The sequence below is a fragment of the Mya arenaria genome, chromosome 5 (genome assembly GCF_026914265.1).
Source record: "Mya arenaria isolate MELC-2E11 chromosome 5, ASM2691426v1".
Lineage (NCBI taxonomy): Eukaryota > Metazoa > Mollusca > Bivalvia > Myida > Myidae > Mya > Mya arenaria.
The window spans coordinates 73,365,544-73,423,558 of NC_069126.1; the positions used below are offsets into that span (position 1 = coordinate 73,365,544).

The window sequence follows — 58,015 nt, forward strand, 5'->3', positions numbered from 1 at the left end:
GCTGCACTCTCACAGATTGAACGTTTTGACAACTTTTTTTATTTTTTGTCTTGGAAAGAGCTAATACAAGCATGCCAGATTTGATGAAGACTAGAACACCTCCATGTGGGTCAGTAGGTCTTTCTCTTCTAAATGGACAATGAAAGGTAGGATATAGAAACTCAATTTTAAATTGAAAATTCAATGTTAGGCGTGAGCCAGGTTTCAGTAAAGGCTAAGATAACAGAGTTATGTAGGTCAGCATACAATATGTATTTTTTGCTGTAAAAACTCTGCACATTGTAATGTACTAAACTTAAGCGACCATCAATCGCAGAGGAGGATGACAGAGATGATATAAAACAGGATTTTCAAGAACATCACCGTAAATAATTAAATCATAGACAACCAACAAATTAATTCAAAATGAGTTAATTGTTTGACACCTCTTGCTTGAGTTTAAAAATAGCAGGACAAATCGACCCTTATTCGATATGGGCCTACATGCATATCTTATACCGGGATAAAATAGCTCTTCGATGAATAATATCTACATACTGACTGGCCTGTACCGTGGAAAAATAAAGAAGAAGAAGAGAAAGAAAAAAGGAAGAAAATATTTTACTACATACTGCAAAAATATAGTGTATAATTTCCAACACCAAGATGAACTCCATATTTTGGCCAGCAAAAATGCGAGAGAAAGATTTATCACCCTACAAAGAAGCACCAAAGCTTACAACTGACCAATCTACGAACTCATACAAGCTCCTGTACCTTGTTTGGGGTCAACTGCCATATAGCGTAACTTTAGCAAACAACATGCTTTTCACTAAATGTTAATTTCCCAATAAACCTAGATGTTTATAATTTTCAACACATCCCCCATTTAAATAAAACACGTGTTCTTTGTTCCGAAGCAGGTCTAAAGTAAACAATGTTACCCTTGAAAACATAATAAACATATAATTCATTGAACACCAGCTAGCAATGTAACTATGTACTTTACCTCTTCACTACAAGTGCACGTTTATCTGTATACATTTACAAACACACATAATCACAATTTATCTGAATATCAACTTTTAACGATTCTAAATACAAAGCGAGGTCATTTCTAAATATGTTAACCAAGTTTGGAGTACATCCTTGTCTTAATCGTGATTTTATGTTAAACCATAATGTATAATGTAAATTAAGCTCAAGAAGTAATTGATTGGTTAAAATATTGATTGGCATATAGGAAACCAAAGGTATGTTCTCTATGCTACAGTTTTTGTATTTTAATGCAATCGTACGCCTTTTTACAGTCTATAAAAGCAGTAAAATTCTAAAGTTTATACAGTTTACGAGAATCAATGATACTAGTTGGTGACGACACTTGGTCAATATTACAACGTTTTGCTGAAAAACATGTTGGAGATCTTCTAAAATATATATAAGCTCAGCATACTCAGCAATTTTTATGCGAAAAGTAAGCCCTTAATTTAGTGTAACGCAAGCTGTATAAACTATTGACGCAAAGGCAACGCAACCGTATGATAAATGATATTTCGGGTCTTATGATAAAGATGTAGGAATATGATTAATACTACATATAAATACATAATTTCTATAACATGTCGAACATTCAAACCATTCGGAGACTAGTCATCCCGCTGGTTACCAAGGCCGAGTATAATTTTTTATGATGTTTTTATATGAATGTTTTATTGAAATATTTGGCAAATGTTTTATTAAACAAAACTAAGACTTTTAATAAGCTGCATTTTGGGGTATCAATTTGGACATATTTATATCATCATTGCAATTATTCATATCATTTTGACCTATGCCGTCTTCGAAATTGTCTATCAATGATATGATGTGGTCACCGCTTGTAACGTCAGCGATATAAGGACTTTATTCCATTGTTATACTGAACAATAATAACATACTGATATATATAGCACAATTCAAAAGTACATACATTAAAAATGATCTATTAAACAGCGAAAGTAAACAACATGTTTTAACCCAGTATAAGACAAATTCAATTTAAGTGAAAACAGGGAAACGACAAGCCATTAAAATGTCCAAATATTGCAGAAGCATTTAATTCGTGTGTGCGTATACTCACAGTATGTCCTAACCATTCCTACAAATAAAAAGATCACAGGAAATTTCATTATAAACATGGTTGTAATGTGTATACGATTAAAAAGATATGCACAAATGCTACTTAGCTCTCTTTCTAGGGTACAAAATATCAGCTAAAAGATAAAAAAATACATAAGATATTTCGATCGGTAGTTAAACACTTCAACGTGTTTTATTTCCCAGTTGATAATAACTGACGCAGTTTCGGTATAAAAAATGCTTAAGATAGTAAAATCCGTGCCAAAAATTGCAACGAAGAAGTGCAAGATAAACCTTGAGCAGTTGTAAATTTATCAACCCATTATTGCTTTCAAGTGCGTTTATCACACATGCTGTTAACTGTTTTGTAAGGCGCAATTTATAAAGGTTTTGAAAATGTGCTTATTTCTTTGAAAAATCACCCGATTATGCTACAGCAAATTATTTTGATATTTAAAATGTAAGTTATGTTTTGATATTAGATCTCGGCCAGCATATGCGTTTGTTTAATAATAAAATGGAAACTACATTAGCATTATCCTTAGCTAACTATTAAACAAACACCTTAACTTGAGGTACATGGCCCTACCATTTACGATTCGATAAACACACATCGTCACGAAACAATAAATACTATACTATAGACATATAGTGTCTGCTTTCTTCCATTTATATCATTTCTATTTGTGTTGTCGGGTAGAATACAAAAAGACAAAAATAGTACAGCCCGCCGCCTGTATTTTGGCGAAATAAATGAAGGCAAAAGGCACCAAACCGAGGATGGAAACACGACATAATACGTTGCGGCTTCACGCCATAGAGTTGGAGCTTTTTGGTTTCCATTTTAATATGTGGCTGCTTTGCAAACTTTCGGCCATTCACAAAAATACGATAAAATGCTGTTTTAGTTTTTTTATTACCGTAAATCAGAATCTACCAGCGGATGCTCGACATAAAAAAAATAACATTTGACAAATTGATGCACGCACGAGCGTATCAACTCCATCCCTGTTAGAACTACATAATGTACATTTACTCTAAATTACCTAGTTACCAATCTGCTCTTATAGCCTCCGGAGCTGCAGTCTGTATATTTAGTTTCTTGCTAAAAGAACCGCCGTATTGAGTATTCATAATAATTTTATGTTAACCGGTAAATAGTGCGAATAAGCTGCGTTTTGCATAATTACAAAATTAAAATGATAGAACACGTAATTATTGTAAAACCGACTAGTTACGAAACGCAATATAATATAAGAAAACGTAAAAAGTATCAAACTTAACGCGTACTGAATCAAAGTAAATACATGTTTGTATCTGTGTTTACATTTTTGCCGCGGCTGGGGACCTAGATACTATCGGTAAAAATATAATCTTAGAAATCAGATTCAGGCAGATTTAAATCCCGCAAATTAACCCGAAGAACTCGTTTAACCCGGGAAAAAAATGGATCATATTGAAGATACTATTAAATGTTCATTTAACGTTACATATCAAACCAAAATGTTTTCAATGAAATTATAATATTTCCTATTATCCTATAGGTAGTTTTTTGTGACTGTAATTCATTCATAAGTATGTTTTCTTTATTTAAAGTGGCCTTAATCGGCTCTTACTTTACATTTTTCATTAAGATTGTTAGGTTGTACTTACACAAATAAATGGTTATGCGATTGTGTCGCATGAAACCATTTACTTGTGTTAGTACATACTTTTACCATTACTCAATGAATTCAATACACTTTTACAATTAAAATCAAAGCGCTGATTAGAAAACGTTGACAGGCTTTCGACATGCTACAGTGTGTGAGTATAGTCATGTAATGCCGAATGGAACAGAAAATTTGTGGATATTTCTCAGTTTGCCTCGGTTATTTCAGTCCCGAGTCTTCAGCATGTTTCATATGGATAATTATAAACCACATATATAATTATGTTCATTTTGTCCACGACATAGGTTGAGGACAATATTAAGATAAATCAATACATACAGGGGAAAAAGTATGTGTGCGATTCGAGTCAAAATAAGTTTGCGCTAGGATCCTGTCAATGTAGAAAGAAACCTTACACATAAACTTAATGAGCATGTCCAATTAAATTTGTTGTATGCATTTAGTTTAGCGGCCATACCTTGGTAGTAAATTAAATACGACTCAGCTCAGCTCATGTTTAACGCGAAGAGATTTTACTACGAGTTGCCTAAATGCTTCATTCGTGTGCATTATTTAGAAACCTAAGTTTCAGATAAGGTTTCATATGCAATTGAGTATTACTTCATGTTGAAGTATTTATTTTAAGTGACTGATACTCCATGAATTTGATTTAATTGAGAATCATAAAAATCGTAAAGTATTTGCGAAAAAAATAACCATGCATATTCTATCTAAGGTGTTATACAATTACATGACTTTACTCGCAAAATGTAGCAGGCCGAAAGACTTTCAACACTTCAAGAGCTTTAATCACCTTTCAGTAAGCATGCACAAAACCGTATGAAGATGATCATACCGCATTATGTAATGCAGGTATTTGCGCACCTCCTCCTTAAGGCAAAATGGCGAAAATGACACCTTTTCGGGTTTACGCTCTTTCGCGTGGCAGGACGAAAAAGCTTAAATACGAAAAACCGCCACGCGAAGCGAAAAAAGAACGAAAGTAAGAATGTACGAACACACGAAAGGCTTTAACTCAAGGACGAATAGCAGCCACATAACTGTAATGTGTTTTGCCTTCAAATTTGTGACCTTTCGTATACAGATATGCGGGTTTTCGTATGTTCGTGATTTTTTTTATTTTGCCGGGCAAGTTCATTGTCTTATTGTGCAGCCAATACGAAGGTGTTGCAAGAAAAGGCTATTAATGCGCCATTGAAAGTTAAATGTCTGCCACACATGCGTTTCAGAAAGGGAAGGCCACTTACACACTGAAAGGCGATCAAAAGCCAATTTCGAGATCAATAAAGTGAAGCTAAGGCATTTACATTATTTAAGTATCAGTGGCGATGGCCACTTATGTCTTTTGGAAATGAAGCGAAGACAACAACGAACCACTATAATGAATGCGTTAACCACAAACAAAACAGTAATGGAATCGGCCAGTAATTTAACACTCTTATGAAACCATTGGCCACTTACCAGCCTCTGTAAAGGAAGCCAATGCATCTAACGCACCACAGGAAGGGAAAGCAAAACGATCATCGTACACTTGATAAGGAAACGAAGGTCATAAATATAGAACAGTAAGGAATACAAAAGCCAAACATGATATTGGGAAATTTTCATCCTGTCTAGTTATGTAATTTTACACGTTTACGAGAAAAAACATGTAACAAAATGAAACATTGTTTATGAAATATGGAGCCGAAAGTTTGCCTCTGTTTTAACCTCATACGACACACTTTTAAAGATAAGCAAGGTTACCAAGATTACATCAAGTTGAACATTTTTACCACAATTTGAACAAAGACTAATCAATCAATAATAATATTTCTTGCTTGATGATTACTACAAACATAATGACCGAAACGAATAAGGTCATTTTAAAGGTCAATCTATATGATTAACATTTACAACACAGTCCATATGTGCCGAAACACATCGATATTAGTTACCGATTTGGTGCTTTACCATTAGTGAAACGCAACAGCTTTACTTGCAATCTACAACTAGTTAAAGACCATACTGAAATATTGTGATAAGATAAACGTCATGGATTGTATGAAAAGTTCTCGAACTTATTTGGAGTAAGTTAATTCTATAAGTCTGAATAGAAATTAAATAATAAGATTCATGACGGAGCCCTACCTTTAATTTAAGACAAATAATTGAAAACAGCTTTATAAGTAGAGATATGAGATCATCATATTTATGCTATACGCCAATTATCTGGGTTGCAGTCTGTCTGGTTTTAAGGTTGTTTTTGCTTTCGAGATTATAGAAACAGGGAAATGCAAGAGGGCTTCAAACGTTTAAAAATACGTTCCCATGTAGACTTGGGTGACTTTTAATATATTAAAAACAAGGCATTCAATGCAATCGTTGACATGAGTGTATTTTGAGCACTTCAAACGAAGACAAGCCAAAGATAAAAATAGTAAAACAATTAAAAAAAAATTAAAGGCACGAGTCTGTTGGATTGATATCAGTTAATATGAGAAATTAGAATTGGTGCTGAATGGATATAAAACAGTCATATTTTATAACCATATATAAATTTAATTCATGCTCATATCTACACACTTTGCGAACAATTCATGTGGAATGAATGTGTATGATCGACCAAAACACGCGAAAACACGAAATGGTAGAAAGCAGTCACTATACCTCTTTTATAGTATTTATTGTTTTGTGGCTTTGTGCGTGTATCGTTTAGAAATTGGTAAGGTCAAACTTACGCATATGATAACCTAGATCTTATATTAAAGGGGCTGTACACCAGATTGGCACCAAAAAAGTTGTTTCTGTAACGAATCTCAGGACAATTATTTAATAAAATGATTAACTCTTTCATATCATACTTGTAAAAAAACTACCAGTGAGAATGAAAAAAAACGGGTCGGAGACCGGGTTCGAACCGGTGTCGCCTAAATTGGAATCCTGTGTTGTATCCACTCTGCTACGAAGTTTGACGCTACACGGTTGGAATATTTAAGCTATAAACCTAACTTGGTAATATCACGTGATAACATCGACTAGCCAATCACGCATAAGGAATGGATGCTTCTAGGTAGACATACATAGTAATCTTTTGTAATGGAAAAGTACGAAATTAACTGCGAAAATAAATTAATTGTAAACTATGTGGTACTTCAGTAGGTACTTCTTTTTCTCGCTATTTCATCATACGGAGTACAGCCAATTTAAAAAAAATCACCTATGTTTTAAAAATCAAAGTAAATCGATAAACCTGAATCGGTAGATTTTCCAAAAAAAATGACCACACTTTTGAAACCTTTATAAAAGGCATTTTACGAAACAGTGATGCATGTATGTTAAGCGCACTTGAAAGCAATATTAATGAGTAGATAAATTTCCAACTGTTTAAGGTTTATTTCACAAGGATTCATTGAAATATTTGGCTCGGGTTTATACTACCTTAAGCATTTTTTATGCCGACACTGCGTAATATATCAGTCATTATATACTGGGATATAAAGCACGTTGAAGTGTTTAACCACCGATCGAAATATCATATGTATATTAAAAGTTCATTAAAATAAGTGTACGTTCCTTGGCGAAATTTCATTATAGAATTGTAATCGTATACAAATCACAGCCATGCTAATTGTGAAGTTTCCGGTGGTCTTTTTTATTATACTAATGGGTAGGATTAACTCAAGTGAGTATACTTACAAACAAATAAGATGAGTTTGTAATATGTAGATACTTTTCGTCGTTTATTTGTATTCACTTCAATTGAATATATTTTATATTCTAATGGTTTTCATATCACGCTGTTTACCTGAGCTATTTTAATGTTTCTAAATAATGTTTACTTTTTGTGTAACATAAACATGTTATAAGATACAGTATCACTAAGGAAGTAATATTCCCGTACCGCTTAAGTTTCAAGGCGACTCTACCATGTCAATGAAAAATAATTTTGAAAGAGTCATAGGTCAATATGATATAAATAATTGTAAAAATGATGTACTAACCTTCTTGATATTTATGCCAAGTTATTTTACTAATTTATTATTTGAACTATTTGCATAAAATAAACATTGTTGAGTAGATTACACATACTTATAAAGCACTCAAGGACCAAGCATCAACTTATGAAGTGAACATGATCGAAATATACGCGCCATCCAGGAACTTAAGATCCCAAAACAACTCTTTAACACTTGTGGTGCAAATATGGTGACAGGAGCTTTTAGTCAGCAGCTGCAAGGTTATGGAACGCACTTTTTGACTTGTAAAAAAGCAAGTTTCAAAACGGAACTCAACTCTATTTTTCACTGAAGTTTATTGGAACTGATTAACATCAAATTATTATAAAAAGACAATATATAATTTTAAAACTTTTTGATATATTTTGTTTTATTAGTTTTAAACTACATTACCTTTTACGACTGTTTTAATTATTTTGTAATGGTTATAAAATGCTCTTTGTTATAAACTTTTATCTGTGTTAAATTACAATTAGGCATTGGTAATTTATTTTAAGCATTATATATCATGAAAATGTAAATTTAGTACTCGTCATGAGGTCATTAAACAAGGTGGCATGTACTTTTTGGAAACATGTTCAAACAGGCGTTTTCTTCATTATTTTTTGAATAGATTAATAATTTTATGTATTATACTTAAATAATCATGCTTTCCGGGCCGGAACGTAAAATAATGCACGCAGGGTTGCCGGTAATTCGTTTAGCCTCGTTATCGGTCTATGCGCGTGCCCTTGGATTTGAAGTTTTAATCCGAACCGGAAACACATGATATTTATCATTATTAATATTGACGTGCTGTCATTATATCGACGCGGCGTTTTTTATATCGACCCAAGGTCTGTTTTATCAAAGAGCTTTTGAATGTATCGTTTTTGTCTCTGAAATTAATTGATATGTTGTGTTTCGATTTTTAAGGGATATAAATAATGATAAATATCTTTATATTGCCCATCCGGACAGTCTTTCGGGGGGAGGTACTTAAACGGAGATCGTGTGTTCGGTTCCATATACTAAGCAGGTTAAATAAGCAATACGCCAAATAGGTCAGATAGGTAGTAAAAATGCCCGATTTAGATTTTCGTTTTTGTTCTTATCTTTCGTTGAAGCCATTATATTTTACCATAGCTGTTTAGAAAAAGGTGTTATTTTCAAACACTGCTTCCCCACAAACAAGCGCACGCACGCACAAGCAAGCAAACGCACGCACATATGAACGCACACACGTAAGCACGCACGCAGAAGCAAACGCACACACACACACACATACACACACGCACACAAGTACACTCGCACACACACACGCACACACGCACACACACACACGCACACACACACAAACACACACACACCGTGTGTATGTTTTATTGGTAGAAGGCGGTGAGTTGACCTTTGTATAACTTTAACATTAAGATCATGGCGTAAAACTGGATGACACTCAGTCAAGTATTATTGATGTATAATACGAGTTCAGATACGAGTTAGGCGTCATATAATCATTCAAAACATACTGTCTCAATTTAAGTGATACTCTTATTAAAATCAAAACACACATATGTATAACAAACATAACTTGTGATAAACATTTAACTACTTACTTAATAATGCATTTACGGAAAATATTAATTTATGATAACAAGATTGTAACGGTGTATTTAATAGCTGAAAACGCATAAAAAATAAATGATTGGTGAGTGCTAAAATATTTAGTGTGATCTACTATCGTCTCATAAGGTAGAAATACCGCGTTTGCTGCAAATTTCTTTCAAATTCAACTCAGTATTCTTCATAAGAATAAATGTTTTCGACATTCATTCATCCTGTTTGGTATATAATAAAAAACAATTGTATTAGGTGTGGTAAATTTTATTTGGAAGTAAGAGTGCATCTTTAAGATGGCGAGCCAGGTACAATAGTGCTCTGTGACATTATCCGTTCAGCTATAAAATATTGCCTGCGACACCTTTTCATGTTATGGTTAGCATTTGTACCAAGTCATTCTTTAATTCTACTATGCACGGCAAGGTTATACCCCAGACACAAACAAAATCATCATTATAGTTTTATCGTGAACATTAACAAAGTTCAAAGTGACTGTGCTCATGACCTTTGAACTTTTGGCCTTAGTCTTTTTCGCCACACACTGTCTTATTGTGGCTAACACTTGTGAATAGTTATTTGAAAACGGGCCATGCATTTTTTAGTTAGAGTAATGTGACAGAAAGAATGATGGGCGAACGGACGAACAAATCTTATTGAGCAATTTCATAAACAAAAGCAATAATGGCCTTCTTCTATCCAGTGACCAATTATTTTACGTCAAACAAATATCAATATATTGAATAATAAAGGGTTTATAGTGTATGACCACTTGTGACCATTGACCAAGTGACTCCTTCGTTTAAACTTTATTTATTTTACAACGATTGTGAAGAAAGTTGTAATAACCGATACAAAGGCACTCTCGTGTGCACGATGGTGTGCGAGAGTGGGGTCTTCTGTGATGGGGAAACCGGAGAACCCGGAAAAGACACGCTTTCCCGGCATGGAGATCACCAACCAAACTCACATGCGCTCAGGCCGGGAATCGGATATTTTACATTCGATGTGTGTATATTACAGTTCAACAGTATATTGAAGCGGTGTTTTCACACATATGAATATGTCGTACGAATATGTCAGACATTTGTGAAAAATTAGTTGTGTACCTCTACACAGTCAAACCAAAAACGTATACGTCCCATGAAAAAAAAACATAATACTTTTTTCTTTTATCATACAAATACGTCAAACATTCCAAACACAAGTCTTTGCCACTTTGATCAGGGGTCATATTGTTTTTACTATGTCCGATATATTTACACCCCAACTTCCATTCCTTAAATGAACTGCCTTTCGGCAATTGCGTTTATCAATCGATTAACGCAACATCTTTGGATATGTTCGGATCGTAATTCATTGCATAACAATATACTATTTAACTATGAAAACTATTGATCTTGTTATTGTTTGTATTGTGTCTGCAGGTCCCGTAAAATATAAATCAACATTTAAATATAAATCAACATTTTTAAAATTTTACGTTTTAAAGTGATTTCAAGTGGTTGATCTTTTCCCGAGTTATTGTGACGTCATTTGAAAAAAATGTTTCCGGTTACAGTCGGGTCGTTCTATTTACAGAACGGGTAAGAACGGATGGCTGAAAGGTTTTCTTAAATGAAATGAAGTTTTTTTTTAAACAATTTTTGAATGAAATAATGAACTATTGGTGTAAATATAAGTAATGAATTGCGGGGTTGATGTCATTATCGGGGATATGAACGCAATTGGGTTGGTCAAAGTACGCGTGGAGTCCTTCGGACTCCACACAAATTGACCAACCCAATTGCGTTCATACCCCCGATAATGACATCAACCCCGCAATTCATTCCTTAATAAGCCCTCACCACAGGGTGTTAACACATATTCAGTAAATAACCCAGGTACAAATTTGGGTCATTGGATCAAAGGTCAAGGTCATAGTGGGTAAAAATGTCAAATTCTTTTGCACTCAATATTTAGATAACCTTTCGACACTGATACGACATATGTTTCAGTTTCATGTCGCTTTATACGGTCACTTTGTAAAAGGTCAAGGTCACATGCGGTCATAAACATGTTGTGTTAATACGTTAGACATATTTGTATGTGTGAAAATTACGATTCAAAACATGTTTAAAATTATTCATTCCGGAATTTATTGATTATGATATAGTAACGTATTTTGAAATACATCTGGATGATTTCGATGTTTTCAGTTTATATAATTTTGAATATATTTACAATAATCGAAAGCAAAACTATTCAAAAGAATCAGGTGGTATTGCAGTTATAATTAGATCGAATATATCTAAGCACTGTTCAAACATTGATTCTGATTGTGAATATGCTCAGTGGTTTAAGTTATGTATTACTCTTGTCAATACTGATGAAGATGCTTTTTGCTTGGGTGTAATCAATGTTCCCCTAGAAAGATCATATAGTTTAGGCAGAACCTAAACATTCTGTTTCTAGCTTAATACGAACATTTCACTTGTAATAACAAAAATGGTGATTAAAATGCAAGAACTGGTACTTAAGATAATATTACTGATGTTGATGATACTTTTTATTTTATTTATGTTAACCCAATACACTATTTGATATCGATTTGATTAATGAGCGTAGATGCTTGAATTTCTCACTTAAGCGATGATCGATGGATAGAACAGTAAATAAGGCTGGCGAAGATATATATATTATTTTTGCAGGCAACGATTCTGTTATATTAAACGGTCGTGCATTTAGTGTTAAAATGTTGAGAACATATCTCTGTAATGGATTACACAATATCATCGGCCCATAGCCTTAAATTATGAACATTTCACAATTGAAGATTTTCGCTCATTGATTTCTGATGTGCATCGCCCAGTTATTTTTGCCCTAAGGGTACCATTTAAAAATAACTATGTTAATCCAAAACACAATTTTGGACGGAGAGAAAGTGTAACGATGATAAAATTGACGCCTTTAAGCTTAATATAGATACAAAACATTAACAATATTATTTTGAAAATAAATAACTACGATAAGGATGATAAAAAGGTTGTCAATGATATATATATGCTGATGAAGAATGTGACATATTAAATTTAGCTGAATGAACCCTTGGGTATAATAATCAATGTAAAGAGGCACGAAAATAGCACATTCATGTGAACGTAAATACCACTTTGTAAAAAAACCCAGCTCAATCAGACTAAATTAAACAAAATAAGTAAAACGTTAATGTATAATAATTTCCTAAATTTCAAGAGAAAAACACGTAATTTGAAATCGACAAAACCTAAGACTATTGGAATTATGTAAACAGCCTTATTAAGAAACAAATTAGTCCTGATGTTGATATGTCTGTATTTTACGATTTTTATAAAGAACTCAACTCTAATAAAACTATTCAGAATGTTTAACCTAATTCAGATTTTTTAAATATTGATATATAAAATACTTTTAATATCAAAATTACTTCAGATGAAATACTTAAAGCTGTACGTTCTCTAAAGAACGGCAAGACATGGTACTGCAATGATATCATAAGCTAACCAATAGTGTGTTGAAAACTGGTTATTTATCAAATTCATTAACTGTATGCTGTAAAGTACCAATGTATAAAAATAAAGGGGATATTCAGTTACTTTAAAATAATCGTCCAATTACGTAGTTAAAGTGCATGGGTAAATTATTAACTTGTATAATATATAATTCCAAATAATACATTACTCATTGGTAGAAAGTTTTGATTTACCAAATGTTAATCAAGCCGGTTTCCGGAAACACTATTTTATTATTGATAATATATTTGTTCTGCATATGTTTGCCGAATACCTTAAATTTAAGAAGAAGAAGAAGAAATTATTCTGCACTTTTGTTGATTTCCAGAAAGCATTTGACTCGGTGTAGAGAATCGGCTTATGTTCATTAATGGTGAAATGCAATATATCCGGAAACATCTTGAATGCCATAGAAATATGTATAGTTTAATAAGGCCACACCAAATTGATGTTTCGTTTCGCGGATTTACCGGTCCTATTTTTTTGAAAATGTAAAAAAAATATTTATTTATTTTTTGTTCGTCTGCACCTACATTTTGATCGCCATCCAGATTTTTTAAGGTAATATGTTTTTGAAAGGCTGAAAAATTATCAATTATAATTTTTCTACGCTAGTTTACGTGTTTTTGTAAAGGAAAGTTACCAATGCGTGGTGTTTTTGTACTGTATATCGATCGGTTAAGCATGGGTTTCAATAAATTCAATTAAAATGGCGGCTTCCGGTATATAAACAATGTGGCTCTTATTTTGGAAATTAAATATTATTTTTGACAGCAAACATGTTTTGAGCATGCTTTAAGTCATTATTCATCGTGTCATGCACTAGAGGAGCATTAATTAAAGCAATAATTATGTAATACAGCTGAGACTGGTAGCTATAATGTTGCCTTGTTAGTGACTCGTTTTGGATGGAAATCGGAATGATCAACTAAGTATTAATTGATTCCGCTATTCCGGACCTAAGGGGGGGGGGGTGGATGGGGGGCATATACAATTGGTTGGTGCATAAAAACATCTAAATGACCATAACAGTACTCTGAACATACCCTTGTTCTTTTTGTTTTGATAAGCACATGCCATTGCATTTCCTGTGATTGTACAAACAAAACTTTAAATGTATATGGAGTCTGATATTAGATGGTGCCTGTGTAAAACATCATTTTTTACACATCTGAAATCAATGCTAAGTATGTCTAGATACAGTTGCAAATGCTGTTAAAGTGATTCAGGAAGACTTATATTAGTTGTTTCAGACTTTTTACTAAAAACAGGGTTATTTTTTATTATGAATGATCGTCATATTAAAATACGTTTTAATTATATTAGAAATTTGATTTATCCATATGATGTTTGTACTAATCACGGATGAATAAATAGTTTGTATTTCGACATGTCCATTAGAGGTTCAGTTCAAGAATGCATTTAAATGGGTATGAGGGCAATTCTATTGAACAATCTTTCTTATTTATATTGATTATATTCGCTCGTTTCGGGTTTAATGAAAACTGACAAAATTGTTTGGGGGTTTTTCGCTCGCTCGCTCCATTTTTTTTGGGCAAAAAAACGAGGAACGAAACAATAATTTGGTGTTGCCTTAAGTCATGTGTATGACGGTAAATAGTTGTACTTCTTTGTTTGTAACGGAGGCCAATATTTATTTGTTTATTTCCGTTATTGTTCTCACTTTATCGTAATTATTTAGCACACTATATGGTAACAGTAAACGATAGTTAGAGGTAAACGATTTAAACTTGGATATATCTATTAGATTACTTTTGTTAAGACCATGCAGATGACAAAGTGGTGTTTGCCACCTCTAAGGATGATCTTAAATATGTTATAAATACATTGTATTGTTATTGCTGTTAGTGGAACCTAAATTTGAATTTTGATAAGATAAAAATTGTGTTATTTGGCAATAAAGTGAGACGAATTAGAGACCTTAAAATTAGATTGTACAATATAAGTTGTTGATCATTTCAAATATCTAGGAGTTTTGTTATCGAAATATATGCATTTTGCATTAGCTTCGAAACATGCCACACAGCAAGTCCATTAAGCAATGTTTTGTCTGTATATGAAAATAAGGAATTTAGACCTCTCCATTGATTGCCAACTTAAATTTTTTGACCACACTATTGTACCAATTTTGACATATAGTTGTGATATCTGGGGGTATGGTGATTTGTCACTGATTGAAGAAGATACACACATATTTCTTAAAACATATTCTCGGAGCACGCCTCATGTTATGTTACATGGTGTTGTTGGTCGCTATCAAGTGTTGATTATAATAAAAAACGTATGGTTGAATATTGGCCTAATTTAGTTAAATCAACGGAAGGCAAACTGTCTACAAAGCTTTATTAAATAGTATTTACCCATTTCAATGACAATGTTCTCATTTCAGTTTGGTGCATCATGTTAAATATATTTCGATGAATGTGGGATTAGTTATGTATGGTATAATCAATATTTGAATAGAACAAAACAACAACTATTAACAAGACTCAATCCTAACAATCCTTGATAAACATGCCTAGTTTTTTTATATATATAGTATGTATGCACTGTGCTGTTTGTGGAGTTTTGTGCTGTTCTTCCATGTTTCTTGTTTGTGATATTTTGTTTTTATGTTCTATGTCTTTGGCGTTTACCCAGTGCCATTAAACCGGGTGTATGTTTAAACGTTTTGCTACTGAGCTTGTTTTTATAGGTTTTCGCATAAATATCAATCAAACACTTTCTGATCAATATATACAAAGTTGGACATCTTGTATTAATTATTTCTCCAAATGTTTGAATTATAGAATGTTTAAGGATACATTTTGTTACGTATGCTATTTTGTCAATTTTCCTAAATTCTTTTTGCAAATTTTGATAAGATTTCGAATGTGTAATCACCACCTCCCTATTGAAAAGGGACGATGGTTTAATAATGAACTATTTAAAGAAAATGTTTAGATATTGGTAACAAAAATATATTTATTAGCGTATTTAAGCGTTGATGTACGGATACTTTTTTTCAAAATTTGTACAGCAGATTAGAAAACTCAGCTAGAGCTCTTTTTTTTATAAAGTTTTGGCATATTTTGAAATTTAATCATATCTTAACAAAGGTATCATTCAGTAGTATAGAATAACACTTACAAAGTTACGTTTGTCTTCACACAAGCTCGGTATTTAGACTGTAGGATGGAGAAACGTACCAAGAGAAGAACGGTTATACGCTACATGTTAAAAGTTAGAAGACGAATACCATTTGTTATTTGAATGCATATTGTATAATGATATACGAGGTAAATATATCAAGAAATACTACAGAGAAAGACTGTTCAAAACCATTTAATTGTTAAAATCTAATAATGCAAATGTTGTAAAAAAATCATCTTTAATGCGTTTGAAATTAGAAAGACATACCCATACCCAAATTAAGGCCAATTAAAGGGAGACTTTGCTTTCATGTTGGTTGACCAAATTATATAACCAGTGCCATAAACATGTGTCCTTACTGTTAAGTGACAAGTAGGATGTTACATATATATGTGTGTGTGGGTGTTTGGGTGTGCGTGTCCGTGTGTCTGTGCGTGTGCAGGTGTGAGTGTGTGTGTGCGTTTATGTCAATATAGTTATAAACATTATATTATTATCAGATTGGTGTATTACATTAAGGTAAAGTTGTTGTATTATATTATTTGTATTAGTTTAATCATTTATTTGTTCGCCAAATATAATTTTACCTACGAACATAGTTATCATATGATTTTGATCATGGGCCATGTGTTCTTAATCGAATATGCATGTACAAGTTCATAGATATACAGCACAAAAAGATTTCATAATTGATATATCTAGAAAATATATTGAATTATAGAGATATAGTTGTTAACATTGTGATATTAGTAAACCTGTTTATAAATCTGTTCCGCCATGCATATGTATATAAGCCATAGTATTATATTAAATTGAACATGGGTCATAGTGGCCTATTCCAAATATGTATTGTGTTGTATATTTCTTTTCAATTAACCTTCTTTTTCTTTTTTCTTCTTCTTCTTCTTCTTCTTCTTCTTCTTCTTCTTCTTCTTCTTCTTCTTCTTCTTCTTCTTCTTCTTCTTCTTTTACTTTTTCTTCCTTCTTACCACTTACATGAATTCTACTGCAAATCGTTAGAATTTTTGCATGTTCATTTATTGTTAACCTCGTATTACATTTATTATATGTACGGAGGGTAAGATAAACTTTGAAACGTTATAATATAATCTTTTTTGTACAATTAAACTGCCCATTTGTAACTATAAATAAGATAGTGTTCAGAAAGACTACAATGTTATGCTGTCGTTTTAATCCATTTCAATTTCAAGTTCAAATTGAAAATATCGTTGATTTTATATATCAAATATGATGAATAAAATATGATTAAACTTAAAACGTTAACCTAAATATCATGACTAAAACAACATAAATCTCGAGAACAAATGTAAAATCTTACTTGCATGATTAAGTAGGTATAAATATATGCGCTTCACTAAGAGTGTATTTTGCATTGACCTGTTGACCGAAACTGTAAACAAAATGTTTAATCTTTTTGGGGATTATTTCTTGGGACGAACTTTGGATTGGTTTTATCATGAAATATATTATGCTTGCGCTTCACTTTAAATAATATTAAGTGTTTAAGTATAATGCTTGTTTATATCCAATTCGCCTTGGTCAAAGTATATTGTAACCTCTACGTTTTCAAACGTTATGCAATTAATTGTTGAATATGACGGTATGCAGTTAACCTAAACTATGTATCTCCATATTTCTTTCTTTATGTATGCCCAAACGCAACGCCCCAAATACTTTTCTATATGTATCACCAACACAGTTCTCCATATACTTTTCTATATGTATCACCAACACAGTTCTCCATATACTTTTCTATATGTATCACCAACACAATTCTCCATATACTTTTCTATATGTATCACCAACACAGTTCTCCATATACTTTTCTATATGTATTACCATCTCAGTTTTCCATATACTTTTCTATATGAATTACCAACTCATTTCTCCATATTCTTTTGTATATGAATTACCAACACAGTTCTCCATAAATATTTCTCTATGTATTACCAACTCGGGTCTCCATAACTTTTCTATATTTATCGCCAACACAGTTCTCCATATACTTTTCTATATGTATCGCCAACACAGTTCTCTATATACTATTGAATATGTATTTTTCCATATGCTTTTCTATATGTATTACCAACGCAATTGTCCATATATATTTTATGTATCACCAACACAGCTCTTTATATACTTTTCTATATGATCACAAACACAGTTCTCAATATATATTTCTATATGCATCAAAAACACAGTTCTCCATAAATTTTTAAGTGAACCATCACTTACTTTGTACGTGTTAAAACCTCACATTTCTTCAAACCATTAAGTTAAACTATACAGGGCTAACACTATTTGATCAATTCTAGGGATTCCGAAGCCGCCGTCTATCTCTGCGTGCAGATCGCTCTACGATGGAGTCTCACTGACCCTACCGTTCTAAACCTAACTCTAGCAGATCAACGATCCTTCAAACCACCGACTTTATAATAATCATTAAATGTAAATATTTAGGTTCGGTTGACATTCACGTCAAATACAATTGATATAAGCAATACAAAAAGAATGTCATGTTTCTCTTGAGATAAATAACTGACTTTTTAATTAATCATCGTTATTTTTTCTCAATTGTAGATATAGAGAGTGAATCCTAGACCACATCCGGGAACTTGGCATTCAGTAAAACCGCATATTTAACTCATTATGATATGTTATCCATTCCAGGCATTCCGACCCGCCCGACTATATTTGCTATCGGAACGATCTACGAGGGAGCATCACTGACCATAGTTTGTAGTAGCCCATCAACCACCAACCCGTCAAACCACACTCTGACAATGAGGTACAGCTGGACACGAGGTGGATATTCCATCATAGCGAGTGAAAGGTTTTCCTTTGACAGCAGTGCACAGAGAAAGTTGACAATAGCGAATCTTGCCAGAAATGATAACCAGACAGTTATTGGGTGTACAGCTACAGAGGAGAGGGGTAAATCCTCACTGTCGTCTGTCTACACGATAACATTTACATGTACGATAGCTTCTATTCCTTTACATTATTAAATACAAGTACCTTGGTTTGAAGGTTTACGTAATAATGCAGTTCTTTAGGAATAAACGAATAACTCTTCACCAAGTGACGTCACTGAAAAGTATCATTGAATATCATAAATTAAGTAAACATTTTACTTTCGCTGCCTTTATTGGCTTGAAAAAGGCGAACGACTGTATTAAACGGCAAAAACCACATTTCTCTAAAAAGTCCGGTAACATATTCAGAGGTACGTTCTTACATTAGTTACACTATAGTTACAAGCATGGTTTTGAAAAAAACACAACAAGAAAAGTGTGTTTCCTCTCATTAAAAGCTGGTTACGTGGATAACATTGGTTATATCGAAATACACAGTTCCAACTCCAAATTGATAGGTTCCTCGTATGAGAGTTATGTGATTTCACTAGTTTTAATGAATTACAAGTATGTTTTTGTAAATTTTAAAAGATGAATCTTAGGATGCGCGGTAACATCGGTGGAAAGCAACACTTTTGAAAAGAATACCCATACAAAATCCAAAGAGAGTTTTCATGTGGGCATTTCCTCTGGTCAGAGTTTTTTCGTTTCATTAGTTACAATGGCTTACATGTATGTTTATGAACATAAGGGGCAGTGTTTTTGTCATTGTATTTCATCGTTTTCATTTAACATAATAAAGATAAGAATCACAGTTCCTACTTAATCGAGTGTTAAGGCAACAATCAGCTCAGAAATACGCGGTTATATTAGTTACATATATAAGTTACAATGAGTAGCAACAGGGTTATCAAAAATGTTTGTGTTTTTTCTAGAAAATTGTTTAAAATTGCAAATTAATCTCAGAAAATAAGAATAAATACAACATACAACTTGTTTTTTTTAGTGTAAGATCGCATTTCATTTCACTCATGAGCATTGGACAGTTATGTGTTATTTGGCACTCGTGTACTCAAAAACATTCTTACACTGCAATTAACAAGTGTTCTATATTCTCTATTTCTAATTTGAACTAAATTGGTATAATGGGGAATAAAATCAAGAAATTATGCCTAACAATAAGCCATTTGATAGTCTAGGTAGAAGGGCTTTATGATTTCAATCACGCCTTGTTATAAAAGAATTGTTATCTACATATTTGTTTACATTTTGATAATGAAGATGATGCTTATCATATTTTGTTTCATAGTTCATATCTTTCCTAGGATAGTTTATTGCTTTTGTTTTTTCATAGCATGATTTAAACGATGCAAAGATATGTTCAAATGGAATAGACTCTTTAAGTATTATGCTTTTATTAAAACAACTATCTATGTCCTCTTTTGATTGAGTGTTGGCTTACAATACAATTTAAAAATACCTTCTGTCAATATTTCAGTCGGTTCATACATCGTGTCTTTGTCCCCGTCTACCACGTCCTACACTTTAACCGAAGGAGGCACGATTCAGTGCCTTAAATGACACATTACTTGTAAACATGCTGACAGACTGCAGCGGCGTCTTAAGCCTATACCATCCTTGCCAAACTATTTTAAGTCCTTGTAAAAAAGTGTAGATAACATAGACATTTCTTGTGTATGCTTCCAGTCCGAAAGTAGGGCTGACAGACTTTAACAGAGTAATAGAGAACATCAACTTCCCAAGCCACTACCCTCACAAACTCAAAACTTAAATTTATTTTATATACTTCTTATGTGTGAACAATTTACATCAACTTCTTGTTCATATTTTCACAGTGTGCTCAAATACGCTGACAAACTTCAGTGGAGTTATCGAGAGCCCCAACTTTCCGAATGCCTACCCTCATAACCTTAACTGCACCTGGGTGATTGACACAACCATGGGAAACACTGTCAACATCTCATTCTCACATTTTAGTCTCGAGAAGAACTGCAACTTCGATTACTTAAAGGTAAGTAATATTTTTGTGTGAGCTTTTACATGTATTTTAAAAAGAGTTCATTAATTTGATCCAAATTTCAGCAACACAAAAATCATTTCTAATGATAATTAAACCCAATAAATTACACTTGGACCTAGACTTTAGTGTTTACTTCTTTTGTTTAATAGTTATGCCCCCCCCCCTCTCAATTAAAGAAGCAGGGTTATATTGCTTTGCACAGGTAAGTCAGTCGGTCGGCCAGTGAATTTTATCCAATTGATAACCTGGGAAATCTTGGTAGGGAGATTGTTCCTGACCAGCAGATGACCTCTATTAATGTTGTCAGTCAGCAAGTTAACGGCTATTATTAGTATATGCTTTGTACATCTTGGTCAGACAGTCAGTCAGTCAGTCGATCGGTAGACCAAACCTATCCAATAGCACGATACTAGGGAACGCATGGACCTTAGGTCCTTAAATTTGGTTTGGAGGTTTTTCATGACTTTTTGATGACCCTTTATGATTTTAGATGAGCATGTAAAAATTCACCAGATTGAACACAATCATGGTAATTTTTCTTTGTAAGAAATTTACAATTTTATTTCTTACTATTAACGCATTGGTTACCATTACAGTTGACCTACTTGCAGCTATATTTCAGTGAAACCTGTATTGCCCATATTCTTATCCTAATATTATCCAATTAACCAATTCACTGCTGACATGAGGGCCATACATCTTTAACTGGAAACAATACCTCATCAACTCCTATAGCAACATTTATAACTGGTCAATTTCTGTTCTTATTATTAACTTGGTGGTTACCATTACAGTGGACCTATGAGCAGCTATATATCAGCTTAACTTGTATTGCCCATATTCTTATCCTAATATTATTCATGTAACTAATTCACTGCTGACATGAAGGCCTTACATGTTTTACTGGAAACCATACCTCATCAACTCCTGTAGCAACATTTGTAACTGGTCAAATATTATCCCTACTCTCATTAAACTTGAAAGGGATGCTGCTCATAGCATTCAATTTCGGTTGAGAGCGAAATTAAAAGCCGAATATGGCTTCTTGCTACCGTATTGCCAATATATCAGGTTTGCTACTAAGCCTATTACGTATATATTACGTCGACAACATTGATCATTGCATGGAAATATTCCATTTATTCTTTGGAAATCGGAAAAAACTCATTTTTGTACGATATTAGATTAGTGATTAATACGTAACAATATGGGGTCTACTCGTAACCAGTCTACAGCCCTTGGTGCTGTGTCATTCATGTTGGAGTTATATTTTTAATTCCATGTTTAAAAGTGCCATGCGTTATACCATCATATACTTTAAATTACGATATTATCTCCGCAAATAAGCATTGTTTAGTTCAATCAACATTTGAAATAAAACATAATATATGCGGAATTAGAGTATTTACTGAAAAATAAGTATCATTATAGCCACACGTTATTCTGATGATCTACTGTAACAGCAAGTTGTGTAACGTTTTAGATCAATGATGGTGACCAACCAACGTCTACTTCATTAGGAACATTCTGTGGTACTAATTTACCCCAGCCTATATCGTCTAGTACCGACAAAGTGTGGATTAATTTTATTACCGACCACTCTGTAGCCAAGAATGGTTTCCGGCTGCAGTATATTACTAATGGTAAGTGAATGATTGATAAATAACAATTGGCATGACATTGCTCTGCCTTGATTTAAATATTCATAAGGATTGAGATCAACATTGTTTACAGTGTTTTCAGAGCTACTATATGTTCGCTCGTGACCTTAAATGACAATCTTATTCAAAATCAACACATACACATGTATAACAACCATCAATTTTGAATGATAAACCTTTGAATATTTACTAAATAATGCATATATGGAAAATATTAAATACTGAAAACAAGATTGTAGGCATGTATTTTATAGCTGAAAACGCAAAATTATTAAATGATTGGTGAGTGCTAAAATATTTATTGTGATCTTCTATTGTTTAATCAGGTAGAAATACCGTGTATTCTGCACCATTCTTTAAAATTAAACTCGGTATCCTTCATAAGAACCATTGTTTTCCGACATTTATTCATCCTTTTTGGTATATCAAAAGAAATGTATTAATTGTGGTAAATCTTATTTGGGAGTAAGAGTGCATCTTTAATATGTTTTAACCTTTAATTTTGATCTCGTTTATGGATAACTTTTCGGTAATTTCTAGGAATGGAACCACGTGTAAATGTACCCAGACAAAATGGCGATGGTTTGAAGTATATCGAAAAATGATATATATAAAATGTCTGTTAAAAATCAATCATTTGCTCAGAAAAGGTAACGATTTCGTTTTACACTTAATCGATGTTGTGTTTATGCAACACATAGGTTGTCAAACTGTCTCAATCCCGACTCCCTTCTGTTATCAGTGGGATTGTACCACTACATTATGTTTGTGATAACTATTATATAATTAATTATCATTTTCATACTTAAGGATGTGGTGGATACCTGCGTACACCAACTGGATCTTTCATTAGTCCTAACTATCCAAACCCTTACCCTCACCGACGCCAGTGTGAGTGGACTGTAGTTGCCGAAACAGGATTATACGTTCAGTTGACCATCGAGAAAATTAACCTTGAAACTCAAAATAACTGTCTGTATGATGTTTTGGAAGTAAGTTTAAATTATTTTGTTTGAGATCTTTTGTTTTTCTAAGATAAAAGGTCAAAGATTTTGGATAGCCTTGATGCCGTCTTCATAGTTGTGCCGTACCCTAAATGTTTGCCATAACATAAAACAATCGAAAACCCGTTTTTATTAATCTTATAACACATGAAGAGAATCTCTCACCGAAGAGAAACAGCAAAATGTATAGCTCTGATACAACTAAAACATCATGTTATTTTTTAACTGAAAAAGAGCTATATAAATCAAACATAAGTTCGTTTTAAGGGTGCTCATCATCACTTGTGTCCTAATATAAGGCCAACAGAAAGTGACCCATGGTGAAAGGTGTACATCTGTCAAACACCACCGCTTTCATCCTTAAAGATTGTTTATCAGTTTGAGAATGATATATGGGGGAAAGAAATACTCCCGCTTTAGCGCGAGAGTAATTATCTACAAATTGGGTAAATCGGAGTCCCTTGTTAAGCACGTATTGTTCTGTATAACAAATACTTGTATGTGTCTTAAATTTTAACAGTGCATTAAATCGGAAATTGTTAACGATTATGTTAAGATTCATCTGTTTAATTGCACAGATCTACGGCGGCCCAGATGACACTGCTCCAAGACTAGCCCAGCTCTGTCACCATCAAAACAGTCCCCAGGTCCTGTCTTCTCCCGGAAACACAATGTTTGTGCGCTTCAAGAGTGATGGATCAACTGCTGGCAATGGATTTAACGTCACATACAGGACCGTTACTGGTAAAACAGCTAATTTCATTTATGCGTGCCTTTGGCTCATAACATTTGTCATTTACTTTATTCTCTGTCTCAGCTGCTTTACAATGTCAAATGATGGCACGGCCCTTTGCCCTGACAATGACCGGTTATGACTCCATATGTTGCTGTGACGGTTATAGCAGTTGGCAATGGCATGGACAGTTATAGCAGTGAGCAAGCGTACGGACTGTTATAAAATTGGGAAATGGTAAGGACTATTATAGCAGTGGGCAATGGTAAGGAATGGTATAGCAGTGGGCAAATGAAACGAATGGTATAGCAGTCGACAATCGTAAGGACTTTTATAGCAGTGGGCAATCGTAAGGACTATTAGAGCAGTGGACACTGGTAAGGACTGTTAAAGCAGTGGCCAATTGTAAGGAAAGGTACTGGTAAGAACTGTTTATCATTTAGCGAAGGAATGTAATAGCAGGAGGCAATGGTAAAGACTGTTATAACAGTGGGCAAAAGTAACGAATGGTATAGCAGTGGCCAATGAGAAGGACTGTTATAGCACTGGGCAATACTTAGGACTGTTATAGCAGTGGACAAAGATAAGTAATGATATAGCAATAAGTAATGGTAAGGACTGTTAAAGCAAAAGGCGAAGGTAAAGATAGTTAATTTAAAATATATTATAGCATTGAGCAAAGTTAATGCAACTTATAGCAATGGGTAATTGGCCTGCATTATTGGGTTTTAATAAAGCGTTTCAATTGGTCATCGAATACGGTTAATGGCAGTTTCTTTTTGTGAAATCAGTCATTGAAAAAGAGTTTGTAGACTTATAAACAAACCACGAACTGACAGTTATATATTAATAGTGTTAGTTGAATTATTTTTGGTTGTAAATACATGTGTATATAATTATTTAAATTTGGGTAACTTTTGAGAATTGTGCAGGTTGTGGTGGAAATTTCACCATACAACGCGGCACGATCGTGTCTAAGAATTATCCCAACAACTACCCTAACAGCAGTGTCTGTGAATGGCTGGTTACTGTCAAAGATCGGCACAACATCGAGCTGGAGTTTACAGACTTCGATGTGGAAGGGGCGTCGTCAGACTGCAGATATGATTACGTGGCTGTGAGTTCACAATAAATTATTAGGTTATTAACGATTGTTACAGGTTTATATTTAGTAAAAAAAACATTATATTCGAAAATATTCCTCACGTGTTCTTTTCGTCTGGCCAAATACACAAATGAACATATATCAATCCACACCCTAGTTAATTTTAGCTGTTTTAATTGAAACAGATGGGCTTTTTGACAGCGTATGTACCCTGTGACAGTAAGCTATTTTTTGTCTTTTAAAGGCACGAGTTTTTAGTCCAATCTTCTGAAAATATTTGTCATCATGTTAGTTAATATCAGTGTGAATATCGGTCATATCTGGTCAAAAGGTAGGTCACTAGATAAAATATTAAGCAGTGTTTACTTGATCCTCTATTAACATTCATCCTTTTCCAAAATTGCATTTGTCAAAACAAAAAATCAAGGTGGTTTATGATTATTGGAAAAATGAACTCATTTTCACTGTTATTCGTACAAAGTAATACCCTTTACTAGTACTTTGTTACTTTCTTGGCAACATTAATGACATGTATGTGCGTAACCTATAACGATTATAACGATATACGAGGGTTTTTTGCCACATGTGTCGGCAGGAGCAAATTATCTTTTACATACTTTGAACATAATTAAAAAAAGAAAAAATGATTTCCATCCTTACATTCAAATCTTGTTCAATGAAGACAAAGAATACTGGCGATTGCAATTTCATTGGTTTGTTAAGAGCATGTTATATCCACCTTCGAATTTTATAAGTTCGTTAACCATGTTAACTTAACCTGGTGATAACACTACGAATGTTATGCGTGTGTACCACGAAACAGTTCACTTAACCAAACCAATGAATGGAATATCCTAGCAAGCTACATTAATACGTTCCTGGCCCTTAAATGTTATTTATGTATTTTATCAGGCTCAGTTATGACTCTCATATCCCTAGCAAGTAAGTAATCAACAAACGACCAGAATAGGTTTGTTAATGGGCATTTATTTAACGCCGTAACAACAATATACATTAGTTGTATACACAAGGTATAGGTTGATGACTTATCTGGCGGCCAAAACCGCAACAAGAGAAACGCTGCCAGACAAAAAAAAATATGCTTACACCAATATGTAAGTGGTAAAATAGTCCATCCCTCGCCAAAGAGGATGTAGTCTCAAGCCCAACCAGTGGTGCATTCCCCATTCCTGTCAAAGTTGACAAAGTACTGGTTTCTTCACAGAATTGGGACAGGAGAATGATTCATCAGATGCTTTCACATTCAAGCTTCAATTAGATTTTAATTTTCTTATATATGCTTTTTTGTGGATCATATTTATATTTCAGTGAGTTATGATAAATATATCACAGTAACGAAAAACTGAAACAACGTTTTGATGTCATTCACTGGTTTTAAATGTTAGCTCGTTCTGCTTTACGTACCTCCAAATCATGCATACCAGCATGTACATAATATGCACAACATTATCAACAAAAATTTAATTTGCAATCAGTTATCAATAAAAGGGGCGCTGTAAAGATTGAAAAATAACAACACAAAATGCATAATTATGTTTAATTTATTTGACTTTTGTGATTAAAATGTAAAACTCACGATTTGTGTACCACTAAAATAATATCAGCCTTTAAAAAAATATTTTTTTTAATTAATTGGTACGCGGTCATAAATTCCTCGGTTAAAAACGCCTAAATCTTTTATATTTTTTATTTGTACAAAGTCATAATTTAAAAACAAACTTTTCTCGTTGAAGTCAAATGTTGTTGTTTTTTCAGTCGGATATCAAAACTATTTCATCTCATAAACATCTTCACTCCTGAATGTTCGTTCCACTTGTGCAAATATTACTTTTGGTTCTCACTCCATGACTGATTATTATTACTTATTTAACTGATATCTCACTGAAACAAACAATAAGCCTATCTATAATTTCCTCATGTACACGACCTATTTAATGTGGCTCAGGTTTATTATGGCCCTGGTACCAACCTATCCTAGTTTATAAAGTGATGCGGTACTCACTCACAACCATCTTAAATGAAAGTTGATGGAGTGATTCATTACTGTCTTAAATAAAAGCGCTGGAAGCGTTTAAATGCTGTAGTCGTTTGATTTACTTTTTTTAAATTATGTTCACAGGCAAAAATAAGCGAATCCAAAACTCTTTTGATTGGCCCTAAGCTTTACACGATAAGTGCCTGAATGTAATAGCCTAAGAAAGGATATTATAAATTGAAGAATTGTTAATACAATTAGCAAATTTCATAACAGTTACTGATTAACCATCTTTTATAATGTAATTAAATGAAACCCGGTATTGGCGAAGGACGTTTTAATTATTTGTAGTTGGTAAAGTAGGGCGTTTTTTTTGTCAACACATTTCCATTTTCTGCGTTATTATCTATAATTTCCTATGCCCCTCAATTCCTCACCAAGATCTATTTATGATTTTTTCGACTTGCTTTCAAACTCACATTAGCGTTGCAATCTGATGAACAATTTTATATAAAGTTTGGTTTTCTTCGCTCTATTTTAAACATCATAACACCATGCGTCAAATTTGGTAACTCCGGCACTTGAATTCCTGTAACATGTCATGTCAAAAAGTAGATCTGACAGTATGTGATTTCGATTTACCGTCCTAAACGCTGTAGGCCGGCGATCTATAACCTAAAATCGATCACTCCAAACCACTCTAAGGTATAATAACATAATTGTGGAACATCTTTAATGTTTCATATTGCTTTAAACGGTGATACACAAGATCAATATAAAGCAAAAAAAATGGGAAGAAAGTTCTAGAACTCTTGCTTGGCAGAAGGTTAAAGTATTTGATGAGCACTGTCCAAAATTAACTGACAAATTTAGATGAGTGCCACTTTCCACAGTCAATGTTCATGTTTTGCTGAATTATCATTAAATATTAATTATTTGAATGTATTTAGGTTTATGATGGTCCTTCCATTGATGCCACAGAGTTGATGAAACACTGTGGTAACTCACTCCCTAACTCCACCAGATACCGATCTCTCAGTAACCAGCTCTACATCCGCATGAAGACCGACGGAAGTGTCAGTAGGCGGGGATTCAGGGCAAACTATACCACAGGTAAGACAAGGTGATTTGTTTAAAGCCAAATAAAACGAATTTAAAGATTATCTTCCTCAATGTACCTCGTCTGTTTATTTCAACTCGGTAAAAGCGGTCGTCAGTGTGAAAAATGGCTAAAACTCAAAAACTACTCAAGATATTAAAGTGTGAACAAGTACATATTTGAATATGACAATGTTGTAAGTTTTATATGTATTCTAGATGTTCGTCAAGGAGAATCATTGTCACCATTTTGTTTTCAATGTATTCAAATGATATAGAATAATATTTCATGACAAATAGGTATCATGGTTTCGATTTAGATGTGTTCAAACTATTTGTATTTCTGTATCCTGATGATATTGTGGTGATTTCTGAATCTGAGGCTTGTTAACAAGGAAGCTTGTTATTACTTAAATAATGTAGTAAATGGAAGTTAATTAACAATTCACAGAAGACAAAGGTGATAGTTTTTAAAAAGGGAGGTAGATTGAAATTTAATATTTATATACAAAGGTCAGAAATTAGATATTCTTGATAATTGTATATAATTTTGGATTGTGTTTACACCAGGAGGCTCTGTCACTACAACGTTTCATACATTATCTGGTCGGGCTATGAAGGCTATCTTTAAATGAAAGCAGTGATTGTCTAAATATCCTTCATTGTCTTTTAAACACAGATAAGATATATTTGACAAACTTATATACCCTGTCCTAAGTTACCGCTCTGAAGTATGAGGTCTTTTTGAAAGTCCACAAATATATTTTTTGTAATGAATTTCTAGGGGTAAGATCTCAAACTCAGAATTACTTTGTTTATGATGAGCTTGGTAAAACGTCATTGTTTTGTGAACGAGCAGTACATGTCAATAGATATTGGCTGAAAATAGTGAGTATGCAAACTATCAAATATGTTAGAACTGTGTATGATAAAATGTGTATATAATTAGAAAGACACACGAATTGTAAATCTTAGGTATATATAGTTAGAAGCTTAACACAATGAACTTGTTTTAATGATATATGGTTGAACCAAGGTGTTAGAATTTTTTGTCTATTTTTACATTTTTATAGCATAAAGATACGGATATATTTGTACAAAACTAGAGCTTAGAATTAGCCGAGTCTAGTAGAGATAGAACGTATGTGATAAAATCAAAATTTAAGTTCCAGCCCTACCTTAACGATGTTAATATTGCTAAAAACGGAATTGCTTTATCGAGAATGAGAGTATCTGCACACAGATTACAAGTAGAAGCTGGTAGATGACATAAGCCAGTATATATTCCATATACAGAAAGAAAATGTCATTGGTGTAATGTAACATTTTGTTTTTGAGTGCTAACTCTATACTGTTATAAGAAAAAAAAACATACATTAGAGTTATTATGTACGACCAACTGTTAAAAATATGCTCAAAATATAAACGAATAGAAAATTAGCGATGCTTTTAAAGCTATATATTTAAGAAAACATATTATAGTTATTACGGATAAATAGTGACAATATAGTTATTCTCTCCTCACGCTTTTGTTTCTGATGTATGGTATGCTATTATTAACTTCAAATTGTTAAATTCTTATTATTAAACTTGATATTTGTATGACTTCTGACTATGAAATATTAATATATGTTGTACCGCTTGTGAATGCATCGGCATATTGCTCTATAAACTCTATGTTTCCACAGACAATATACATTGTTTTACAAAGCCCATAATTCTGTTTAAAGTGACAATCCACCTAAAATCAATGCATACACATCTTAACAAACATACATTTTGAGTGATATGACTTTAATTACTTCCTAAATAATGCATTTATGGAAAATGTTTATAACCGTTAACAAGATCGTAGCCGTGTATTTAATAGCTGAAACACACACATATTAAATGACTTGTGAGTGCTAGAATATCAACAGTGATCATCTTTCATCTTACAATGCAGAAAAACCGTGTTTCCTGCACCTTTCTTTCAAATTAAACACAGTATCCTTCATTAGAACCTTTTTTTGATATATTTTATCCTTTTAGGTAAGCACATGTATTAATTGTGGTTTATCTTATTTGGGAATAAGAGTGCATCTTTAAATATTGGTTGAATTATGCTCCTTGTTTGACTGACTTCGCGAAGCTACTGTATCTTTCCTAAACTGCTTTCATGTATCTTTATTAAAGCAACGTTTTGTATTTTGACCATATTCGCAATGCAAAGTTATAGAACTTTTATTGGTATTGCTTGGTGGTGTGGCTATGTAAGGATTGTAGGTTGACTTTGATATATGTTTCAGGAAGCTTATGGGACATTTTCAGTGAGATTGCCAGGCCACCGCAAAAATTAATGCACGTTTTAACGCGAGAGTGTGGTCTTGTGTTGTGAAGGAAACCGGAACACCCCACACACTCATCTCACAATGGAATATATAACGTGATGAGTCATATCTCACTTTAAATGTGTGGTGTGAATACCTAATTTAAAAAATACTTGATATTTTCCCCTACCAATATATCAGATAGTCCCGAAACAGTGTTTTATTACACGTTAGCCAGGTATTTCATAGGGAAAGAGGGAGAAACCCTGGGGTATAAATCGTGTTCCGCCACCTGTAGCCAAACATGTGGTTGTACACAATAACTATTTCTATTTCAGTTCTGGCCCCGTCAGCCACTTCCTACTCGGCGAAAGATGGAGAGACCTGGCGGTATATATATGTAATAGTGATGCCACATTGTGTAACCCGCCCTGTACATAAGCACACAGTATGCATATTTGCTAATCACCTTATCGATATTCTAGTTTCAGACGTGTCTCTATCTCCATCCCAGACGTCCTATACGGTGACAGAAGGAAACACGCTTGTACCTATAACATGTTCTGCCACGTGTTACCCGGTATGTTTGTACACGTGGTCCAGATTAGGGGTGACGGTCAGCTCTACGGCCACACTTAACCTTGGTCAGGCGGAGAGAGCGGAGGCCGGATCATACGTTTGCACGGCAAGACACCCTGGTTTAGGTGTATCAAGAACAGGACCACTAGTTGGAGTCGCTATCAGATGTAAGAATGTTTTATATGAAACATATATTCAGAAGTGTAGGTGTTTGCAACCGTTTCTCAGACTTTACTCTCTTACTGGATACGTGCAAATTTTTGCAATGAACATACACTATCTTTGCCAACGCGATCGTAGGTATCAGTGTTAATTTGAAAAGTAAAACGCAGAAAATAAAAGCCACATGTATTTCCCCTTATTGTGTTATCATGATCAAGAGAGATATACTGAACAATTATGACTGAAATCAAGGACAATTTAAAATTTACTTAATGAACGTGTTAAAGAATATTTTCTCACGAAGTACCAGTTTTTTTTATAAATGTGTAAACTAAATACATAAGTATGTGGCCATAGCATTTCGTTAACGTTAGTCATGTTTCGGAAGTATTAACAGATATATGAGCTGATATTGCGACGCTGTTTTGTTCATTTAATTTCTATAAAAGAAAAATGAACACTTCTGTGTTTAAAGAACATCTTGGAATACTACTCCCGCTAAAACATTGATATATGTTTCTGGTAAAAGTCCCAATGCTAATGAAATGAACTAAGTGTCCGTGTCGTTAAAGTGTCCATGACACGGCTAACACTTTCTCCAATTATTTGTACTTACTTTTCATCAACTTTTACCTTGATTCCGAGCGAATCTTATATTACTTTCACGTGTAAATGTTTATGGATGTAACCAACGCCAAGTCTTACACACATTTTGTGGCGCGAGGTCAACTTAGTGTAGCTATTTTAGAATCATTTACCATCAAATAGAGAAAAAATTCTGGGCGTTTCCATCTTCAACTTGCGAACGGTCTGGAAGATGTTTACCTCGTAGTTGATTGAAACTAACTCGAAAACGGCGTTCCGGCGCCCGTTTCCCTCACCACCGCTAAGTCTAACACGATTGCGAGAAACAATTATCTTTGTTTCCAACTTCAACTCGCGAACGGTCTGGAAGATGTTTACCTCGTAGTTGAGCATTTACTTCAGGGAAATCGCGGACGTCCTTCGGCTAACTGACTAGTCGTATTTAATGTTGCGGATTTAAAGTAAATTTAAATGACATACTTTGGAATTATATGCAGTCTATCCATCTGGCACCTGGTGAATTAGGATCGCCGATCCATAGAAATCCTCGATTTCATAACCCATGCTTTCTGCGGTTAGTGATTGTTAGGTGTCTCCAACACGGTAACTACTGTTTGAATTTGGTTTGGGTAATAATGCAATAACCAGATGTCGTCTTGCGTTATGATGCGATTCAGAAATATCCCTCCATCACTGTCATATCGTTCTTAGAACTCTGTGGTACACGACATCCGTTTGGTTTTATGTTCGGTAGACATTAGCCTCAGCACCCATCTTGCACTCAATGCGTTCATCGTCTGCAATAGACTGACGTCCGTCCTTAAAGCGTAAATGCACCTTACACTTCAGATAGCTTATACAGTTCTTGCCATCATGCACGTCTGTGTAGACGTTTCTTCGAGCTCTGAACAAAACTGTATCACTGTCCGTATTGTTAACACGTTACCACAAGTGTCTCTTAGATTCGGGGCTGTTATTTGTATGATATTTATGTACAGAGCAAACATACAAATCAGGAAATAACCTTTTCTATACACAAAATGCCTGATTTGTAATAAGAGTATGTTTGATCCTACGGTCCTCAAATTTCGTCGGGAGGTTGTTCGCGGGTATCAGATGACCTTTTTAGGTATATATTTTAAAAGTCAGGGAAGAGGTGACCTTGGACGCAAACAGCTTGTTCGATTGATAACTAGATTATAACTGGCCCTTCGGCCTTCAAACATGGCCGGTAAGTAGGTCATCACAACATATGACTCATTTTATTATTATGTCAGTGAATCAGATATCGTGGTCGCGTTGATATCTTATACAGACACTTTGTCTGGTTGATTACTAAAATAAGTTTTTATCTACGGTCCTCAAACTTGGTAAGTAGGTTCCTCATGAACAATTTTGAGTTCAGTCGGTCAACAGTCACGTTCACGGTGACCTTGAATGAAAATCATTGTCCGATTGATAAGCAGAGTATGCTTAGGTCTACGGTCCTCAAACTTAGCAGGGAGATTGGTCATAACCTGCAGATGACTCCCTCTGACTTTGAAAGTCGGCAGGTAAATATTCAAGGTCAAAATGACCTTCACCACAAACACTTTGTCTGATGAATATATAGAGAACAATTGGATCTAAGGTACTCAAACTCGGTGGAGATATTTGTCATGACCTTAAATTACACCACAAACATGCAATGCAAAATGACTTATAGGCTGTCATTAGATGTTATAGATGTTTAAATTACGCCTTTTGTGCTCTAATAACGACTATTCTTACGACAAAGCCCAGAAGGGGACATTTGCCACGTGAACGCTTCCGTTTATTGTTTGCAATTAAGTCACTTAATTTTATAAATCAACTGTTTACTTATATACTAAATGACGTCACCATCACGATCAAGCATCCTTTAAATCATTAATGTTATTAAGTATAATTATGCTTCTTTTTTAAATCTTCCAGATTTTAACATTCATTTGTTTATTGATTAATTTATTTTGTATTCCTAGTTATTAAAGCAATATTAAACAAATTTACAAGTAGGATATTTTACTTTTTTGCCATATAAACAGACATTGCTAAGTCGATTAAAGGTAGATACCAATATTGAAATAGCTCACACATATTGATCTTACATAATAAATCCTATTAATAATCCGGACAGTTCAGACAACGCCTTTGGGGTCTTTAACGTATATTATCACGTGTAACCCACTATAATTTTTTATGCGTTTACCCAATTACTTATCTTTAGTATTAACTTCTACCAGTAATCCACTCAGTTTTGATTACATTTTCCTGTCCCTGTTCGCAATGTCAAACCCGATAACAGAGGGAGAAATTATCGAATAAATAACGTGATCGGCCACATATAACCCACAATGTGCGAATACATCCTAAATAGACCTTAATATTAACTTCTACCATTATCACAGACGGTCTTAACAATGTGTATCTGACCCTTCCGCCACGTCTTTCTCTGACAGATAAAGAATTCCTGGGATGTACAGCGTCCTCGGTCACGTGTCGCCAACCATTTTGCTATGCACACTATTTTTTCTTGAATATAACCTTTTACCAATATTTCAGACGGTCCCGACATCAGAGTTCACAGTTCGCCACGTCCTACTCGGTGAAAGATGGGAAAACCCTGGGCTATATATATGTAACGTTCTATGTCCCGTGTTACCCGTCTAGTATTTACAGTAAATACAACAACTTGCAATTAATAATCACTTTACAATATTCTAGACGGTCCAGAAAACCTGTCTCTGTCTCCATCCCAGACGACATACACGGTGACAGAAGGACACACACTGGTGTCTATAACGTGTTCTGCCACGTGTAACCCGGCCTGTACGTACAAGTGGTCCAGATCTGGGGTGGCGGTTAGTTCTACAGCAACACTAAACCTTGGTCAGGTTGTGAGAGGGGTGGCCGGATCGTATATTTGTACGGCAAGGAACCCAGGGTCAAATATTACACGGAACGGAAAAACAGTGAACGTCAATGTCAGATGTAAGAATGTAAACAAGTCAGTACCGTAAGATAATTTAGGTGCTACGCCACAATATACATATATTTTTTAAAGTTTAGGCGTATTAAAAAGTGGAACAGCAATTTAAGTCACTGTCAGATGTAAGAATGTTTTATATGGAATATTTATTATTAACATTTTGACAGTGTTGGATCTTGCAAACCGTTTCTAAGATTTTCCTATGTTTAATATATATGTTTAACAAATATAACAAGCTCGTGACCATATGCTTTCGTTACCGTTAGTGATGATTCGGAATCCCAGTGTACCACATCCTACACACGATTATATAGAGGTACATTGTATCTAGTGTACACAGAAGTGATCTGTTTCCACGTATCCACCATGAACAAACGAGTCTCAATCTTTAATGCTCACTTCTGTCACTCTTTCAGACGGTCCAGACAATATGTCTTTATCACCATCAACCACGTCGTACACGGTTACGGAAGGAGACACTATAAAGGCTATAACGTGTGCTGCAACTTGTAACCCGGCCTGTACGTACACGTGGTCCAGATCAGGATCGACGGTCAATTCTACAGCCACACTGAACCTCGGTCAGGCTGTGAGAGGGGAAGCCGGATCGTATGTTTGTACGGCAACAAACCCAGTTTTAGACGTATCTAGAAGTGGATCAATAATAATAGTCACTGTCAGATGTAAGAATGTTTTATATGTTTAATATCTGTTCAGATGTGTTGTGTTCCGCAAACCGTTTCTCAGATTTTAGTCTCTTACTCACAATGAACATGTACGTTATTTTATTTGACAACAAGGACAAAGGCATCAGTGTTAATTAGAAATATACAACATAAAAAAGTAGAATGTTCTTCATGTTTTCCCTTTGTTGTATTATCATTTAAACAAGGTAATCAGTGTTTGGATATATGCATAATGAAAACAGTTGGTCTGTGTCAAAACCCTTTCGTTACCATGTGTCATGTTTGGAATTATTAAAAGTGTTGCTTATTGAGCTGATATTCAATTTGGGACGATTTTTGTCTCTCATATTTAACTTATAGAAAGATAGTGTTAATTAATTAAACAAAGTCAATACTACGAAGAAATATTGAAACAAACAGGATTTTTTCTCTTCAACTACTGTATATTTATTGATATTATCAATCTTAATCCCATAACACAAACCAAGTTATAAAATTATAACTGGCATGTCTTCGATCCTGAAATAAATCAAAACACCTCTGTTTGGTTTGGGACATGTTTTGTTTTTAATTCGACAGAGTCAGTCTTGGTGTCAAATACAATCCCACGTATGTTCATGAATAAATACCACATATAGTTAATATTTCCTTTTTAGCCTTGTAAAAACGATATTTGAAAAGTTCTTGCCTCTTTCAAAGTAATTTAGCCGTATGATGTATTGTCAGGTCATGCCAAAGTAAACAATATTATTGGCATTAATTTTAGAAATCAGAATTAGCCATAGTCCCAGGTTATGTAACAACTAATCTAGTGGTTGATTGGTTCCCTATTTCAATAATTGTTTTCCATTTGCTTGCACAGTACCCCAAAAGGATGTATATACATATTTTTCTAAAACCATGGACAGTCAAATTAACATTTTTACGTAGCAACTATATTTAGCAATAAAAAGGTTATATAAACTGTGACTATCAGTTGAATTGTTATGAAAATATTAGAACATATGTTCAGGAATAGATTCGTTATACGTTTTGTATTTTGCACTTAACCTAAGATGCAATATGTTGTGTAAAAGAAAACTATTGATGTTGTATACCCATGAAATATAATTTAAAATTATTTAGTGATTCTGTCCGTGAGGCATTATTAACATATATCAACCAATTCATAATAAATAGTTCTTTCTGGGTTTGAAGAACATCTTGAAATATGCATCCCGCTAAAGTATTGAGATATTTCTGTTTCTGATAAAGTCACAATGCTGATGCAAACCTTGATGCAGTGCCAATGATGCAGAAGTGTCCGTGATGCTGTAGTGTCCGTTACACGGCCAACAGTTTGTTTCATCATTTGTAATTGTTTTCATCAACTTTAACTTTTATATCCGGGGTCTGGATGTAGTAATAAGGTCATGATGCAAACATTCTTCAATGGTATATAAACAATTTAATGTATATTCTAATTTCAGAAATAGTAATTTTTCAAGCCTTTCTCATATTTTTTAATCTTGAAATACATTTTATTGATGGTTATATTTCATAATCAATGGTTTTTACATGCTTTTTATTCACACAAAAATGAAAACAGAATATTCATCATTTTGATTTGATTTTGATAGAAAAGACAACTATCACAAACACTGACACTGGCAATACATGTATATTGAAGTCCTGACTTGTCCTACTTAAGTCATTTTATATAATAAATGAGCGAAAAGGGTACGTATATCGAATGTAGAATCAATACCATTTAAATTACTGCAAAAATGAACGTTAATGTTAAGGAGATAAAGGGATGACAAATATGTCTGTCAATATCAGACAAGTAAGAACTATTCAAATATCCATGAGGTAAATAATACTTTAAAAATATTTGTATGTAAAGAAAATACGCTTTTACTTGTTTCCCTTAATATAACAATTCTAAAATATTAAGAGTTTCAATGTCCCTCTCTATCACATCCTACACGATACTGTAGAGGGTGTACAAACACGTGTTCTACCACATAGTAACCGCCATTAACAAAACAGTATTGACGTTATATAATCTCTTTTTTCAATAATTCAGACGGTCCAGATAACGTGTATTTGTCACCATCAACCACGTCGTACACGGTGACAGACGGAAACAACATTGGAGCTATATCGTGCTCTGCCACCTGTAACCCGGCCTGTACGTACAAGTGGTCCAGATCTGGGGTGGCGGTTAGTTCTACAGCCACACTAAACCTTGGTCAGGTTGTGAGAGGGCAGGCCGGATCGTATATTTGTACGGCAAGGAACCCAGGGTCAAATATTACTCGGAACGGAAAAACAGTGAACGTCAATGTCAGATGTAAGAATGTATGCAAGTCAATTCCGTATAATAATTACGGTGCTACGCCATTATATATATTTTTATATCTCTATTTATATATATATATTTATATATATATATATATATATATATATATATATATATATATATATATATATATATTTGAAGCAACCATCAATCATTTTTCATGAAAAGTGATATTTTTGGTATTTTTTTATCATGTGGGCTATTGTGAACGCCACATAATTGTCATCCGCAGTCCACATGGAACCTAACCAAATCTTCGGCACCTATCACATTAACAAGATGTGTTTCAGACGTTCGCTTTTCGCCTTAACATCCATAATAGATAACGAAAGAATAATTTATTATACCGATACAAAATTTAATATCTCTTTGTTATTACTCTAAAATATATATGATCTACAAATAACAAGTGAACAATTATCTGCGATTCCACTTTTAAAACACATTCAATTGTCTGTTTGTTTAAAAAATGTATATCTATGTTCAATAGTTCTGAGTTTAAACAATATTACAAAATACAAGTAGGATTTGTTTATTGCCATATAATCTGACATTCCAAAGTAAATTTAAGGTCGAAAATAATATTGCACACATTTATTGATATTTCATAATCAATTAAAATACTAACTTGCATATGTCGCCTGTAAACCAAGTCATTCGTTGTTGAGAATTCATGACCCGTCGGTGGTGTTGAACGTGTTTGGCCACTTTTTCCTCTACATGTCCGTATAACCAATACTATTTTTACCAGCATTCGAAACGGTCCCACTAACGCCTTTCTTGTCAAATCCGCCGAGTTCAATTTGATGACAGAGAGAGAAACGATGGAATATATAACGTGATAGGCCACATGTATAAAACCATGTGCGAAAACATAACAAATATTGACTTGAATTTAAACTTTTATTATATATATATATTTTTTATTACAGACGGTCCCAGCAACATGATATATAAAACGTGTCGTGCAACGTGTTACCCGCCCCGTTTATACACACATTATTTATATTTTATGGTCACTTTAATAAATATTTAAGACGGTCCAGATGACGTGTCTCTATCTCCATCCCAGACGTCTTATACGGTGACAGAAGGGCACACGCTCGTACCTATAACCTGTTCTGCCACTTGTAACCCGGCCTGTACATACACGTGGTCAAGACCAGGGGTGACGGTCAGCTCCACAGCCATACTGAATCTCCATCAGACGGAGAAAGCAGAGGCCGGGTCTTACGGTTGTACGGCAAGAAACCAATGGTCAAATATTACACGCAATGGACCAATAGTGAGCGTCAGTGTCAGATGTAAGAATGAATTAAAGTCTTTTTTAAACTCATATAATTATAGTGTTTGTCATGCTAGAGGTGAATTTCTTCTCAGACCTGTTTAGATTGTTTAAAATTTTGTATTTATGTGTTTAGAATACAACCCACATTAACAGTGAATGAAATTACAAATAGACAATCAGACTTAAGGGCTAGGCTTGATAATTATTAAAAAGAATTTCAACTTTCTAGGATGTTTAAAAATAAGACTTCTGCCGATACACACTCCCTGCGTCAAATTATGCTTTGATATGTGTCAGCCAATGAGATAGTATTATTAGACAATTAGATGACCTGAAGTAGTGTATTAGAAAGAAAGACTCGTTCACTAGGCCTACACCGCCCATTCTTAGTCATTGAAATCTAATTTCATGTCGTCTAACTATTACATATTAAAATATTTGTATATATATTAGAAACAACCATATATCATTAATTCGTGTACAATGGTATATGCGTTTGTTCTCCGTGTGGGCTATTCTGATCGCCATATACTCGTCATCGGTCGTCTTTGACTATTGTAGCAGCTATGTCGAATCTAATGAAATTTATGGCATATATTATCTTTCAAGTTTAATTCCAACCCACGTTCGGTCAAATGTTTAAATACCATGTGGACACCAGGAAAATCGTGCTTGTCATGATTGATTGTTTTCGCGAAATCTAGGTATTGATCATGTCATGTAAAAAGATTTGTCACTTTTTCAAACTGTTTCAAAATAAATAATGTAAACTATTTAGAATCAACATTTATTTTATCTCAGTATACGTAGAAGGTTCGAACTAAATAATATATTAACGGTAAACGTTTTACTGTCTTGAAATAGCGAAAATTGTATTTTGTATCTGTTGGGACAAATATTCATTCCATTTAAACTTTTTAAAAACGAAGCCGAAATTTTAAAATTCTCAGGCGAGTTATTTGAAGTAACAATTCCGTTTTGGTTGTCGGTTCCTGTTTTTGTACTCTCCATAACTTGCACCTAACCCCAAGTCATGTTGAGGGAAAAAGGAATTACTTAAAACAGTTCCTTTACGGTTGGCGACCTTTGTAAGTCAAAAAGCATTGATATATGAATAGTAAATGCATATCATTATTTGAGGATGATTCACATCAATATCAGAACCTTAATAATCTTTATGTTTATGGGATGATGTATTATAATTAGTATTTATTTGGTTAGGGTTTTTTTTTCTTAAAAAACAGCGTGCCACTGATTTTTTTAATAAACATTTATCGTTGGAATGCAACGATTCGTCAAACACATGGTTTCCGCTTAAACACCTTAACTTTAAAATGGACATATTTTGATATAACTTTGTATGAAAGATTACCCAATTGTTGATTGGATCAAAGTAAATGGCGCTGTTATTTAAAACATGAAGTTCTGCTGCAACTATGGCTTTACAAATGCATTGTACACACTACAAAACAATATATACAATTTCTTAAATAGCGAATTAGTTATAGGATCATGTAAATAAAACAAGAGCGTAGCCACTGCCAGTGGCTGTCAGTAAAGAAATAGATATCTGCTTTCATTCAAATGTATTAAAAGTTAACACATTCCTTCATCATGTTTTAAATTTCATTTGCATGTGACACATGTTACAGAGGGGAAATAGAATAGTTTGTTAAATCGTCTCATTGACTCGATGGAAAGCTAGATGTGATGTTTCCATAAAAGCCCAAACTGACATCATTGTCTATGCAGTGCAGTGTAAAATGTTGTTTACAGTAGCTGGTAGAACATGTAATTGATTAGATACTTTAAGAAGGAAACAATACAACAGACTTACAATGTTGTGTGTTTTTAAAATACGTATGACAGAGTCTGTGTTTTATATGAAACTTCTTTACCTTGCTTTTTAAGTCCGAACAAGAAGGTCCAAACTTTAATTTTCGAATGTTACCGTAGTAACAGTATTTAAAGAATAGTAGGAAGTGTGTACTCTGTTGGATATTCTTTATTTTAATTATTACATAAATTACTTTTTTCTCAATCACCCAGTGAATTGATAAATCTTATAACATGGTTGTAAATATCAATATGCACATTGTAACACCGACAGAAATTAAATCAATTGAAGTGAAAGACATAAATGTTATTAGATATGTACACGTATTGTTTTGTCTCTTTTAGACGGGCCTACTGCAGTAGCATTGAGTCCAGGCACACTAAACTATACCAAGAATGAAGATGACACACTTGCACCAATTACTTGCTCTGCCGATTGCTTTCCCGCATGTAATATTATTTGGCGGAAAACTAGCGGAATATTAGGTATCGTCAGTTCCAACGCCTCTTTTAACTTGAGAGAACTCAACAGAACTGACAGGGGCAGATACAAATGTGTGGCGACAAATCCTTACACATTCACAAATACTACAAGTAAAGACGTTACCATCAACGTCAGATGTAAGTTTATGCAACGGTCCTAATGGTAAATAGCATTGATGCTAAAGTGCATCGATATATGTATATACAAATACAAATATGTACGCCAATTTAGAAGTCATTATACGTTAATTAAGATTATATGTTACAAAAATTGAATAGTTACAGTGTTTTGAAATGTAATTTAGCTTCTACAACGAAACGGTTCCTTGAATTACAGATAGTTGTTGCAAATTTTATCAAACAAAAGTTAATCATATTCTCAGCGATTGTCCTTGTGTGACTAACCTTGTATTTGTTAAACAAACTATTGTATCAAAATGTTCTGTTCTGTGTTGTATTGCATTTTATTGGCATATGTTCTGAAAATGGGGAATTTTAGAGGCTAATTTGGGGGAAAATAGAGTAAGTCGTGGGTACCGGCTACGATAAAGAAGGGTTGGAAGGATCCGACTCTTACAGTAAAGGTCAATTAAAAAAAAATCCTCACTTATTTAGCGCCTACAGAAAGGCGGAAGGAGGACCTCTGAATTTATTGTTATGCGGCCTTTGAGTCATTTACTACTAATTTAAAAGCTTGACCAAACTAATAGACACATTAAATGTTGGGTTTTTTATTATTACTATTTATTGTTCCACTATAGATGGCCCAGACCGTATAACACTGAATGAATCCAATATTCACACAGTGACGGAAGGAGACGCTGTCAGTAATATTTATTGTTCAGCGGATTGCTGGCCAGGATGTGTCTATACTTGGTCTAATTTGACTAACAATCAAACAATGGTCTCGTCCGCGATTCTGGTGTTTGGGACAGTGAATCGCTACGACGCCGGTGATTACATGTGCTTGGCTTGGAACACTGCACCTCAGTTTTCGGGAGTGGCATCAAAACACTTCACCCTTCGTGTTCAATGTAGGTAAATTTATCGAAATTTCATGTCTGAATAACCTTGTATTTGAATTTATGTATTCCATGTTCATTTGAAAACATCTGATTCCTGCTTATTTGTGGATGACGAGATAAATGAAAATATCTGTTTTGAAACGCTTGGAAAGCCGTGACTGAAAGCCGATGTAGACGGTTAACCTTGGTTTATGTCCTTTGTAGGTGTCCTTAAATTTATGTTGCACTACTTCAGTAGCTAAGTTTGCACGATGCTTTTTGGACGTGAAGCATCAGCTCTTTTCGGGGGTATTACATTCAGTACTTTATTGCGAAACGTTGTTTTCTAAATAGACATTGCAATTAATGATCTTTGGAGATAACGTACAATTATAGCCTACAATAAATAAAATCAAATGAAAAAATACATTTAACACTTTTTTTGATGTAGAAATAAAAACACAAAAATCTCAAAAAACAAGAGCTGTCACAGTATGTGACGAATGCCCCCGAATGTGACATTGACCTACGAACAAGGTCAGTACATGAAAAGTTGATCTTGCCTTTATGTGTCAAATACATATGGCAAGTTATTTTAAATTTCCTCTGAACATAAAAAATACCACCCATACTTGACAACCTACACTGTTATGTCCTTATATTCAGAATTCCCTTGTGAATAAACACTTAGTGTATCTTTCACCTTAGAGGTAGGGACATGGGTCTTGCACAGGACACGTCGTCTTCGTATGTGGAACACATGTAGCAAGTTATTTTAAAATCTGTCCATACAAGGGAAAGTTACAGCCCGGACACGACAATCTATACTCTATGTCCTTATATGCAGCACTCCATTGTGAATAAACACTATGTGTGACCTTGACCTTTGAGGTAGGGACACGGTTCTTGCACGCGACACGTCGTCTTGGTATGTGGAACACATGTGGCAAGTTATTTTAAAATCTGTCCATACAAGGGAAAGTTACAGCCCGGACACGACAACCTATACTCTATGCTTATATGCAGCACTCCATTCTGAATAAAAACTAAGTGTGACCTTGACCTTTGAGGTAGGGACACGGTTCTTGCACGCGACACGTCGTCTTGGTATGTGGAACACATGTGGCAAGTTATTTTAAAATCTGTCCATACAAGGGAAAGTTACAGCCCGGACACGACAACCTATACTCTATGCTTATGTGCAGCACTCTATGGTGAATAAACACTAAGTGTGACTTTGATCTTTGAGGTAGGGACACGGGTCTTGCACGCGACACGTCGTCTTGGTATGTGGAACACATGTGGCAAGTTATTTTAAAATCTGTCCATACAAGGGAAAGTTACAGCCCGGACACGACAACCTATACTCTATGTCCTTATATGCAGCACTCCATTGTGAATAAACACTATGTGTGACCTTGACCTTTGAGGTAGGGACACGGTTCTTGCACGCGACACGTGGTCTTGTTATGTTGAACACATTTGGCAAGTTATTTTAAAATCTGTCCATACAAGGGAAAGTTACAGCCCGGACACGACAACCTATACTCTATGTCCTTATATGCAGCACTCCATTGTGAATAAACACTAAGTGTGACCTTGACCTTTGAGGTAGGGACACGGTTCTTGCACGCGACACGTCGTCTTGGTATGTGGAACACATGTGGCAAGTTATTTTAAAATCTGTCCATACAAGGGAAAGTTACAGCCCGGACACGACAACCTATACTCTATGTCCTTATATGCAGCACTCCATTGTGAATAAACACTAAGTGTGACCTTGACCTTTGAGATAGGGACACGAGTCTTGCATGCCACACGTCGTCTTGGTATGTGGAACACATGTGGCAAGTTATTTTAAAATCTTTCCATACAAGGGAAAGTTACAGAGCCGGACGGACGGACGGACGGACGGACGGTGCGATTTTAATATGCCCACCTTCGGGGGCATAAAAAGTTTATTTGCTGTCCTCATGCAATTTTAAAAATGATTTTTTTATAATTTTGATTTGAATTATCAAAAACAGAATATTTCTCAATTTGGCATCAAGGTAAAATGTTATAATTTGTGTTAAGTTGATTCAGTTATTTGAAAGATAAGTGATAACTGTATTTATATCTAGAATTCTTGGAAGGTTTATAACGGAGGTTTACCGTGCACATAAGCTTTTGTTTCTGCATGTTTAGGACGTGTATCTGTATACGATACCCTCACGCACTGAAAACAATTTCTATCCGGTTCCTATTTATGACAACAAAGGAAACTGAGGCAAATACATCTTCAAAGGAATAATTGTTATAAACGCTGTTGTAAAAATGGGAATTTCATTGTCATATAATTTTAAACTTTCATTTAACGAAGTCATAGAAATAGGTGTTGTACCAACATAAGAGAGTTCATAAATTGTGTTTAAGATGTATGTCTTTATGATATGTCTTATGTTTTGCTTTGCACATATTAAATCTAGTTTAATCATACATGTTTTCTACTGGTTGAAATCACCCAAAGTAAAGACTTCAGGAAGACAAAGTATCGAAGATTATTACAAATCCATTTTTTCAACAACGATTAATATAAAAACCTGCCTTTCTTCAACGTTGAAACTAGAGCAAACGTTTGGTGCGTAACAGTGAAGCTTAATACATTTTTAAGTTTCTGATTAGGGGGAATCCACCATTTCAAGTTTCAAGGTTAAGGTGGCTAAAACTGTCTTCTCGTATCAATTCTTTATGTAAAAAAATGATAAATAGTGAAGAGGTCAAGTAAAAAAACAGTCTTAGATTTTACATCTGTATAAACACTGTAATGGTCAACGGTGTTGCTAGATTTTGTGAAAGCATCGAAAACGTTACTCCCAGTTTGGTATAAATTCAAAATACCACAATGTACACAATCATATTTGGATATTTCAGATTAATATTCCTTCCCTGTGGTATTTTGCAGATGCACCTGATGTTGCGATAAGCCAATCGAATACTTTATTACTCGAAAATACCCCACTTAATCTCCGATGCAAGGCATTAGGTGTCCCAGCTGTTTACAACTACGCGGGCTTTGTGCAACGAGTTGGTGATATAGTGGTCCCTAACAGGCACGTGGAGAACCCAGGTGTGATGGATAGTATATCTGTCAACATCCCTTCCCTCCAACTCCAGGATACAGGGATTTACACTTGCTACGTTCATAATAACGTTACTGGCCTCGATAAACAACTCATTCAGACTGCTTCACAAAACATCGAGGTCTCAGGTATGTAAAGGTGATTGTTGACAAATAATCATAGCTTGTTGAAAAAATATTTACGGCATTCGGCAGTGTGCCGTTATAAGAACACATATTAATTGCATGGGTAAAAAGAAAAACAATTTCAGCTTTTGTCACTTTTAAATCGCTCAAGAGGGTTGATTTGCATTAATGGTTGCAATGTGGAATATGGTAGTTCAAATTCTCATAATATTATTACTTTTTATAACAATTTAAATTAAAATACAAAGTGTGAGAAGTAAGTTATGTGTCATTTTTACTTGCTTGTCTTACTTACGTGTTTTAACATGCCGCATAATGTCTGAGCTACTAATTAACATTACTGTTCACATATTAACTCAATATCTCGTGATGTGTACAGCGCGAGTTAAACGATAGAGTAAGAATCAAAATGTATTCTATGAGTCAATATGATGTTAGCTGTATAAAGTGGTTTTCTGCTTTTGATTGAGATTAATTTCACGTTGTGTTTGTTCCGATTTTCAGTAAGTGTATGGTAAACAAAATTTTGACTCATGTTTAGAGTATTCCGCTGTTTTATTGGTGGAGACCTCTCATATGTGTAGCCGTCAATAATGAAACCCCCGTTTAACTCTCTTAAAAATGTGGCAGTAAAAAAATGTTAGCAATGCCACTATCATCAGTATTGCATTCTAGGTGTACTATGTTGAAGAAACAATAATCCATATATGGAGAGCTTCACAAATACGGGCTTGAAGCATGCTCTCGACTTCAGGTCCTCCTACGGTTATGTGTGAAAGGGACTACTTCCTTGCTTTGCCGGAGTGATAGATATCCTTTTTTGGGGGATCCAAAATGGGAACCAAAAAAATTGGCATTCATTGCTCGTATCAGGCGCTTAGGCGTTAGTAAGCATATTGGACATGTCCTGGGCGGTTTCTGACTTCAATCTAACAATGAAAATAAATACGGAAACACTCGAGGTGCGTGTGCATTTTAATATAGTGGCTGTAAGTGTTCAATATTGTATAGGAAAGTATATTTCATAACTCTACGAGAGAGTATGAAGCAACTGACGTGTTAAAGAATTAAAGATGTATATGTATTTATCCGCATTTCACGTAAATAATCGGCAACTGTCAATCAAAATAAACGCTTTTCCGATAAGAAATCGAAATTCAACAGACCATAAGCATTCAAGCCCAGCTGTCGCCCTGAACAACGGACTGTACTGTACAGAACATAGACTGGAACTACCCGTTGTATTTACCAAGGCATATGGTGCAGTTTTTAAACGCTCAGTCCCGAGAGAAGCTTGATGTTTAATTTTAGAATGCTCAAGGTTGTAAGTGATGAATGGCAATGCATCTTCGTTTATCGACATATACTTCCAAATATGATAGTATGTTAATATAGCCAATTTTCGGCCAGATGAGTTTTAGATATGTTTCTCAAGTCTGTGTTGTAAATCTATTCACACATTTTGTTTGCTTTTTTAAGCGAGCATTACATTGAATTCAATCATTCATACATATGTATTAAACATATTAATTCATTTTTTAGTCAGTTTAACATTGAATTACCTTAAAATAATATCAAAAAGGTGCAAGTAACATTATGATTAGTGCCCTATTTTATCCATACATCTTGCATACACCTAAATATACTCAAGATACCTTAAAAACACACAACTATTGTTTATATCCATAGCTGGCCAGGTTGCTGATCTGTAGAGACTTTCATTGACAACAATCCGCTGGTAAATGAATGTTTCAGTACGGAATTCAATACTTCCTTATAGCAAGGGCTTCCGAGAAAGGAATATGGTCTCTAAGTAAAAAAACAAAAATAAGCATGTGTGATTTGGACTCAGCCAAAATACTTTATCCCTTGCCTTGTGCTCGAAACAGGGTTTATTTTTCATTTTTTGAGACAAGGAGATGCAGCTATGAATCCCATTACTAGGACAATGAAGATGTTAGTCACCCCTGTAGAACTTGTTTTGTGTGTAAATTATTCAAAAGAGTGGCTTTTAAAGCAAATCAGTTATAAGCAAGCAACATATAAACAATGGGCAAGTGCTGTTCATTTAAATATATGCCAAATTTAGCCTAAAAAGACAGATCATTTAATTAAAAAAATCAAAATGATGTTTTTTCATGCATTTTATACTTCATGTAGTCAACTATCATATGAAAACACAAGCTATTATACAAGGTATAAAACCTACATTTTCAGCCAATGAAACTGCAGATAGGCAATCATTCAGTATAACGCTTAATCATTTCAATTTTGGCGGGTGTTTAAAGGTCCGTCCGCCTACTGCCACTCATCCGATTCACACTCCCAGCGTCAGAGTATGTGTTGAAAATGTTTCAGCCGATGAGGTAATATTCTAAGACAGTAAGATGACCTGACGTAACATTTAATGATTTTTAATGATTAAAATGTTACTTCATATCATCTAACTTAGAAAAAGGGAAGGCAGACCAGCTCAATGGGTTTCCATAGAGACACCATTGAAAGCTTCTAGGTAAATTAAACTCTCTTTGATTCTTTAAATGCAAAAGTAAATAATGGCTACTTTTCAATTGACCGAAATGGCTATTTCTGCTTTATATGCGTTCCAACAGTTCTAAAACTTTTCTAAATCGTTTAAGTATTAAATCGAATCTGTAAGTATATATTGAACTTAAGCATGTTTTAACCTCTGTGTTAGAACAACAATGTAGCTTAAATACGCTCAAGCCCACAGTTATCTCCCTTTAGTTGACCAAGATCAATATGTTATTACAGAAAAAGAGTACTTGTTGTCAAGTGATAATATTTGAAAGAACATGAGCTGTTTTCACATGAGACTTAACATAATGACACTGTTTTGCAAATATGTATAGTTACCAGTGTAAATATTGGTAAAATTATAGCCCATGAAAGTCTGTTAATTGGTGATTTTCGTGTAATTACACTTTGATTTTATTTACTTGCAAATTTCTGACATGTTGTCAGGTAAAACAATCGTTGTTATAATTGAAATTATTTGTTTTCATATATGATAATGGTTTACACCCAAATAAAGTCATGATAAATTGGCGCTTGATTGATAGGAAATCCGGTTGATAGTTAAATGTCTTAAACTTTTTCATACAACTTTTGTCTCCCACCAGATGTAAAATTTACAGATGACTAGGATCAATATTCTACATGAATATTTCAATAGAAATATAATGTCATTCTTTTTGGAGCATAATTCGTAAATGTAATATTATGTATTGTAAGTTACGGTGCAAAGAAAACCATATTGGGTGAGAGCGAAGCTCGAACCCGAATATGGTGTCCTGCGCCCCGTATATCCCATATCGGGTAACCTACAAACCCCGTAACGTATATATCACTTCGACAACCTGTTTACATGTATAAATGTTTCGTTTATTCTTCGGAATCGGAAAAAAGACGCCATTTGGTACGATATAAATTTGGTGACCCAATATGGAAAAATATGGGGTCACCACGTGACCAGTTCTAGACCAATGACGTTGCGTCATTTATGTTGGAGGCGTGATATACACTATTATTGTACTTGTTTGTGTATATATTCAATAAATTGTCAACTGAAGCGGAACTGCCTGTAATCTAAATTAAGATGAAATACCTCCATGATGAATAAACATAGGTCAGGCGTTTCTCATTTCTTCCTGGAACGCCCCATTAGATGTTTAAGTACACTATAACTATAACGTTTCTGGCAATACCACTTCAAGAGGCAGCGCTTGAGTTCATATTGCAATTCTCACAAGCTTAAGATTCCATTGCGTTTCCTGTTTTGGTAGATATAATTGTGGTCTATAAAAACAGGATATATACCGCATCGCCATTCAATTACCATCTGCTGTACTCTGGCAACGAATGAATTTTAACATGTTTACAAAATCCGTTTCATGTTTTTGCAGCATCTCCACAATTCTTCCTGGAGGAAACATATTTTGTCGGAGAAACGTCAGGAAACATTACCATAGAAGTTCCATTCGTAAGTTTTCCTGAATACACATCATACAGCGTAATAAGACACGACGGACAATTGGTTTTGATGAATGGAAAAAACACATTACGCATGAGGAATGACTCTGTTTTTGCTGTGTTCTATGGACAGCAAGTCACACTATCTGGAAACGTTTTACAAGTTATCATAAGCGACTTGGCAGAGAAGGATTTTGGGATATATAAAATACAAATAACCAATGATATCAATACGGCAAATTTAAGCATTGATATCATGGCAAAAAGTATGATTATTATTATTATTATTATTATTATTATTATTATTATTATTATTATTATTGAAGGAATAATGTTATAAACCAATCTTATAAATGTTCGTATGTTTTCGTAGGGTATTAATAATAATCTATTAATCTAAATGTGATTGCAATTAAAACTTTGTGAGTGGTTTTGTTTTATTTCCTATTAAGCATGGAATATTTTCAAACAAAGTGTCTAAAATGCGCAGACTGATATATTTTCTGAAAAATACCATATAAATTTTGCAAAGATGTATTAAACATGTGCAATATAAATACTTTCGTTAGCAAAAAGGGAGTATTAATTACAAAGAGTTTATAAAACCGGACACATGATGTCTGACCTTGAACATCAACTTTCAGGCAAGCCGTCTCCACCAACAGAACTAAATCTGACCACTTTAGACAAGACTGTTACCTTTGAATGGGAAAAGGGGTTCAACGGTGGAAATGAACAGACATTTGTTTTGAATACGTCTCTCAATTCAGATGGTTCATGGATGTTTATAACAACTGTCAAAGAATCTGAATTAAAGTATATAGAAGACGATGGAAAGTTTCACGTGAGTTTAACGAACCTAGAGCCGGGAGTTTACAGCGCCAGAATTATGTCATTTAACATTTTTGGAGCAACTGATCCTGTCGAGTTCAAAAATAGTTTCGAAATAATGGAATATAGCAAAGGTACTGCATTATTAAGACCATCACCTGTCTTAACATTTTATTACTGTTTGCATGCATGTTATAATCAAATGCGTACTCTTATGTCTGTCATTGTAAGTTATGATTATTTATGTATGTTTGTAATTTGAGAATGATATTTTTCTTATAAGAGTGTTGAATATGTATCACTAATGTCCTTTACAATTAAAATTGCACCATAAAGGTATATTTAAATCTTCGTATGTTATTCTTTCTTGAAAGATTAGGTTCGATGTCATGATTTGGGTAGTAAGTTAAAAGTCTGTCTACAAAAAACGGTTCAGCTTTTAAATTACGAAATGAAAAATATACAAATATTAACAGGTTTACCAATATATGTGAACGAGTATGAACTTGTATGTGAACATTGACTTTGTTCTCGTTGTTTAGACGCCTCAGCTCGCAAACGCGTTTTAGTTATTGGAGGAACAACTGGAGCGATAGCAGGTGCACTACTTGTTGTCTTTGTCATCGTTGTTTTTATCAAACGAAAGTACGCCTGCTCAATTAAATTTGCTGAACGGGAAGGTAATAAAGAACTTCAATTATTAACAAATACAAATACAATACAGTTAAAACTACTTTTACTGATCTTAGAACCTTTATTTATAAGAAAACTGTAAGATATGAAGTTAATAGAGCGGAAGTAACATGATTCCGATGATGTAATATGAAATACAAACGATACCATTTAACCATTTGAATGAGGTTAACTCCGGAGTCTAAATGATATTTAAGAATACGGACGGATGGAAATATTGATTAATTGACAGCATACGACGCTTGACCATATTTCACGTTATTCGACAAGTTGCATGTAGGATGGTATATATGTACATTGACCTGTTTCAGATATGTACCAAAATACACATTCAGAACCGAAAACAGTTACGTAAGTAGGCAGTTATTTTTGAATTCTCCACTTCAGGGTCTGTCAATAATACAAACAAGTTGTTATACATTATGTTTGCACCTTGTAAACGAAATTTTGATTTTATATTGTAACATCGAGAAATTCATTTTAATACGGGGCGAGTGTCACACTGAAATCAAACTACAAACACGCGATTCGTACACGATTGTACTAGATGCTCGTTCATAACATTAATCATAGTATCATCTATTTTTTAATATTACTGCTACTTAACAAGGCCAACTCGACATGGATCGAAAACAAAGATACATATGTAGTTTTCTGACATTGTTACAGACAAGGAGTTGACAATCCCCAATATAACACCGAAGCCCAGACGTACGAGGAGTTGTCCATGACGACGGACATAGGGGTTTACACTGATCTTAGTGAGTAGTTGAACTCTGGTATTATTACAATACACATATTTTGGTTTCTGACCTAAATAGTTGTAGTAACCAAACAGAGACAACTGCAATTTTATCTAATATTGAATCACTTGGCAACGAGTGTTTGTATGTTAAGGTTTCTTGTCGTTCTTGATTTTAATTTTGTATCAGCCGCCTGTTTAAACACAAATCATTGATGTTCTTTACATGATCACTTCAAAAGTAATATAATACACCATATTGTACTTTGAATTAGGTTTATTATAATACATTGACATTTGCATATGTTAATCGTCGTGCTATTTATAAGTATTTATTCATTACAGAAAATGTCGACGATGGGTAAGTTCAAAAGTAAAAAATCATACATTGAACCGTTCTGACGTAACATATGTACGGATGATATCTAGAAATGTATGATAGATATGGTTAAAATATCCCATTAAACAGCTGTCTTTGTCCTAAGCTTTAATCCGATTATTTTATTACATCTTGCTTTTTAGATATAGTTTATAGATTCAATACTAAGAATAGTTTAAAGTTTTATATTCTTATAACATTTCATCTGAGAGTATAATGTTCTTTTGTCATTAAACGTAGTTGTAAATGCGAACTACGTATTACGTCCTGAGAATGCATTTTTCTAAAACAGTGACATTGCAAGCGCTTAATCGTAAACGTATATAAGTGCAGTGCATGGTGAAATATCGCAGGGTAGTTGATATTTTTGAAAAGTGTTCTAGTACGATGGAAATTGCAATAATTCACAAAAATAAATCTGAATATGTGCAGAACAAATGATGTGATAATAGTTCAAGAGAAACAATTCAAGAAGGCCTATCCTACGATCATTTTTTACCTGTTGACTGCATCTTTCAAATAACTTCCCTCTAACCGTTGACAGACGCGTCTAGGACGCGAGTATAGGGATTAATGTTTACAATTTCCAATGGATACGTGTCCGGGTACCGGCTACGGCAAAGAAGGATAAAAGCCCTGATACCTATTCCAGACTGATTTTACCCTTTGACAACACCTTTGAAATTACTTCCCTTAGAACATTGTTAGCTCAATAATATAAGTGTTAAGTATTGTCATTGTGAATTGTGTCAGGTGATTTGTGTGCAAAATCTTCGGCCCGATGTTGGAAAGTACAGAATTTTAGTGGAAGCTGTAAATTCAATATTTTCTGAGTATAGGAAACCAGTATGACTGAGGAGAGGTTGTAAGCTAGAGAGCGACTTGACTAGAACGTGCTTTTACATGGATTGTCGTTGTGTAATAACGTTGTCATGTTATGTGGACACTAAACGAAATCACGTTATACAAACATTTCTCCAAGTATATTCTTAATTATCGTAACAATGAATGGAAGTTAGATGTGTATGAGCTAACTTACTGAATAAAAAATGAATATTACCGCAAAACTACAGGATTTTTATGCACTTTCATAGGACTGATTGCTATAAGAATAAGTCTAAATGGCTTGTATGACACAAATTACCTTACTTTGCTTAAATTGTACCATGCATAAGCCACATTATGGGTAACATATTGTGCATGTTTATGTCATGTTCATGTCTTCTTCAGTCCGGATAATCCGAATATCTACGCGCAGTTGGATGAGTCCAGTTTAAACCCCGTTACGTCCGACGATACTGTCGAAAAAGGTACAAGCACTGATAACACAATTGCAAATGTTAGTGTTTTTCTCTACATAATCCACTTGAACATGTAAATTATTCTAACATGGGCTACAGAAATGGGTCATGTAGAGTAAGACGAGTCTCTATAGCGTTAACGAATAACTGTCCCTTTGAAATATTAAGCAGCTTTTAAAATGCAGGCTGTAAATGACATAAATTCACACACCACAGTAAAAAGCATGATTGATTTGATAGCATTATGTTTTCTTTCTATTTAACGACACAGTTTATTTGTCACATTCTGTTTCTTATACACATTGGTATATGTTTCCATTTTGTTTGCAGAAGATCCCATTTACATCAACTTAGTGTTGAAAAACCCAGCCCAGCTGCAAAAGACGCCGTTTACAACAGCATCGTGTTAGAATAGCCAGTGCACATTTAACACTGCCGTTGTCATTGCAATCCGAATGCTTAATCTCTATTAAAATGCGAGTGACCACTTTTGTAAGATTAAGACAAAATCAGAGAGAAATCAGGAACAATAATGTTTCAGTAATTGTATGGCGTAATTCAAAATATTATTTCCAAAATTAATCCTTAATTACAAATAAGTAAATGATCATATGTAAAACAATATATGCTTCTGGTGTGCTATTGTTTGCTTTTTTTAATTCATATTTTATTCTATGTTTTGCTTATTTTAAAATACCGTAGTGGATCTATTTTATTTTACGCTTGTAAATAGAAAACATCGTTTAAAAAATCGCATACCAAATCCAACTAAAGCACTAAAAAATAAAACGTAGTGTATTATGGTTGTGATACACGCACACTGTTTTTTAGCTAGATACGGATGATATGTGCGATTGTTTTGTGTCCGTATGCGTGGTACTAAAGATCTTAGTTAGAGATATACTAAGGACCGATATTATACTCGTCTTGGTTCAAAGTACTGTCGATCAGACACCGTTTCACCTAGGTTGTAATTAGGTCGTTTTCAGCTTTTCAAAGTTGCTAGATTTTTATATATAGTATGAATGCACTGTGCTGCTTGTGGAGTTTTGTGCTGTTCTTCCATGTTTCTTGTTTGTGATTTTATGTTTTATGTCTTTGGCGTTTACCAAGTTCCAATAAACCGGGTTTATGATTAAACGTTTTGCTACTGAGCTTGTTTCTGTAGTTTTTCGCATAAATATTGGAAGCGCTTCATAAGGCGAGTGTTTTAATTTCGTATCCATGCTGCGAAAGGTCCGAGTGCGAAAATTAACTTTTTTGAATTCATGCATTCATTGTTTTTCGATAAAAGCAGTTGACTGAACTGGACCATAACCAGATTGTTTGCATAAAGCAGGTGTTACCTGCATCATGTTAGCCAATTCGTATTTCCATATCTGTGGTACTTTTTTATATACATTTTTTACAGTTTTTTTAAAATAACGATGTACTATATTTTGATAACCTCATAGTTTGAAGCAGTGAGTTTATCGAAGTATAATTATATCTCACATACAGTGCTAATATGAAAGATAAAGACGTTTGTGATATGACGTCATTTGGCTTGAAAATGTTGCATGATTTTCAAATATATTGTTGTGATTAATGAATCAGAAGCAAAAAAAGATGTTTGTCGTTAGTGCGCAAAATACAAAGAAACATACAGAGAATACCCTGCATGCACTAGTTGAGAAATATTGCAGCCGACAAACTGCGCACTTCGACCCGCTGAAATTATGTTCAGTTTTCTCATGATCCGTCTATTGACTAAACCATAATAGATCAGACATAAGATGTATGTTTTTAAAAAATCGTATTAATACGTGGCAGGTTGTTTGTTTAGCTTATTATCACGCCAGAATGTAACCCTAATTAGTTAGATATACTGTAGTTATCGATGAAGCGCCAGTGTTTAGTGCTATCACACTTGATCAATGTTTAAAGTCGCTCCCTAAAAACGATAATGTAATACCTGTGTAATAGAACCGGTAACAGAAGTCTTCCAACATCTGCTTAAGCTTATAGTGTTAAGTTCATTGTTGACATGATTTTAAGTTTATTTTTAATTTTGGTATGTTTGTAACATAAACTATTCAAGTTTGAAAGCCGAGCCGCATTCAGCACTTTAAGCTCTTTGATTTTGTTATGGCTTTGTGAGGGACTTGCATATGCTGAATGGTGGAGGCTAAGGAATATAGAGAAAACGTTTGCACTGAACGATAAATGATACGTCAAGATATCAATATGACTCAAGTGATTTGTTTCCCCATTCAAAAGAACTTCAATCATGTCATGTTGGCCAAACAGTACACTGGTAGTGTGTGCTTTTAACAACACATAAATATATGTATAACTGTATGCTAACATCCCTGGAATCTGTTCATTTCATGGTAGTTCATTTACAGTTAATTAATCTTTACTATTACTGCACTCTTAGTCTTTTAAACTGTCATGCTCTATGGAAGTCATATCCTATCAAATCAATACCAACAGTGTTGAAACAGTCCCTTTAAACTGTCCTCGTTCATCCTCCTCGTTCAGAATAAAGTCATGCGGCGATCAAACCTCTAAGGTGACTAAGATGGTATTTTAACCATAGATGGTATCAATTTGAACGGTCATATCACGAGCTCATGTGACTTCGTCATTTATCTGTAAACCCGTCAAGGGTAGGCACGTGCTGTTATCTAATGTGGCTGGTCCCCCTACCAATAGCTAGTCATCACCCACAGGTATATGACCAAGCATAAAAAATGACACAATTTCATCTGAAAATAGCAATATAAAGACGGATGACAGTGAGATTCAGTACTGAAATTGCACTCTAAGGTGTAATGATACACATGGACACGACAATCAGGAACCCGAAAGTTCCTAATCTTATCTAGTTAACCAGTAATTATTATAACTCATTAATCAACTAGATAACCTGCTAGTTTTGTACAGCATGTAACCTTGCGAAAGTACCGAATCAAGGGACGCTGTACACTTTTAAAAGCTGATTCCTTACGACGTTCGACTGAACCATATCAGTGTGTATATACCACGTGATAAATTACGTCATAAATGCTACCTAGGAAGGCAGTAATTTGCTTAAGATGAAGACTTAAAACAAAGACAACATTTCTTTAACTACACTATTTTAAATAAAACAAATGACAGTCTTTGCCGCTTAAAGAGCCCCGCCTTCGTTTTATTACCGGAGTTTGATAATGTGATCAGTTTTATCAAACACTTCGACAAACCAGCTGTTTCCAAATTAATACTTTGACAATGCTCCGTCAGACGGCCGTATTGTGAAAAGGTTTGTCGAAGTGTTTAAAGAAACTAAACTCTCAGTCCAACTCAGGTAAAAGACCGAAGGCGGGGCTCTGTAAGCGGCGTAGACTGCGCTATGTTTCATGTAATATGGTAAAGAAAATCGAAGATATCTTTTTTTAAAGTCTATATTCGAAGCAAAATGTTGCCTTCCGACGTAGCGTTAATGACGCAATATGTCACGTGGTATATACACACACTGCAAAACCTTTCATGTAATTAAGGAATGAATTGCGGGGTTGATGTCATTATCGGGGTATGAACGCACTTGGGCTGGTCAAAGTGTGTGGAGTCCGAAGGATCCAAGAATTGTTAAAAAATACTACATTTCATTAGGAAAACCTTTCGGTAATCCTTTCATACCCATTCTGTAAATAGAACGACCCGACTGTAACCGAAAACGTTTATCAAATGACGTCACGATAACGCGGGAAAAGATCAACCGCTTGAAATCACTTTTAAACGTAAAATTAAAATACTTTTGGCAACGATACATTTAGCATATCATTATTTAACACTTTCCAAAATATTTATTTATATTTTACGGCACCTGCTGACACAATACAAATAATAACAAGATCAAAAATTGTCATGTATATTGTTATGCGATGAATTGCGATCCGAACATATCCGAAGATGTTGCGTTCATTGATTGATAAAATCTATGTGGCGCCCTCTGCAGAAG

At 34.2% G+C, this 58,015-nt stretch overlaps 1 protein-coding gene across 1 annotated transcript; it reads left to right on the top strand.

The window, feature by feature from the left end:
* The first annotated feature begins 7,261 nt into the window (after positions 1–7,261).
* On the top strand, positions 7,262–55,585 carry LOC128234229 (hemicentin-1-like). Its single transcript, XM_052948329.1, has 24 exons — positions 7,262–7,434; positions 18,739–19,044; positions 20,780–20,955; positions 22,448–22,607; positions 23,436–23,617; positions 24,208–24,373; positions 25,295–25,479; positions 28,414–28,576; positions 31,356–31,616; positions 34,939–35,205; positions 35,620–35,886; positions 37,958–38,224; positions 39,271–39,537; positions 41,703–41,978; positions 42,602–42,874; positions 45,789–46,094; positions 50,018–50,350; positions 50,729–51,049; positions 51,458–51,595; positions 51,920–51,959; positions 52,278–52,369; positions 52,696–52,711; positions 53,960–54,039; positions 54,361–55,585. Exons 1-24 carry the CDS (start codon positions 7,374–7,376, stop codon positions 54,438–54,440), a joined length of 4,683 nt encoding a protein of 1,560 aa, XP_052804289.1. The 5' UTR covers positions 7,262–7,373; the 3' UTR covers positions 54,441–55,585.
* The last annotated feature ends 2,430 nt before the right edge of the window (positions 55,586–58,015 follow it).

Coding starts and splice junctions, on each gene's coding strand:
- LOC128234229 (XM_052948329.1), top strand. CDS start 7,374: ATGCTAATTGTGAAGTTTCCGGTGGTCTTTTTTATTATACTAATGGGT. Junction 31,617..34,938: donor AGTTGGAGTCGCTATCAGAT/GTAAGAATGTTT, acceptor ACAATATTCTAG/ACGGTCCAGAAAACCTGTCT. Junction 50,351..50,728: donor CATTGATATCATGGCAAAAA/GTATGATTATTA, acceptor ATCAACTTTCAG/GCAAGCCGTCTCCACCAACA.